The 72089-nt window shown below is 40.4% G+C and overlaps 5 protein-coding genes across 8 annotated transcripts in view; 3 read left to right on the top strand and 2 right to left on the bottom strand.

The window, feature by feature from the left end:
• Nucleotides 1-24998: 24998 nt before the first annotated feature.
• Nucleotides 24999-26328, top strand: junba (JunB proto-oncogene, AP-1 transcription factor subunit a). 2 transcript variants are annotated; one of them, XM_058072873.1, is made up of 2 exons: nt 24999-25120; nt 25347-26328. In XM_058072873.1, exon 2 carries the CDS (start codon nt 25385-25387, stop codon nt 26267-26269), a length of 885 nt encoding a protein of 294 aa, XP_057928856.1. In that variant the 5' UTR covers nt 24999-25120; nt 25347-25384; the 3' UTR covers nt 26270-26328. The 2 variants fall into 2 exon arrangements, with proteins under 2 accessions (XP_057928856.1, XP_057928846.1); XM_058072863.1 differs by having other exon boundaries at nt 25007-26328.
• A 1106-nt stretch (nt 26329-27434) lies between these two features.
• prdx2 (peroxiredoxin 2) lies at nt 27435-30933 on the bottom strand. Its single transcript, XM_058072886.1, has 6 exons — nt 30849-30933; nt 30108-30234; nt 29847-30000; nt 29334-29456; nt 28939-29069; nt 27435-27754 (listed from the first exon to the last, which is right to left on the bottom strand). The coding sequence occupies exons 2-6, from the start codon at nt 30208-30210 to the stop codon at nt 27672-27674; spliced, it is 594 nt and encodes a 197-aa protein (XP_057928869.1). The 5' UTR covers nt 30211-30234; nt 30849-30933; the 3' UTR covers nt 27435-27671.
• Nucleotides 30934-31166: 233 nt separating this feature from the next.
• LOC131129360 (protein Wiz-like) lies at nt 31167-37193 on the top strand. 2 transcript variants are annotated; one of them, XM_058072848.1, is made up of 9 exons: nt 31167-31254; nt 31639-31695; nt 32045-32309; nt 32455-33270; nt 33356-33694; nt 34646-34860; nt 35012-35189; nt 35272-35431; nt 36363-37188. In XM_058072848.1, the coding sequence occupies exons 3-9, from the start codon at nt 32126-32128 to the stop codon at nt 36517-36519; spliced, it is 2049 nt and encodes a 682-aa protein (XP_057928831.1). In that variant the 5' UTR covers nt 31167-31254; nt 31639-31695; nt 32045-32125; the 3' UTR covers nt 36520-37188. The 2 variants fall into 2 exon arrangements, with proteins under 2 accessions (XP_057928831.1, XP_057928820.1); XM_058072837.1 differs by lacking the exon at nt 31167-31254 and adding an exon at nt 31264-31399 and having other exon boundaries at nt 36363-37193.
• Nucleotides 37194-55133: 17940 nt separating this feature from the next.
• LOC131130074 (prostaglandin E2 receptor EP1 subtype-like) lies at nt 55134-61550 on the top strand. Of its 2 annotated transcripts, XM_058074171.1 has the most exons (4): nt 55134-55455; nt 55709-55754; nt 58097-58989; nt 60579-61550. In XM_058074171.1, exons 3-4 carry the CDS (start codon nt 58135-58137, stop codon nt 60846-60848), a joined length of 1125 nt encoding a protein of 374 aa, XP_057930154.1. In that variant the 5' UTR covers nt 55134-55455; nt 55709-55754; nt 58097-58134; the 3' UTR covers nt 60849-61550. The 2 variants fall into 2 exon arrangements, with proteins under 2 accessions (XP_057930154.1, XP_057930165.1); XM_058074182.1 differs by lacking the exon at nt 55709-55754.
• Nucleotides 61551-65100: 3550 nt separating this feature from the next.
• The window catches only part of pi4k2a (phosphatidylinositol 4-kinase type 2 alpha), an 11920-nt gene continuing 4931 nt past the window's right edge, over nt 65101-72089 (bottom strand). Inside the window, exons 4-9 of the mRNA XM_058091635.1 lie at nt 70168-70321; nt 69992-70053; nt 69814-69913; nt 69107-69240; nt 68915-68974; nt 65101-66206 (exon numbers count right to left, since the gene is read on the bottom strand). Coding sequence (XP_057947618.1) covers nt 66045-66206; nt 68915-68974; nt 69107-69240; nt 69814-69913; nt 69992-70053; nt 70168-70321 — 672 coding nt within the window. The 3' untranslated portion in view covers nt 65101-66044. The remainder of the gene's footprint in view (nt 66207-68914; nt 68975-69106; nt 69241-69813; nt 69914-69991; nt 70054-70167; nt 70322-72089) is intronic.

The following is a 72089-nucleotide window of genomic DNA, read 5'->3' on the forward strand; positions in this document are numbered from 1 at the left end:
CAACAGCATCCCCCCCCCCCCCCCGCCCCCCCAAACACACACAACAGGCCTCTCCAAACAATTCACCCAGCCCCCTTTTACCTGTGAAGGGCCAACCATAGTTCCCAAGGCAATACATCTAAAAGGTACCCTATTTACATTCATAACACCCTTCTTTTATATTACAAGTCTTTCAAGAGCCCCACACTGAAGTGTCACTTCCTGTATATATTTACACACTCAAGTACACATAACAACTTAGATAACTGAACTACCTTCCACTTAACCCCCCCACCCCCTCCTCCAGGTGACACTTGGGAGAGTCCAATTAAGGTGATCAGCCTCTGGCTTGCACTCACATGGGCGCGCCTCCATGTTTGTGCCCCGACCAATCACCTCAAAAAAAAAGGAGAAACTGATGATAAATTAGGAACAACACAAATGACTTCTAAATGAAAAACCAACTAAAGTGGCAAACAAACAACTTCAATGGCAACCAAATATAATCAAAGTACTAACCAAAATATATGTCAATAACAAAAGCCAACTATATACACAAATAGCAACATGACAGTGTGTAGGTGGGGCATACACCTGATCAGTGAGGGAGGATTGGCAGCTCCCTCACAATTGGCATTTATTAGTTTTATTTTTTTTTGCATGGTTGTAAATATTAGTCAATGACAACAAAACTCAACACATTTTTTAAAAAAATTATTAATGGAGAAAAAAAAAATCCAAACTACATGTCCCTGTGTGAAAAACTGATTGTAATTGTAATAAGTCTCTTACAGCGCTGTGGAGGAATTTTGGCCCACTCATCTTTGCAGAATTGTTGTAATTCAGATTCCACATTCAAGGGTTTTCCAACATGAGGTGCCTTTTTAAGATCATGACACAGCATCTCAATAGGATTCAGGTCAGGATCCAAAGTCTTCATACTGTTTTTCTTCAGCCATTCATAGGTGGACTCGCTGGTGTGTTTTGGATCATTGTCCCACTGCAGAACCCAAGTTGGTTTCAGTTTGAGGTCACAAACGGATGGCCGGATATTCTCCTTCAGGATTTTTTGGTAGACAGCAGAATTCATGGTTCCATTTATCACAGCAAGTTTTTCATGTCCTGAAACAGTAAAACAGCTCCAGACCATCGCACTACCACCACCATATTTTACTGTTGGTATGATGTTCTTTTCCTGAAATGGGGCATTACTTTTATGTTTATGGAATGGGACACACACCTTCCAAAGTATTTTCCCAAAGGTCTTAGGGATCGTCAAGATGTTTTTTGGCAAAATTCATAATTAATTAATGTTCTTTTTCTTCAGGAGTTGTTTTCAAAACAGGCCATTTTTGTCCAGTGTCTTGCGACCTGCAGTTGTTTAAATGTTGTTGTGGGTTTTTGGGACCTCTTGGATGAATTGTCACTTCACTTTTGAGGTAATTTTGGAACACTGTTCCATGTTTTCGGCATTCGTTTGACTTACAAAAAATAAACACAGTGAGGACACTGATAAATTGTTACTTACTGCTTGCTCTTCTGACTTATCGACACAAATGTCGGCAAGTCGTCAAGCTTTAGCAACAGTTTGTCCGCTAGTCCAGCTACATATGGCCCATGTTCACAAAATAGTCTGGTGTGAAATGCTGTTGACAGATTAAAATGCATTTCTTTCGCTGATAGGGAAGCAGGAAGTCCTCTACGAGCCATTGCTAGCAAGTAAACAGAGAAGCAGAGGGATAGCACAAAGCTTTGAGGGTTTACAGCCATGCCCATATAAGGAAATCCGCCTCTGTGTGACATCACAAAGGGACGGTTTTACCACGCCTTTTGAAACCGAGCGTTTTGAGCCATCGCAAACTTCTTTCAGGGCTCACTTCCAAATACGGAAATCTCATTATCAGAAACTTTGGCATAGTTTAACACGAGAATACAACATTCTAACTACTTTTATAGGTCACAAAAGTGGAAAAGCATAATAGGCCAATTAACCTAGCATGTTTTTGGAATGTGGGAGGAAACCGGAGTACCCGGAGAAAACCCACGCATGCACGGGGAGAACATGCAAACTCCACACAGAGATGGCCGAGGGTAGAATTGAACCCTTGTCTCCTAGCTGTGAGGTCTGCACGCTAACCACTAGACCACCGTGCAGCCAAGAACATGAATAAAAACTAAAATAAGCACGTGTAAAACTATAAAAACATTTGGTTAAGATCTAAAACAAAAGGTATAGGGTATAAAATAACCATTAGATAAAAGTCAAGTTCAAAGGTTAAAAAAAGTATACTAAGAGCAAAAGTTAAAAGTTAAATTAAATAAGTGGGTCTTGAGCCTATTTTTAAAGATCTCAACGTTCTCTATGGCCCTCAGGTCCTCCGGCAGGCTGTTCCAAAAACGGGGGCCATAAAACTGGAAAGATGCCTCACCGTGCCCATATAAGGAAATCCGCCCCTGTGTGACATCACAAAGGGGCAGTTTCACCACGCCTTTTGAAACCCAGTGTTTTGAGCCATCGCAAACTTCTTTCAGGGCTTACTTCCAAATACGGAAATCTCATTATCAGAAACTTTGGCGTAGTTTAACACGATAATACAACATTCTAACTACTTTTATAGGTCACAAAAGTGGAAAAGTATAATAGGCAATCACTTTTTCAAACAGGGTGATGTAGATTTGGATTTTTTTTCTCCCTTAATTATAAAAAGTTTCATGTAAAAATTGCATTTTGTTTTTAATTGTGTTGTCATTGGCTTCTTCCTACTTCTTTTGGACATGCGGAACTGTGAATTGATTTAAATGATAAATAAAATTAAACCATGACCATATTACCATTACCATTGACTACAAACTATCTTTCACAATGCTGTTATTTGTTGGCAACAGTCACACAACGATAAAACACTAGTGCCTAGAATGACACATACTGTATATAACCACGGTATTTCACAACAGCCCCCCCAGTCCGATTTTGAAACACTATGGAATAACACCTCTTCTCTCTCTGTCTCCTCACACCATACCCAGACAACCCAACCAAAAAACATCAAAACCCCAGAAAATGATGCTGCTTTTCCGTCTAGTTTTCATTTTCAGGCAAGGTCCTGAGTCACAGACGGAGCTCCAATCTCTCTCACGCTGACAACTTAATGGCCTCCACTGAGGGGAAAGAAGCCAAATATGTCTTCTCGATCAACACTAGTTCTATTCAGTGAAATGCGGGCCATAGCGCTATCTGTGCACGAGCTTATTTTCTTGTCAGTTTATAAACTTATTTCCAATTATTAGGTTCCGTTTCTTCACAAGTGCTTGTTTCCCAACCTGATGGTTGCTGCTATAATCATTCAGTTTATTCATACAGTTCAATATTTAGTCTGCATTTTTGCTTTCCAACTACTCATTTCTGAACCGTTACCAGGGCTTTAGGGCTTTTCCAAAATTTCAGTATTTCTGTTTCATGTTTTCCATTGAAAATGAATGAACAATCAATTTCTACGTCATCTCCTATTGGTGGAAATTCATTTGACATTTAACATTATATTATTCTGTGCATGGTGGTAGAGTTCGGGTCATTTAGTGGTCGTCTCCCAACCTGATGGTTGCTGGTTTGATCCTATGAATTGGTTTCAACACTTTTCTCCATTTCAGTTCAGCTGAAATTGCTAGTTTCTTTTTCTTATTTATAAAAAGAAACAGGGTTCTGTCATATATAGAATGTAGTCAAGAGAATACACACACAAGCAGCACACACACACACACACACACACACAATATTGTTATGAGGCTACATGTAAAGACCATGTCATCTATGAATGTCCAAGGTTATTCCACTCTCAAAAAAAAATATTATCGTATGTGAGAAACACGCTCCTTATGTCCTTCCATCTCTCAACACAAACATACTCACAAAAAAGTCTTTTTCATTGCTCTAGTGTGCACTGGAGGCATAACAGTGACTCAGATTGAGTCACACACGCACCCCCCCCCCCCCCCCTCGACCCCCCCAACACACACACACTTGTCTCAAACTCTCACACACACGCAAACACTTTCCAGAATGCCAAAACTTTATTGGTTGCAGTCCTCAGAGCTAACTTAGATGTGAGAAGGTTGCAATATTTTTTAATAACAATATTTTTAATTCCACACACAGGAAACTGAAAAGATAGTAGATATAAAAGTCAATTGGAATATAGTTTTACATTTCAAAAAATACAGTATTGTAGTCTGGTATTGCTTGGGTGTAGTAATGTATTGTACTACTGCAGGGGTGCTCATTAAGTCGATCGCGAGCTACCGGTCGATCGCGGAGGTGGTACTGGTCGATCGCTGGTCGATCGCGGCGTGACATTAAAAAAATATCATCCCAGCATCAATGCCGTCACTTGATTGATATACAGGGCAGCCATTCAGATGACAACTGAATGTTGCCCTTCGGGCGACCAATCAAATCAAACAACGTCTCTAAGTGCAGCAGAACTTACGATGTCAGCCTATCATCCATCCCCGTTACTTGATTGACATACAGGACAACCAGTCAGATGACAACTGAATTTTGACCTTTAGGTCACCGCTCATGCGTAAACAACGATGCAAAGTGCTAAGCTAGTCGGCGAATTGCGAGATTTTAAAGCCCTCGCTAAAGTTTATGGTCACTAAAATGAGTGAAGGAGCTGGACCAAGTAAAAAGGCAAAAACTGGACCAAGTAAAAAGGCAAAAACATATCACTTCCATACGGATATGGAATATTATACGGATATTGTGATACGGATATTATCCATGACTCATAAACATTTGGAAGTGTGCTTGAGGCTGGCTATCAGCAGCTACTGTCCGGACTATGCATCCCTGGCTGGTTCAATTCAGTGCAAGTCATCAAAGTAAACTCAGGTAATTACAAAAAATGTTAATAGTTAATTATGTGTGTTTTGCAATATTGGCTCATTTGGTTATGTAAGGTACATCAACATACATTGTACGTACAAATAATCCTCAATACATTTGAAAATAAATAGATGTTTTGTATTTTTGTAGTGGGTACATCATTTTGACTCGCTCATTTTAAAAGTAGCTCGCATGCTGAAAAAGTGTGAGCACCCCTGTACTACTGCAATTGAGAGTATGGGTGTTTATATCGGCCTGCATCTAAAGTACAAGCAGTCCATTCCAGGCTCTTAGCCCACAAGTTTCGAAAAGATGTCACAGCCATGCACAAGTCCCCTCCACGGTGGCACAGAACCGGGGAAGTTCAACACAACCAACTTCGATAAACCATCACAAACTGCACGAGGAGCCTCACAAGACCATAGGCGTGAAAAAAACAAACAACCGATGATGTCCGAGACATCCGCAAAGATTGAGAACGTGACTTTGAGCAAGGCGTCTCACAGAAGTTGGACACAGTAAGACAGTCATTTTCAATTTCTTAAAAGATCTCAAGGGTTATGGAACACAAATTCGAGCGGTAGACACTAAAAATGTCACCGGTGTTGAGCCTGAGGATCTCTCCTGAGGGGCTGTCCGTCACAACGCGGGACAACGAAGGATGTTACTGTTGCAGACAGAATCTGCGATAGAAGGTATTTAAAAAATACAAAACAAGGTCGCATAATTGCCTTTCAATGTCCCAAACATGGGGCATTGAAAGGTAATGGTAATGGTAATGGTAATGGTAATGGTTTTATTTCATTTGAACATGCATCAGATTACAATTGAATGCATCCCATAATCAGTTCACAGTTCCACATGTCCAAAAGGAGTAGGAAGAAGCAAAGCTTATTAAATCCTACCACTCCATCTGGTACTTTTACAATCAGTAACTGTTACATTTGTTCACTTCCTGCTTTCCATAATACAGTTTAAGTTTTTTTTTTTTAATAATGCACCTCGTACCAAAGTAGGAGGTGATATGAGCATCCAATGCCATAATGGGTACCATAGTGCGTGTCAATATAGTGATATATATAGCACATCATGACTGGTTCAAGACTCTTCATCCTTGTATTTAGCAAACATCAACTGCTTGTATTGTTTCTTGAATTGGCTCATCGTTGTGCATTGTTTGATTTCCTTACTCAATCCATTCCATAGTTTGATTCCACATACTGAAATGCTATGGCTAGCATAACGTAGTCCTAGCATAGAAGTGTTTCAAATGTAGTTCTTCCCTGAGATCATATTTCTCCTCTCTTGTAGAGAAATATTGGATGACATTTTTAGCTAATTGGTTATTTTTAGCCTTATGTATTATTTTAGCTGTTTGAAGATGAACTATATCAGCAAGTTGAAGTATTTGTGATTTTAGAAATAAGGAGTTAGTATGTTCTCTGTAGGCGGCATTGTGAAAAGGTGGAAGAATGTTTTATTCTCTGACAGAGAAATAGTAACTTTATCCCTTCTACCAATCTCCAATACTTAGAACATAAATGGTTACTATAAATTATTTTATATAGGGCTGCACGGTGGTGAGTGGTTAGCATGAAGGGAAGGGTAACCCCTGCAAAAAGCAGATATCTACTGCATAAGATAAGGTAAAAGATAGATGATGCATTATCTATATGTAATTGTGAGGCATCAGTGAACATACAAACTCTGGAGTTGTCATATTAATTTCCATTCGGAATGCCTAGGAGAGACACGAAGAAGAACTTTTGGCACTCCCCCCCCCATTATCATGTACAGTCATTAATCAGAGACAACATGAAGTCATCGCTCCCTCTTGGGATTTTACTGCCTGTGGAAATAAATGCGACACAGCTCATGAGTAGTCCTACCAACAATATGTCAACAACTAACAAACTTTGGCAGTGCACATTTACTCCTTTGAAGAGTTTCAAGGATGTGATAAATACTGAGAGATCTGTGAGTTAAGGCTTTGGTCCAGGCAGAGATGTTAGATTTTCCTCAAGGAGTGCAAGAAAGAGGAAAGGTGGAATAAGAATAAAAAAGGGATGAGGAGAAGATAGATAATGTTTGCGAGTTTTGTGTCATTTGTATGCAGTCTGATGGCATTATTTGCTACATAACTTAAGGGGACCTATTATGCTCATTTTTACACCCTTTGCATTGAATTGTGGTCTCCTATAGAGCAGCTACACACAATAACAAGCACAGAAAGCTTTCTAGATCTTCAAGAATCTGCACCCATTCCAGCTGTATGTCCTTGGATTTAATTTATTCCACACAATGCCCGCCTCGGGCACACCCACTCCGCTCTGATTGGTCACACTCAGCTTGTACACCAGCCACACCCATATAAGGAAATCCCTCTCACTGTGATGTCACAGTTAACTGGCGTTAGAAAAAACTCTCTAAAACCGAGCGTTCAGAGCTATCCCAAAATTTCTTTCAGGGCTCACTTCCAATTGTGAAAAATTAATCATCTGAAACTTTGGCATCGTTTAACATGATAATACATAATTCTAACTACATTTAGTCGAAAAGTGGGAAAAGGGTAACAGAATGGATAGTGGGTCATTTAAGAGTCGGGACACTATAGACAGATTCCAGCCAGGGAATCCTTTAATCATCTATTATGTTTGGGTTTATTTCCTCACATGCGCACGGAACGATGAACAACTCTGTATCTGTTTCTTTCCTCCCCCCCTTTCAAGCACTGTGCACCCATCATTGATGAGGCATTCAAGTGCATTGTGTGTTTCTGAAAATTGGACGAATCTATGTTTTTTTTGCAAAAAAAAAAGTTGTGAGAGCTTCGATAAAGAAAGTTATAAAGTATTCAGGTTTCAAAGCACGATTTTTACAATGTCTCTTGGCACAATCTATTCTAAAATGTGATCTGATTGCTTGGAAATTCATTCATGAAATAGAAAAGAAAAAGAACTAACTAATGGTAGCTCTAGATGCTTTGACAAACCCAGATGTGACTTCTTTATTGCTTGATTTATTTGCTAATTCATATTCACACTGAAATGTCGCAAGGTCTAACCATGAGTTCTAATAATCTCGCTGCAGGCCGACTCTCAGTGCTCAATTCTGCTTTCATCTTATATAAAAAAAATTGTGTATTTCTATTGATATTACATTAAATATGTTGATGGTAATGGGAATAGTTAGTTTATTTTCTTGGTTAGCAATTAACAATAACAATAAGGAATATAGCCCTGTGATTGGCTGGTGACCAGTCCAGGGTGTACCCTGCCTCTCGCCCGAAGACAGCTAGGATAGGCTCCAGCACCCCTGCGACCCTCGTGAGGAAAAAGCGGTAGAAAATGAATGAATGAATGAATATTATACTCACACATTATGCCACTATGTCACCTAAATTCATTTCTGATTTATTTTGGTTCTACTAAAGGAAGAGGTTCTCGTATCAAGGTGGCTTTCCTCCACAGACACCCTCACACACAACATACCCACAATTCATGGGTCCACACTCAGGAAATGGTGTGTTTCCTGCAGCATGTAGTACAGGATGTGAGGTTAGTGACTCGTCATGTTTCAGTGTAACATGAATGAGAGTTTATTTTTGAAGTACTAGTATAGTAGTCACCATTCACATGTGATGCTCCGTTCCCACACATTTGAATGAATGAATGAAGCGATGTGAGTTAATAAGGCCACTTATGCAGTACAGCATGTATAAAAAGACAAACATGATGAACCAAAGAGAGATTCATACTAAGAGAAGTTTACTATCTGCTATTCTTGATGGATTCACACGTTGTAACATCAGTCTGTTTAGTGTTTCGCAGACCAGGACCAGGTGCGCCATGGCAACGCCGTGCCAGCAGGGTGTGGTCATCACACTTTGCAAATTTTGTAAGCGGCGCGGCGCAGTCCGGCGCGGCGCAGTCCGGCGCGGCGCAGTCCGGCGCGGCGCAGTCCGGCGCGGCGCAGTCCGGCGCGGCGCAGTCCGGCGCGGCGCAGTCCGGCGCGGCACAGTCTGGCGCAGCGCAGTTTGGCACAGCGCAGTCTGGCGCAGCGCAGTTTGGCACAGTACAGTCCGGCGCAGTCTGGCGCAGCGCAGTCTGGCGCAGCGCAGTCTGGCGCAGCGCAGTCTGGCGCAGCGCAGTCTGGCGCAGCGCAGTCTGGCGCAGCACAGTTTGGCACAGCGCAGTTTGGCACAGCGCAGTTTGGCACAGTGCAGTCCAGCGCAGCGCAGTCCAGCGCAGTGCAGTCTGGCGCAGCGCCGCGCACCCACTCCCCCATCCCTCCCACCGGCGCAAATGGCAAAGAGGGAGGAGAAAAGGCGTGAGAGGGTTTAACCAATCAAATGAACACCTCTCATTGCCTTTAAATGCACATCAGAGGCACACCACAATGCGCGTCATTCGCCACATACGCCACATCCTGGGACGCGTCATGTGTTCCTGATACTTACATTAAACATAGCATCAGTGATTTAGGACACAGTAATCTAGTCATCCCTGGAAACTTGTATTGGCTTTCCATAGGTAAGTACATTTAAATTCCATAGAAACAATCACTTTCTGTATAAACCTACTACATATAAAGTCACATGCTGTTATTCATCAAGCCCATCCCTTTATGGTCACCATTCTCCAATGAACTTTTCAAAGCATTACCAATGTCATCCTCACCCCCACTTGTTACGAGGAATTGACTCCTATTTAAGTCACATTTTCCTGTTTGCTATTTTAGTACATATTACTCGAGATAAGCAAATATGTGTAACCTAGTCTAAATCTAACCTAACCTTTTGCAGTGCAGTAAACCAAGTTACGTAAGTGACCTTTTAGCGCTCCAGTTAATCCCGCACATATGTTTTTGGACTGAATTAAAAAGCCTTGCAGAACCATGCAGAAGTTATCAGTTGAAGAGTTATGCAAAGAGTCAGTGCATTGATCTGAGGCCGTGCTTCAAGGTGCCTCCACCCAGTGTGCTGTTATTTGTCAGGTTAGCGGTAGAGACAGGCGTGACTGGGAGAGGCCGTGTCACACTTTCATCAGCGCTCATTGTAGTGTGACCACTAATATATGCAGACAGGAAGCAAAAAAAGCTTTGAGTCAGCCAACCACAGCCGACTCAATTCTGTCTGGCAGTGAAACGGTTAAACTGCACTTTTGCTTCTTTTTCGCTCTCTTCTGTTTTTTCCATCTGACTGGTGAAATGTGTAGTCGAGAAAGTTGTTAGTGACATTAAGAAGAACATTACCACATTGTGTTTCTTCTACATCTTCATCTTTCCTCTCCATTTCATTCATTCATTTTCTACCGCTTTTCCTCACAAGGGTCTATCCCAGAGGCGGGGTACACCCTGGACTGGTCGCCAGCCAATCACAGGGCACATATAGACAAACAACCATTCACACTCACATTCATACCTATGGACAATTTGGAGTCGCTAATTAACCTAGCATGTTTTTGGAATGTGGGAGGAAACCGGAGTACCCGGAGAAAACCCACGCATGCACGGGGAAAACATGCAAACTCCACACAGAGATGGCCGAGGGTGGAATTGAACCCTGGTCTCCTAGCTGTGAGGTCTGCGTGCTAACCACTCCACCGCCGTGCCGCCTATATTCATTATAATTATTCAAAGCAGACAATTACTGTACTACAGTCATGTGAAAAACATCCAATTCGCGGTGCCCCCAATGGAGTTGTGCTCAAAATGCTTTGGAGCCAGTGACAAACAACCATTCACACTCACATTCATACCTATGAACAATTTGGAGTTGCCAATTAACCTAGCATGTTTTTGGAATGTGCCCGGAGAAAACCCACGCATGCACAGGGAGATCATGCAAACTCCACACAGAGATGGCCGAGGGTGGAATTGAACCCTGGTCTCCAAGCTGTGAGGTCTGCGTGCTAACCACTCGACCGCCGTGCCTCCTATATTCATTATAATTATTCATATTATTTAGAGCAGACAATTACTGTACTACAGTCATGTGAAAAACATCCAATTCGCGGTGCCCCCAATGGAGTTGTGCTCAAAATGCTTTGGAGCCAGTGGCACATCCGCAGTCATAAACATATAGACAAACAACCATTCACACTCAAATTCACAGAGAATTCAAATCTCACAGAGAGATGGCCGAGGGTGGAATTGAACCCTGGTATCGTAGCTGTGAGGTCTGCGCGCTAACCACTCGACCGCCATGCCGCCTATATTCATTATAATTATTCATATTATTTAAAGCAGACAATTACTGTACTACAATCATGTGAAAAACATCCAATTTGCGGTGCCCCCAATGGAGTTGTGCTCAAAATGCTTTGGAGCCAGTGACAAACAACCATTCACACTCACATTCATACCTATGGACAATTTGGAGTCGCCAATTAACCTAGCATGTTTTTGGAATGTGCCCGGAGAAAACCCACGCATGCACGGGGAGAACGTGCAAACTCCACACAGTGATGGCCGAGGGTGGAATTGAACCCTGGTTTCCCAGCTGCGAGGTCTGCGCGCTAACCACTCGTCCACCGTGCCGCCTATATTCATTATAATTATTCATATTATTTAGAGCAGGCAATTACTGTACTACAGTCATGTGAAAAACATCCAATTCGCGGTGCCGCGGTAAGCTTTGGAGTGTAAAGAAGTGAGTCTGATTGCAGAACTCAGATGAAAATTTGCGGGGTGGGGGGGGTGTACTGACTAATTAGGGGATTACATAATGTGTATTATGACTTAATACTGTAGGTAATTTGATAATGTGATTATTAGTATTATAACATGCATCAACACTAAATATCCCACTTCTTGTTGGAGTACAAAAAAACCCCATAGTCCATACCCACGCTGCATGCGCTCCTTCCAAGAAGCAATGAAGGCCGGTAGTGTTGCAGAAACAAGATCAGAGTGCACCTACACAGTTTCAGCCCCACTCACACCATTTCATGTCACCGCCAAACACCATCGTCCTTCCTCTCTATTTGATTTGTGGCTCTTTCATAAACATTTCTCCTTAATGCAGGCGTCCTCATTTGCAGCCAGGGACGCCAAAGAGGGGATGCACACAGACATATTGAAGAAGACTTTTGAAAGAAGATATGGAGGCATCTGCCGGGACGTTGTGTAGGATGATTGTACTTTAAACGTCACAGCTTCTCATGTCACATCCACAGTGTGAATATAATTTACCGACTACTTTCAATGAAGCGTCTTACACATGTAAAGAAATACACTCACCAGTTACATTGGGTATGTACATTCTGCAGATTTATATATGCAGCTTTCGGGATGGATTTTATTCAGTCATGGCTGAGAGTCTAAGAAAAATTCCAGAAATGTCAAACATGAGGCTGGAACCTTCTCGCAAGGTTTACCGTTTTTATTTGCAACCTCTGTGTCTGAAATAAGTGATAAGGAAATGCTCCCGTGTGATGGAAAATGCGAGGAATTCATTAAACATGCTTATATACGGTACATGCATAGATGTGTTTTTTGTTTAAAGTTACTGTAGGTACAATAATCAGTATCTACAGTAAACCTCGGATATATCGGATTCAATTGTTCCCACTGGTTTTGTCCGATATAAGCGAAATCCGTTATATGCGTATACCGGAAAATGTCCGTTTTACGCATATATCGGATTTATATCCGGTATATGCGTAAATGGGATTTTATCCGTTATAAAAAGGCACTTCCTTGACTATGTTTCCAATGTACCTGGACGCGCAGGCAACGCTGCAAACGCTGCAAATGACGTCGTATAGCGGCCTGTCACGATTCGGCGAATCGGAGCGCCACGATGCGGCCATCCGATATATGCCAGGGAAATTTCATGGAAATGCATTGGAACGGGACTGGAGATTTTGTCCGAAATAGGCGAAATCCGTTATAAAAAATCTGATATATGCAATGAATTTTTATTGGAAATGCATTACAGAAAAATTGGTTCTTTTTTATCTGTCCGTTGTGAGCGAATTTCCGATATATCCGAGTCCGATATATCCGAGGTTTACTGTATTTTATTTTTTTTTTCCTTTTTTTTCTGTTTTTTCTTTCTTTTTTTTCTTTTCTTTTTTCTTTTTTTTTTTCTTCTTTCTCCTCTTTCTTTTTCTTTTTTCTCTTCTTTTCTTTTCAAAGCCTGGAGCTGTGTTTCACTACAAGGGGCCACATAGTGAAAAGTTACAGCATGCAAGGGGCCACTTTGTATGTAGATATACTAAGAAATTACAGTATATTTCTATTTAAAAAAAATGCATGTCAGCTTTGTGGAATATGCAAATGAATATTTATTAGTATAAGCTTAGGTCGTTGCTCTTTATTCCACATTTTTGCAGTTTTTTTGTTTTAATTGTCTAAATATTTAAACCTTAACTTTAATTGTATCTGAATCATAACATTATGACTTCCTTACAATAATATTTTGACTTCATTACTGTACTACTACAGTATATATTACAGGACTCAGTTCAAAAGATCATTGCCCTTAAATATCTTTTGCTCTTTTGTGAACCTCTGAAACTTTATTTAGCACCACATCTAACCAGTAATTCATTGGGGAAATGAAAATACGGTGTACCAAAATCTTCCCCACCCTGAACTCAACATTCACTTCTTCTTTCATTAAAAAAAAAGCGAGAAAAGAGGAACCCCGGGCCAGCGCTGCTTTTGTACAAAAATACTTGTGTTCAGTTCAGTTCAGTTCATTTCAATCTGTGATAGTTTAGATGTGATAGTTAAGTTTAAAAAAATAAACAAATACATACGTACTTATTTAGAATAAAAACAAAGAGGGGATACAGTTACTCTATTTCTGTATACAAAGTACACCTCCTGTAAAGGTCTACAGGTGAACACAAAATCACAATATCTTAAAAAATATAATGTGTGTGTGTGTATATATATGTGTGTGTATATATGTATTTTTTTATGTATATACATAAATACTGTATTTATTCAGCACATCATCATATCTTTCATCGCTTCATTTTACCAAAATTCTACCTTTTTCAAACTACAGACTGGATTAGGGCTGTCAATCGATTAAAATTACGCATTTTGTCCATAGTTAACTCATAACTAATCGCAATTCACCGCAGATAGAAATAGTTTTTTAACTACAATCGGTCGGGACCTAAATCTCTTTGAGGTAAATTATTTGATATGCGTCTCGATACCCTGGTCAACATATGATTCAAAAATGATTCAATACAATTAGCAGTGTACAAACGATATGATTTGATATTAATTTGGGCTGTCAAAGTTAATCAAAAAAACATGTTTGTGTTTGTGCGAGAGGTCTCACTCGCTCATATTTTGTATTTGCTGAATTTTTGTGGGTGGGTTTTTAAGAGCTAATATGCTAATCATAAAGAAAAATAGGAATATAAAATATGCTTGCTGACTGTATTGTTTTAAATAAAATGTTTTATTGTTTTGCCACTGCCTTTTTTCAAACTGACTGCCCTTTTGGCCCAGTGGAATCACACACATCACAAAAAAATTCTGTTGTTTTTTGCATGCAAGGCCTATAGTTCTGAAACTGAAACTGAAACTGAAACTGTTTATGCCCGTTACATACAATTTGATGTAATCGTTGTAGTTGCACATCAAATCGATTTCCACAAAGATTTCCCCTACTTATTATAGATGAAAACGTATTTCTATCTGCGATTAAATGTGATTAATTCCGAGTTAACTATGAACAAAAAAAAATATTTTTACATCAATTGACACCCCTAAAATGAATTTTATGTTATAAAATGAAGAAGCCAAGGCCCAGGTACCCAACCACCGGGCAAAAAAATAATAATACAAAATATATAAATAAGTTTTTATGTTAAGGGATATACATTTGTGGCAACATGGGCCATTATTTTATTTTAAAAATAATATACAGTTATAAATCCCACAGTTTTTACATGTTTAAGGTGAGCGGTGTCTTGTCCAAGTTTCTTCAACAATCCTTGAACGCACCATCAATGGCCAATATTGCAATGTTTCTGTACTGTTGAGTTTATTTTGCATGTACGTGTCTCAACTTTACTGTAATGGTGCCACAAATGCAACAGGCTGCATGACGTCACTGTACTCGTGGCTTATGGCCCAACTGCGTATGATAATGATGACCGAGCGCATAAACTCCATCTTGTTAAAGACATTGAATGTAAACACGGTGCTACACATGATGCCTAAAAGATTAAGCTAACTATGACATTTACTGTATGTATTGTATTTCATATATCGTTAGTTTACCGCCGTCTCAATGCATTTTAGTTTGCAGTCAGTCAGCTTATCAACAACTCTTTCAAAAAATTCCCCTTCACACACCAAAGGGGAGCTCACATTATTCACTACGGCTCATTTTAGTGAATAAATTATTCAAAAATCAGAAATGAACTGTCATAGGAGCATGAGTAAGAGTTTAGTCACTTACTGTATATCATCATTCATTCAACGCCATGACGTATCCTGGAAGTGTGTGTCTGCAGAAAGGGGAGTGTTTGGCTTCTTACTCAGCGCTGTCACTTTACTATAATGTTTACCTGTCTGTGACCTGTCTGGGCCTCTGCTGTTTGTTTGGACTGGAGCTCATACAGTATCATACAGTATACTGTACGTAACCCTGGACTGGTCGCCAGCCAATCACAAGGCACATATAGACAAACAACCATTCACACTCACATTCATACCTATGGACAATTTGGAGTCGCTAATTAACCTAGCATGTTTTTGGAATGTGGGAGGAAACCGGAGTACCCGGAGAAAACCCACGCATGCACGGGGAGAACATGCAAACTCCACACAGAGATGGCCGAGGGTGGAATTGAACCCTGGTCTCCTAGACTTAGACATAAATAATAAATAATAAATAATAAATAATAAATAATAAATAATAAATAATAAATAATAAATAATAAATAATAAATAATAAATAATAAATAATAAATAATAAATAATAAATAATAAATAATAAATAATTACTACCACTAGATTTTAAGGAAATGTATTGAACTGGCTTTTATTGTGAAAAGCTGCCCTTAATAGTAATGATTTGTCCTGTGTTAAATTAGCTTCAATTGATAAAGTTTTAGGACAGCATGGTGCACGAGTGGTTAGTGCATTGGCCACACAGCTAGGACACCCGAGTTCGATTCCTCCCTCAGCTATCTCTGTGTGGAGTTTGCATGTACTCCGGTTTCCTCCCACATTCCAAAAACATGCTAGGTTAATTGGCGACTCCAAATTGTCCATAGGTATGAATGTGAGTGTGAATGGTTGTTTGTCTATATGTGCCCTGTGATTGGCTGGCCACCAGTCCAGGGTGTACCCCGCCTTACGCCCGAAGACAGCTGGGATAGGCTCCAGCACCCCTGCGTCCCTCGTGAGGAAAAAGCAGTAGAAAATGAATGAATGAATGAATATTTAAAGCACACGGCAGTCGAGTGGTTAGCGCGCAGACCTCACAGCTAGGAGACCAGGGTTCAATCCCACCCTCGGCCATCTCTGTGTGGAGTTTGCATGTTCTCCCCGTGCATGCGTGGGTTTTCTCCGGGTACTCCGGTTTCCTCCCACATTCCAAAAACATGCTAGGTTAATTAGCGACTCCAAATTGTCCATAGGTATGAATGTGAGTGTGAATGGTTGTTTGTCTATACATATGTGCCCTGTGATTCCAGGGTGTACCCTGCCTCTTGCCCGAAGACAGCTGGGATAGGCTCCAGCACCCTGCGACCCTCGTGAGGAAAAAGCGTTAGAAAATGAATGAATGAATGAATATTTAAGCAGGTCTGTTAAGTAATGCAACTTCTGTGCAGCCAAATTTCCCAACATGCTTTTGTTGCTGGCATGGCTCTTGCAACATCATTCATGAGAACAGACTGTGACGCTCCGTGACCACGTTGACAGAATGATGTCACACACAGCCTCTCGTCCTAATCAACCATGTCCCCCCACTTATACTCGGGCCCGCGTTTTCACCTTTTAAAAGCCACCTCACTTAATAGTCAGTAAGCAGCCGTGCGGCATCAAACACCCAACCCTCGCTGCCCTTTTTCAGATTGGCACAGTGACGAGGAGTTTAAGCAGCCGTGTGGATGGAGGACAAGCGGGAAAGACAGATCCATATGTGATGTGTCAGCCTGAGGGGCGCGTTTGGATCCCGACTGCCTTTTTCTGCCACACTCATTTGGCCCCAGCAATCGTCCTGTCTTGTGCTAAAGGTCTCCCATGGCTACAAGGCTCCTTGGCGCTATCTGGGAGCTACAGACCACCAATATGTTGATTAAACATGGCTTCATTAAAGCGATTACATGCACAACGAGCCTTGATTTCCCACAGGCAGCCAAACAACAAAGATGGGGGGGGAAATTGAGGTTTTTTTAGGAAGGGGGGCAGGGGGATAGACAACTGACAATGTCAGCTCGTTCGTTTTTAAATTAGGCAACCCGGGCCGACTTCAAGGAGTGACTAAGAGTCTGACTTCATACGCTGACTGCGTGCTGGACTGACTTGTTCTCACCTCGCGGGGACAGCGAGCTTGTTGCCGTGACGATCAGGCATACCTGACTCACCACACCTACAGGCCGCTTCCAGGTCAACGAGCTTCCAGAACGGGAGACCTTGCCCAAGACTCGGAGAGACGTTACTTCTGGTTCATTTCATTAAGCCCGTCATTAGTCCCTGCATCAGCGGTGGAGGATTTTTTTTAAAGTCTTGACTTAAAGTCACCGGGATGGACAAAAGATTGTCCTTTATTTGTCAAAGACAAAACATCAATGACATTGATTACGGTGGAATATAATACAATATGTGTTAATTCCAACTGTATTGGAAGCTTTGGCTCGTTGTATTCAATAGTTAAAAAGATAGCCTTGTTGTTTTTTCAGTTTGTGTGCATATTTAATATTTATAGGTGCGGCATTAGCATACCTAAATAGGAATATTCTTAATCATACAAGTGTGTAAATAAAACGGTTGTTGACAAAATGTTTGCATGTTTATACCGTACGTGTAAATAATGGTTATGTGTTGTCTATTTTTTTGTGATGTGATGTGATGTTCGAAAAAAAAAACAGTTTCAAAAGAGCTGGATTTTGTTTTGTTACTTTAGATTTTGTTTGCTTCAATAATCCAAATTCCAATTTTTTTTAACGATATATCATCATTAAGTTATAGATGCAACAATACTAATAAATAATATATACAGTATTACTTACTGTACAGTAATTATATGTTATTTATTATTATTATTATTATTATTGTTATTATTATTATTATTATTATTATTATTGTTATTGTTATTGTTATTGTTGTTGTTGTTGTTGTTGTTGTTGTTGTTGTTGTTTTTTTATTATTATTATTATTATTATTATTATTATTATATAATTTACATATTTTATTGAATATTATATTCAATTAAAAATTAAAAAAATATTCAAATATAAAAAAATCAAAATATTATATTCAAAATAAATTCATTTATTTTATACCGCTTTTCCTCATGAGGGTCGCAGGGGTGCTGGAGCCTATCCCAGCTGTCTTTGGGCGAGAGACTGTCTTTGGCCAGCCAATCACAGGGCACATATAGACAAACAACCATTCACACTCACATTCATACCTATGGACAAGTGTGAGAGGAAACCGGAGTACCCGGAGAACATGCAAACTCCACACAGAGATGGCCATGGGTGGAATTGAACCCTGGTCTCCTAGCTGTGAGGTCTGCGCGCTAACCACTCGTCCGCCGTGCCGCCCTAAAATTTTATTATGTTTTATATATATTTTATATATATGATATATGTATAATATACATATATGTATACATATATAATATAATATAATATAATATAATATAATATAATATAATATAATATAATATAATATAATATAATATAATATAATATAATATAATATAATATAATATAATATAATATAATATAATATAATATAATATAATATAATATAATATAATATAATATAATATAAATAGTGTAACATTCTCCTATACAAACGCAATCAGACCATATCATCTTGGAGCATATTGTGTTCCTGCATCCGGTTGCTTCACCTGCTTTAAGTCGCTTCATGGCATCTTTTCGTTGTCACTGTTTGCAACATTCCGTTCCTTTGTAATTTCCCCAATTTTCTCCTCTATTCCAAGGCCTCGTCAACGTGAATCACGTGGTGTCAACGTGAATCACACCAGCACTCAACCGCAATGACAGAATCGGCTACATGAGGTGTCCGAGTTGTGCTTCAGTGCATCACAGTACACATAAAATCACGTCTATTAAGGGTGAGAAATAATTCAGGGCCTCCCGGGAACAATTTGGAATAATCTATAACATCATTTTTAAAAGACAAATATTTGATCGGAGGTAGAGTTTCATAAGAAAGCACATGTAAAAATTTTGTCAAGCTCAGTTCATTGTGAAACTGGAAGTGACCGCCGAGGGAGGCTTCAGCGCTTCCCTGAAAACACTTCTGTTTCTCTACTTCAGCACATGTTTCTGGTCTCTGATAAGACGCCTGAATGCAACATCACACACTCCCTCAGTGGACAAGATGCCCAATGTTGCATCAGCGAGAATAACAGATAGCAGCAAGGAGGTCTGATGTGCTTCAAGTCAAATCTCATACTTGATCATAACGTCAATAATCACTAATATAGCCAAGTATATTTTGCCTAATAACAAAAGATTTATCATTTAAATAATAATAAAACTCATTTACAAAGGTTGTTGTGCAGGGGTTTGAATTTTCAATTCATTTGATTGCAAAGGCAACTAAATTAGTGTAAAGAAATGATGTCACCATGTTATTAATTTACTAACATAACAAATATACTGTATATTATCGTTCCCCATAAATATCGGACATCCCTAGTAAAAATCCATTATACTGCTAAAATATGACGGACATGTTGATGTTAATAAAAACCCAATCAGCAGGATGAAAAAAAACATTTTCCTTTCACTGTTACCACCACTTAACCAACATACAAAATAATAGTAAATCACAATTGTAATTCATAAAATAAATAACTAATAGTAAATATTTTACGTTATAATTAGGAATGTTGGTACTGATAATTATCGGCCCGATATCAACATAAAAATGCAATCAGTTGATATCAGTATCAGATTTTTTCCAGTACATGAAAAACTATATTATAAAAATGCTGTGTACAACACATATTGTATGTGTTCATTCCACATACTACATATCGGAAATTGAGGGTTGGACAATATCGGCAAATCGATTTTCGTCAAAAAATCCCTAATTATAATCCAAATCATCATCACTGACTTGTCATGAATTCAACTAATGAATTATCTTAAAGATATATTGTGTGGAATGTCTTGTCCAATATTCTGTTTATTTACAACAACCAGTGTTAGAAATCCACAATATTTTTAAATTAAAGTTTTCAATGCTGATTTTCGTTATTCTGCACCCTAAAATCACGGCCAAACCAGTCCAGGGCATAATACGCAAGGGGATGCCGTTTCGGTTCTCCTGTTATATATTCTCCTTGGTTCTGGGCATGCCCAGTCGGGAGAAGTCCCCAGGGCAGACTAATAATACACTAGAGGGATTATGTCTCACCGCTAGCCTGGAACGCCTCTGCGTCCTCCTGGTGGAACTGGAAGAGGTGTCCGGGCACTGGGAAGTTCCCGACTGAGACGACTGCCCCCTGCGACCAGGATAAGCGGAGACAATTTGAATGGAATGGGTCAAAGAGCCTCGTAATGACGTGCTTATCTTGCAGTCACAAACCACAGCTTAAAATAATTTCATTAGACCACTGGATTTTAAGGAAACGTATTGAACTGGCTTTTATTGTGAAAAGCTGCCCTTAATAGTAATGATTTGTACTGTGTTAAATTAGCTTCATTTGATTAAGTTTTAGGACAGCATGGTGTCCGAGTGGTTAGTGCGCTGGCCACACAGCTAGGACACCCGAGTTCGATTCTGTGTGGAGTTTGCATGTACTCCGGTTTCCTCCCACATTCCAAAAACATGCTAGGATAATTAGCGACTCCAAATTGTCCATCGGTATGAATGTGAGTGTGAATGGTTGTTTGTCTATATGTGCTCTGTGATTGGCTGGATGGAGACCAGTCCAGGGTGTACCCCGCCTCTCGCCCGAAGACAGCTGGGATAGGCTCCAGCACCCCCGCGAGCCCCATGAGGAAAAGCGGTTGAAAATAAATGAATGAATGAATGAATGATAAAGTTTTAGGACAGCATGGTGTCCGAGTGGTTAGTGCGCTGGACACACAGCTAGGACACCCGAGTTTGATTCCTCCCTTAGCTATATCTGTGTGGAGTTTGCATGTACTCCGGTTTCCTCCCACATTCCAAAAACATGCTAGGTTAATTGGCGACTCCAAATTGTCCATAGGTATGAATGTGAGTGTGAATGGTTGTTTGTCTATATGTGCTCTGTGATTGGCTGGATGGAGACCAGTCCAGGGTGTACCCCGCCTCTCGCCCCGAAGACAGCTGGGATAGGCTCCAGCATGCCCGTGACCCTCGTGAGGATAAGCGGTAAAAAAAATGAATGAATGATAAAGTTTTCATGAGGTCCAATTCCCTGCCATAAAATACCTGGCATAACAAATGAGGTCATGTTTTACACCTACACATCACTTGGGCAGACAAGCCAAAATGGAGGAACATGCACGGGCACATTTGTGGGCGCACGGCCCACTGGGAAATGATTCAGAGGCCATTATAAAGCAGGTGTTCATCTCAGGAGACGTGCCTTCTTTGACATGTCGTTTGTTTACATCCCTTTCAGCCCTTTAATAAGACACAGTGTGTTATGCTACGAGTCCGTCGAAACAAATGTAGGCTTTGAAGGCAACACATTGTACTTTAGGGGCAAAAGTTCACAAGCTGATGTAAATGTTATGTTATTAGAGTTGAATCATTTTGAGTGTTGTATTCCACTCCAGTCATGTAGGTGGCAATAATACGCAATACAAAGCCATTGAACTGATTAACTAACTGAAGGAGAAGAAGACATGTTGGCTGCGTATATAAAAAGAAAAATCCCTGACTTTGTAGTCACAAAAATGTACATGACTTTGGTATTAATTTGGCATTTTAAAGTGCCCATCATTCACAATCCATATGTGAAACACATAATTCTCTCCCTTTTCTGCGAGCTAGCTAACAATGCACTTCATTGGGACTCACCTATTTTGACTACAAAACCCTCTAACCACCTTGCATGGTTTGATATATACGCATTGACGCACATACTTATGCTAGTTCTGTAAACAACAACAGCAGCGACAAAACTTACGATATCCGCTTTCGTTGGGATGGCTGTGTCTTCCAGCACACAAAAAAACGCCGATGTCAAACGAGCATCTTGTTGAGTATTTGTAGCGAAATCGAGAACTCGGTATCCACTCTTCCATCTGCGAATGACACTGAGATTAGCAATTAGGAGGAGTCGTTTTCGTCCGCCAGATAAAACATTTTTTATGCTAGCTGCTACAATAATAATACCTTAGCTTTGTTAATATACAAGTCAGTTATGTAAATGGAACACTGTTGATGTTTGTTTTTGTTTTTTTGTGAGGGGTTTAGCGTGAAAATAGGTATTTCTCTTGATGTTTGTTGTTAGCTGGCTTATATTAACTCATTTTCAAGAACTAGAATGCACAGAAAAGGGGAAAATATATGATATGAAATATATGATGGGCAAAAAGTGCAGTTCCCTTTTAAAAAACACATACAGAAGCAAGTAAAAACATATATACGTATAAAAGGTATAGGAGACATCAATATGATTTATGGCGGCACTTTTCATCATGTGGAGGCGCCAGAGGACTTTCAGGGCGTGAAAAAAAACATTGTTTTGACCATCAAACGGTGTAGAGTTTGTTGTGTTGATTAACAAAGTTAATGCTTTGTGGAAAGTTAATTTGCTATAGATCGTTAAGAATGGAAAGAGACATAAATGGTTCCATATGTGTGCATTGTGAAGTCCCATTAAACATTTTAAAACATTCGACGCCCACATGCATCTTACAGCGATGACTGTGACGGTGGTGACATATTGCATGATGTAACCCAAGTATTCAAAATGTTGGGTTGAATATGTTTGTTGTTTTTATATTCTCCCATATTTACCATCTCACATTTCCTGACAAGTTTCTGAAATACACTTTTAAAGAGTGTAAAACAAACATATTTTATTTGACATTTGTCATTTCTGCATGGAATGTTCATTTTTTTTCCTTCAGAATATTAGGAAAGAAAAGTGTATTTTTTTTTATTAAAATTAAAATTATTCTGACTTCTTCAGTAACATGGATAGTGTCAGATGTGGACATACTGCAGCCAAAATTAAAACAGACAATTGCTTGAACTTTTACTGTGATTTGGCCAAAGGCATAAGGAGAATGGGCAAAAATACAGGATATGTCAACCCACAGCAGGTTTGTTGACATAGTTTCCATCCTTTCATTTTGATTGTTGTGTTTTCAAATGACATTGTAGCGATAATGGGTGCAATGTGCATGGTTCTGAGTTGTGATTCAGGGGCTGGACTGTAGGGGGCGGTGGTGTTTGCATGCGAGTTAAAGACCGTCCAAGAGAGAAGAAGTGTTAATGACGTTTGGAGGGCGTCTTGCTGTTGATTTTTATTTGTTATTTTTCATTTTTCCTCATTGTCATACCCCCGACATTATAATATTTATAATGTGCAAGTCTTTTTTTCTTTCTTTAAGACCTGTTTAAATATTGTAAATATGTACGTTTTGTACTGTTTGTTCCTAAGACTTTAAGTAAAGCTTCAAAAAGCAAACAGGAAGAAATGGGAGTGAGGCAACATTTTTTTTTAAACCATATTCATTCATTGCAAACAACCAAGTGCAATAAGCTATTCATCAGATGATCAAATTTAAAGGTGACCTATTATGCTTATTTTTCAACCATTTGTATTGAGTTGTGGTCTACTATAGAGCAGCTACACACAATAACCTGCGCAGAAAACTTTTTAGATTTTCAGACATCTGCACCTATTCCAGCTGTATTTCCTGCTTTGATTTTGTTTCCCGTTTCTGTTCTCGTCACGCGCCCAAAGTGCTTCCTAACGATGAACCGCATTAAGAAGTCCGCCCCTCTGTGACATCACAAAGGGGAAAGTTTGACCACACTTTTTGAAACCGAGCGTTTTGACCCATCCTAAACTTCTTTTAGGGCTCATTTCCAAATGCGCTAACCTCATTATCTGAAACTTTGGCATCGTTTCACAACATAGAATACAACATTATAACTACATTTATGTGTCAGAAACATTTATAGGTCGCCTTTAAAGCCCAAAATCATCAATGCCGGGTATTCACGCCATCATGACCTCTTGATGGCAAAGGCAAAAAAGCTTTCCCTATCAGAACATGTTCCGATTGTTGAGCTGTATAAGTCATTTCACTGTCATAATAACGCTACATAATCGTTACTTACTCGGTGATATATATGCTTTGAAACATAATACATGACTCATCTTATCTTTAAGTCGAATATAGTGAAGAAATTGTCTGTTGTCACCAGACACCCAGGGATGTTTCATGCATTTTTGAAGCAGTCGCGCCCACAGTTTACACACCCTCACCTCATTCTCCTGCCTGAGGCAAGGGAGGGCAGCCTCCCACATCCAGGCAACTTGGAGGCGGGCCAGAAGGGGACTGGCTTCCCGCTTGTGTCAGGGAGGAACCGGCGCGCCAGGATATCCAAATAAGGACTATCCCATATCAGTTTGTCTCCATGACTCAGCATGTGTCTACATATGCGTATATTTATTGATAGGATAAGAGCGAGTAGGAGTAGAACTTGTCTATAACACTGTATTAAACCTGTGAGACTCATATTGAATGTTTTTTTTAATTGACTATTACATTTAAAAAAAAAAATCGTCTGGGTGAAAGAGCCTCACGGTATTTACAGCGGTGGTTCCTGGCAACGTGCGTCATTAAACGCCTCTGACATCCTGGAGGCGGGGCCATGAGGATGAAGCGACCAATCAACGCCTCGTATCATGTGTCACTCCAAGGCTGACGCGCTCTCGTGCCCGGGGAGTATAAATACGGAAAAAGCGTTGGCCAGTTTGTCATAACAGAGGAAATAACAGACACGGTTGGGCAGAGTCAGGACAATAAAGGCTCCCCAACACACGCGTGGAATGAAAACACCTGAATTAGTTACTGGACTCCGCTTTGATTCCAACTAAAGGTACAATTCGACGACTTGGTATAGTAGAGTTCCACTATTTTGGAAGTTTTGCTGTTTTTGATAGTGATCTTCAAAATAATAATACAGCTGGACTTGCTGGAAATTGAGTTGGGACACCTTCACGAACTCTTGTAGCCTATTTGTCTGATTTGAAAAGCAAATATGTCCACAATAATGGAACAGCCTTTTTATGACGACTCGTTTCTCTCTGCTTATGGCCATCCAGGCGCAGCCCTGCCAGACTACAAGTTGCTAAAGCAGAACATGAACTTGAACTTCTCCGATCCTTACCGGAGCTCCAACTTCAAGTCTCAGCACCTGCGCGCCGACACAGAGTTCTATTCGGCGGCCGCGGCGGACTCGGGACCCCTCAAGCTCGCCTCCCCGGATTTGGAGCGACTCATCATCCAGAACAGCAACGGGCTCATCACCACCACGCCGACACCGAGCCAGTACCTTTACAACCGCGGCATCACAGAGGAGCAGGAGGGTTTCGCTGAAGGTTTCGTGAAAGCGCTGGACGATCTCCACAAGATGAACCAAATGGCACCGCCCAACGTGTCCATCGGAACCGGTGGAGTCGCTTGCTCGGCACCCGGTTCGGTTTTCGGATCATCCATGCAACCGGAACCGCTCGAGTACACCAACTTGAGCAGCTGCTCCACAAACCCCAGCATGTCGTCGGCGGTCAGCTACCCGTCCACCACGATCAGCTACCTGCCGCACCACCCCTACCACCAGCAGCACCCCCAAACCGCTGCGCACGCATCTCACCCCTTCCACGCCGCCGGGCTCCACGCACAGCGCTTCGGCGGCCTGAAAGAGGAGCCTCAGACCGTCCCGGACATGCACAGCAGCGACAACAGCTCGCCGCCCATGTCCCCAATCGACTTGGAGAACCAGGAACGCATCAAAGCGGAGCGCAAGCGGCTCCGGAACAGACTGGCGGCCTCCAAGTGTCGGAGGCGCAAGCTGGAGCGCATCGCCCGTCTGGAGGACAGAGTGAAGGTTCTGAAAACGGACAACGCCGGGCTATCCAACACGGCCTCGCTTCTTCGGGAGCAGGTGGCCCAACTCAAACAGAAAGTGAGGACACACGTGAACAGCGGCTGTCAGCTCATGTTGTCTCCCAAAGTCAAGTCTTACTGAGGAAGCAGAAGCACTTTGAAAAAACACTGGACTGGAACTGCACTGGGAAAAGTACTTGCAAAAGTACTTGCTTAAAAAAAAACACTTTGGGCATTCTGGAACACGAGTTGAACCGTTTACATTTTGTAAATTGTGATTCTGATGTAACTTATTTCTGTTGTTCAGGTTGAGCCTGACATTTTTTTGTACAGTATATATATTTAAGTAAAAAGAAAAGTCAATTAAGAAATGTGTTTTCTTTGGGGGTTTTGTGACATTTCTCAAGAGCAATCATTTGCAGCAGTCAGCAGTTTAAGTTTGCTGTTCAAAACATGTCAGATAATAGCATTGTTTCCTATTGACGTACTAACACTCCTTATAAGGGCAACTTCTCACAAACGTCACGACACTAAACAGGTTTCCGGGAACTCCCTCCTACAATGCTGGTCAGAGAGGCCGCACTGCCGCAAAGTTTTTTTTTTTTTTTTGTGTGGGCTTGTTAAGCAAGCGATGGGAATTCCCCAATCCCCCCCCCCAAACGGTAAACGTTAAAGTTCCCGACAAACAAGTTGATTGTTATCAGCAGCAGCTGGGTTTAGGAATTTGGTAGAATAAAGGCCAGCATTCACGGTGAAATAACTAGGTCACAGTAAGTAAAAGGGGGGGGCTACTTGCGTGCTTCCATCTTATCTACATGATGAGCTAGCGGAAAGCATGCTAGTACGAGAAAATCTGCTAATATAGCTTTAGCGATATACAAAGTTAGACTTAAAAGTATCTCACTGTTACAGGTGACACTATTATAAATATTTTAAGTTTGTTTCAAATAGTATATTTCAAGTAAGGCAGTAACCAATAAAAACAAGCAAAGACTTCCGGGTAGATGGCCACCGGGTCACACGTGACACTCCCTTAACATAAGGTCAACATCCGCCTAGTTAGAATTTGTGTGTGTGTGTGTGTGGCATTTCCAAGTTAAAAAAACCTGACTGTCATCCTTTTCGGTCATGTTGAATTGTGTAAAGTGTAAAAACGTGCTGTACTTCACTGTAACTTTTGCATGATTGAGACCAAATAAACCAACAAATGAACAGGGTGTTTAAAAGTAGGAGTGTGTTTGGGATTGTAGGGCCAAATGTCACCACCTAGCGGTGAACACGTGGTATGTCTTTCTTAAAAGAACACATTATCTTCCTGCTGATTTAATTAATGGCAACACTTTTCTGGAAAAAAGAAGACTAAATATACTTTTCAGTGCTTGAGACATGTCCCACCAGTTATACAATGATGGATGTACAAAGAAGACATAATATTGAACTGGAAATAGACATTGGACATATTGGGAAGCCATTTCTAACTACTCCACAGACACACACCCCTCCATGTGTGGAACAAGTGCTTAGTTTAGTAGACCTTCACATTGTTACTGTTTGGAGAAGAAGTCTTTACTCTTCTGTACGTCAGGAATGATGGTGTCGCCACCTGGTTTCCAGCCTGCGGGGCACACTGAGAGGAAAAAAAAAAGGACAAAGTGCTCGTTTACATATCAGTCATTGACACAGCAGTACAAATGTACAAAGTACAAATGTCAACTACCCTGTGGGATCATCTGATCAGTCATTATGTGTTTAAAGTCAATCAACTCACCTTGCAGGAAACAACATTTTGTATTCTAGAACGCAAAAGCCAACTTATCCACAATAGCTTAGGTTTGAAATGACGCATTAGCGATCACATCACCTGACTACATCTAATTTGCATACTTGGACAGGAAACAAAAAAGTAGACATTTTCAAAAAGGACTCTAAACAGGCAAGGATGTCCGACAGCTCAAAAGTAACCCTTAACAGAACATGAAGCCGACTTATATAATGGGCTCCACACACATCAGGCGTTTCAATGGAACCGTCAATTAATTATCGCAAGTCACCATCCAACACACAAAATTTGTGTTAAAATTTTGTGCTCATGCTGAGGTACGACACACTTCCAGGAAGTTGAAAAATTTTCCTCACTGTCGCCCAGACGAGGACCTATCAGTGGGCCTTTAATGGACCAGGCAATGAAATGAGCAGCCAGGATGTTATTTGGTATTCTTGCAGGTAAACATGCAAGGGAAAAATGCCCGGAGCCATTTGAAATTTGTCTAAAATATACTAGAGAAATAAAAAAGACACAGGCATGGGAACTTAACACCAGAATTAACATCAGTTTGCCTGAATTTACATAGGTTTATCCTTGATACCAGCAAGATGAGACAATCAAAACAGGCCGTCTTTTATCCTCTGATACACCCAATTTCCCTCCAAATCTGACAAAAACTATGAAAAACCTGCAATTCGCTCTGGATGTGAGCAAGTCACTCATTGTCTCCCGTGTGGAACCTATCAATTTCATTTCATGCAGCGGTAAATGGGGGTCCTGCGTTCTAACGCGCATGAAAAAAATAAAATTTCCTAGACTCTGCAAGTGCATGCTGATTTTAAAGATTGTGTACATCTAATGTCACTGTATTAAAAGGTCATTGTTGTCAGTTGCAACAAAATGACATTGCTACCTACTGTACAAAGTTACAACACATTCCTCACTTTTTCCCTTCCAAATGCATTAGTGGCGGGCCACCACAAAATAATGTATGGGAAACTTTGCTTTCAGCTGTCATGCGAGTGTTGCCTTAATTTTCTGCTCACCTTCACCATATTTGTCTGTGTGCTGGAAGGCCTGGACCAGACGCAGGGTTTCATCCACGGAACGACCCACGGGCAAGTCGTTAATGGTGATCTGCCTCAAAATGCCTTTGTCGTCAATCACAAACAGACCCCTGTGGGACAGAAGGCAAGGTTTTATAGTATTGTTTTGTTCCAAAAAAGTAGGAAGTCACTGGAGTTACATGCTATGTCCAACTTCAGATTTTTTGTTGATGACAGTGGTGCACGTGGTTACACGACCCCCCCTGCTTGCATGGTTAAACTCAGGTTTACTCTTCTGTATGTGCCATTTAATTGACTGGCAACCAAGTCCCACTCTACAGAGCATGTAGAACTGGAATTGGACAGGGCCATAATGTTTGCTTGTGTTCTGACACCTGTATGAAATGCCGTCATCCTCCTTCAGCACACCGTAGTCTCTTGAGATGCTCTTTGTCAGGTCTGCCACCAGGGGGATTTTCATGTTACCCAGACCTCCCTGTTTGCGAGGCGTGTTGATCCTACAAGCGAAAACCAAAATAATGTCAATTAGGTTCAATTTCTATTTTGAATGAAATCTCAAATTTTCTGACATCTTTTTTTAGAACCTTCTAGAAATTGGACTTTGATAGACCTTTCTGTCATATCAGAAGCAGCAGCTTATCTAGTGCATGCAGAGGGACCAAGTAACAGGTGATAATCTGATCCAACAGGGTGAGTGCTCCTTCAAGCCAGCATTATTCACCAGTTTATTTTTCACTTATTGTTGGGACAGTCACTTTGTTAGCATTCATACAACCAAATAAGTCACAGCACACATTGTGGTGCGATATTAATTTTTGTTTCGAATAAAACAAAAGGATACAGATAAAGATAATGATCGTTTCAGCAGAAAATCGCAGGGTTCTCACCAAGCCAAGTGACTGAAGTGAGAGTCCACGGAGCAGCCGATCACCTCACAGCCGATTTTTCGGAACTCTTCCGCTCTGTCGCTGAACGCCACAATCTCAGTGGGGCACACGAATGTGAAGTCCAGAGGGTAGAAGAAGAAGATGACATACTTCCCTACATGGGGAAATTAAACAAAGTACCCTTACATGTAGAGCCTCCATGCTGACCTGATGTAATGCTTGTACAAAGTATTTAAAAAAATGATAAAATTGGGATGGTACCTTTGTAGTCAGACAGCTGGATGTCCTTAAACTGTCCATCTACTACAGCTGTGGCTTTAAAGTTTGGGGCTGGCTTGCCAATCTGAGCATTCCCAGCAGACATGATGATGATGGTGATGGTAAGTAACTGCAAGAGACATATTTTTCTTTAACTGCAAAGAGTGTTTTGTAATCTTTGGGGGTTCAAGCACTCCTTTTAGGCTTGCTCAGTGAGTTGAACCACTGAGTCACATGCAAGTCATGTTCAAACTGCAGGGAACAAAAGCCTATTAAGAAACTTACATAACCTAGAAGAGCAAACAGCCAAGGAGGAGGCTTTGGGGTTTGTGCATATATCAGAAGCAGGCATATTTGAGATTAATTAAATAAGCAGCCGCTGTTGAATTAAGCTGCAAACAAAGAAATGCGCAAAAAGTATCTCCGTTTGACGAAAAATGCAAAGTATTCACTTTAAGGTTATGTGGTGCATTTATTGTTGAAGCTGTACAAAACAAGTAGCAGCTATGATACAACAAAGTGCGTCTTGTCAGTGAGCAGAATAAGGACAAAGAACCAAAAGGCCCCCCCAACACACACACTTAAGGATAGCAGAAGCTACAGCGTCATGTTAGCTTATCCAACATCGAACACATTTCAGCTTTTCCCTTTTCTAAATTAAACGTTCATTATACACTGCCCAGTAACAGTGGTGGGATTATAATTTGCAATGGAAAAGTGGGGGAAAAAACGTTAATTTCTCACCTTTCTGAAAGGCCGGGGAGAAGTTGTCACAACCACATAAAGCTGCACGGCGGTGTGCAAGGGTTGTTCAGTCGTCTCACTGCGGCTGCGTGGAATAAGTAGGCTGTGTCAGGCTGATGGGCGGAGGCCGAACGTAAAATGATACTTCAAAATAAAATTTATTCCGGTCCGCCTGTTCCGTTTGATTGATTATGTATTATTCAAGGAATGTTCAACTCATATATTATCATGTTATTCATTATACCTTGCTATATTGCGGAAGTGTACTAGTACTTGTGAGTGGGACCGGTGAGTCAACTGTAATTTGTATTTTACTTTGAAAGGTAAAAAGCAATTCCGGACTGCTACTTCCGATTAGCATTTATTACTATTGTTGACAGAGGGGACAGTCATCTGTGGTTAACAGGTAAATTAATTTGTTTTCTATATGAGATCGATCAATTTGTCTTTACATGAGGGCAACTGAGTTACCACCCTCATCTTGTCCTTTAAAATGTTTTTCACGACTTAATTGCAGGAGACGTCAGTACGCTTGCATAGCAAAACAAAGGGTGGGTGGCTCAGACTATTTAACCTTTATTGTTTTTTATTGGGGTTAAAACTGATTATTTGTAGCATGCTGATATTAATCTGCGGGATTTCAGGAAATTTACTTTACTACGAACAATATGTAGGATCTATTTACATGTGTTTTATTGCTGACTCTATATGATATGATTATGGCTGATCTTTATTTACAATCGTACAAGGTAAAATGACCACTGTAACGCACCAGACTCTTTCCTTCTAGGGACATACAGGTCTTAACCAACTGAAGAAAGAAGAAAATAAGCCACAGATTCATCAGGTAAGCTCTAACCACTGGCTGTGTATATAGGGACCGTCAATAAATTATTATTGCGTTGAAGAGAGTTTGTTAAAAAAAAAAATGTAGAATTAGTATTACCCTGTAACGACGGGATGCCCCACAGAGCCTGGGTTCTGTTCAAGGGAGTTTTTCTTTGCCTCCGTCGCCAAGTGGGTTTTCAGTTTGTCATCTGTTTTTATTTATGAATGTGACCCTCATGTGTAAAGTTCCATGAGATAACTGCTGTGGTGATTTGGCGCTATATAAATAAGTTGAATTTAATTACTAAACATGCATGAAAATTATATATTAAATATATATATACTATTATACATTTCTGCATCTTCAGCTTGGTTGGTCCACCTACAAGAAGAGCGAGATCGAGAGATCCTCAGGAGGTTACAGCGGAATCAAAACCAGCACCGCAATTATGGCGACCTCACAAGAGATGGATCAACAACAACAATCTCCAGTCAGACCATCAGCGCCGTTGCTTCTGACCACATCTCCTTCATCTCTAAGACGAAGCAGCAGTTTGTCTTCTTCAGAGCACCAAACCACGACGACGAAGCCGCTGTGGGCGCCTCTTGAAACTGATGCTCCCATTACGTTAGGTAGGGAGACCCTTAATAAGAAATACTGAGGCTTGGATGCAGCAGGTCCCCAGCAGTTTTAAATCCATGGATCAGAATGAAATAGACATTTTGAGTACATAGTACTACAGTATTAGTGATACTTTTTACTTATCTTTTTTTGCAGCGTCACATAATGATGATGAGGCCCACGTTTGCCAACTATGTAGCTGCTGGTATGAGACACGGAAAGGTCTGTCCAGTCATGCCCGCTTTCATCTACGGCAGCTCGGAATCCCTGACAACGAGATCAAGGGCAGCCCCATTGACTTTCTGTACCAGATAATGAACGAGGAGGACCTCAAGTCCGTCAGTAAGGATCAACAGGAGCCCCGCTCTGGAAACAGTGTACCCGGGACTCCACCTAAACGTCCCTCAAAACCGTCCTCTCCATACACGTCTCCTGCTTGTAAGCGACCAAAGTCTTCTGAGGAGTGCACATGTACTCTTTGCGGGGAGAAATGTAAAAATCGAAGAGGCCTGGCCAGCCATGCACGCTCTCACCTGCGTCAGATCGGGGTGCTGGACTTGCTGGGAAAAGAAGAGTCTGCTATCGACACTATTCAGGACCTGGTGAGCAGTGGCGTGTTAGAAACCATGCAACCCGCTAAAGTGAAAAGTATCTCCAGCCCCAATACCGTTCTCTCTTCAGTACCAGCCTCCCCTGTAGCTTCCCCGCCTGTGTCTCCAGTCACGGGGCAATCCAGGTCCCCTTTTCAGTCCACTTTCCAGAGCCCTGCAAAGTCGCCTCAGATCCCTGGGAATAGGGCTCCAAAGGCTAAGAAGGGCTTTCGTTTGGCGGTGGACCCCCTCCTCAGAAAGCCCAAGCCGGAACCTTTGGAGGTGGATGTGTCTGGACCGATAGGATCCAGCTCTAGCACCAGCAGCACCCCCACTCCGAGCTCATCAGCTCTTGTAACTCCTCCAAAGTCTCTCAGTGCAGGTAACATCTCAGCAGATGTACTACTTAGCCTTCATTTGTTTTGTTGCATCAGTTACTCGATCTAATTGCTCAACATCTCCAACAGATGAACAGTCGCCACCAACAGTCCTCTGCGACTACTGCGGTCAACTCTTTGAGACCCGCAAAGCCCTCTCGTGCCACGCCCGCGCCCATCTGCGTCAGCTTGGTCTCACCTGGTCCATCAAGACGTCACCGATTGATCTCCTCAAAGACGTTATGATGCAAGGGGAAGATGGCGGTAAGGGCTTGTTGTCCGGTGAGGCATCGGCGTTGAGGAAAGCCTCCTTGAGCCCTCAACGTACGAAAAGGATATTGGACACAACCTCAAACTCCTGCTCCTCACCTCTGGATTACTCCATGAAAGAGAAGCCTTCGTATGGCAAGAGTGAGGCTTTAATCTTAGGTAAGACATCAGTGACCAGTATTTCCCTTTGATTTATAGCTTTGGCGGCACAGGGGGCACGACTTGGGCGTGTTGGTTCTATAGCTGAGATAACTCGGCTTCAATATATTGACATATGAATGTGTGTTTGTTTACCTTCTCTCTACCAAACAGGCTGGCTGACAACAGGGTTCACTCTGTGCATGTGGGCGTGTTGGTTCTATAGCTGAGATAACTCGGCTTCAATATATTGACATATGAATGTGTGTTTGTTTACCTTCTCTCTACCAAACAGGCTGGCTGACAACAGGGTTCACTCTGTGCATGTGGGCGTGTTGGTTCTATAGCGGAGTGAACTCGGCTTCAATATATTGACATGTGAATGTGTGTTTGTTTACCTTCTCTCTACCAAACAGGCTGGATGACAACAGGGTTCACTCTGTGCATGTGGGCGTGTTGGTTCTATAGCGGAGTGAAGTCGGCTTCAATATATTTGACATATGAATGTGTGTTTGTTTACCTTCTCTCTACCAAACAGGCTGGGTGACAACAGGGTTCACTCTGTGCATGTGGGCGTGTTGGTTCTATAGCGGAGTGAAGTCGGCTTCAATATATTGACATGTGAATGTGTGTTTGTTTACCTTCTCTCTACCAAACAGGCTGGATGACAACAGGGTTCACTCTGTGCATGTGGGCGTGTTGGTTCTATAGCGGAGTGAAGTCGGCTTCAATATATTGACATGTGAATGTGTGTTTGTTTACATTCTCTCGACCAAACAGACTGGATGACAACAGGGTTAACTCTGTGCATGTGGGCATGTTGGTTCTATAGCGGAGTGAACCCTACTGTCAGTTTTGTCAGTGACAAAAGTATTTTGGCGACTTCAGCTCATTCCGTTGTGTAAGTTCACCTAAGGGTATCATCACCCAGTTTAACTGATGGGCAATTTTATTTGCTTTTGTTGACGTCAGACGCATCCTGCGAGGTTTGCGGGTTCAACTTTGAAAACCGCACGGCACTGGCCAGTCACGCACGGGCCCATCTCCGTCAGCTCGGCGTCGTGGAATGGAAGGCGGAAGGGGCGACATCGCCAATCGAACACCTCAAGGAGTTTATGCAGAAACACCCGGACAGGGTGGCTGCTCTCGGTCGTCGCTACCGGGACGGGGAACTGTGCATCAAGAAGGTGGGTTGTGTTGTGCTGTTGACTCATTTTCATAATTTGGGGCAATACATATTTATTTAGTCAGGCACGTAGCACCGTGAGTTTCTCCAAGCTTTGGCTTCAAGCAGTATTTAATTTAAACCTAAATATAAATGATTCATTCTCTTCCCAGAAAGGGTCTTCATTATCCACTCTGTCGGACTCTGAATCTTTGCCATCCGACCTGAAGAACTCGGTGCATAATGTGGCCAAAGAGGACCAGGGCGTTTCCATTGTCTCACCCAAAAAGCCGCCAGGACAAACATCCTCTGTAACAGCATGTGAAAACGCTGGTGTGCGCTCTCCAAGAGGTGAGAAATGAAACAAGTGACTTAAATATAGTTAATGTCCTTCACTTTGAACACCACTTGTGTTTTGTTTTTATTTCCCCAGAACGTTTGCCTCCAAAACAACTTGTACCTGCACCAGAAGACAATCAAGACAACAACTCCCAGCAACTATCCAGATCCGGCAACATCCCAGCGCTGCTCCCCAAACCTCCTTTAACTCCTTTGGTCAAACTGGTCGGAAAAGTTTACTCCCTCAAATGCAGGTCAGTGCGGAGAATACAAAGAGGCTTTGTCATACAGGACGTTTCTTTACATTGTATATGTACAAGTAATAAAAAATATTATATTTTTTTAATTTTAATTTTAATTTTAATTTTATTATTTTTATTTTTATTTTTATTTTTATTTTTATTTTTATTTTTATTTTTATTTTTATTTTTATTTTTATTTTTATTTTTATTTTTATTTTATTTTTATTTATAATTATATGATATTTGCCAATAATAATATATAATATTATATATTATTATTAGCAAATATAATAAACATATAATACATATAAACATATAACATTTAACAAACATATAATATTATATTATATATTATTATTAGCAAATATAATATAATATTAATTTTATTAGCATGACAATATTATATTATATTATATTATATTATATTATATATCATATTATATTATATTATATTATATTATATTATATTATATTATATTATATTATATTATATTATATTATATTATATTATATTATATTATATTATATTATATTATATTATATTATATTATATTATATTATATTATATTATATTATATTATATTATATTATATTATATTATATTATATTATATTATATTATATTATATTATATTATATTATATTATATTATATTATATTATATTATATTATATTATATTATATTATATTATATTATAAAAATAGTGTTATCACCCGATGTCTGTGAACACATCTAGCTAAGCTTGCATTGTATTATTTGTTGTATTTCCTGCATTTCCTCCAGTTCCTCAAATGTGTGATACTGAACGTTGTGTTGCAGTTTTATTCTTCTGCCGCCAGGTGGCAACAAAATGCCTTCCTGAAGTGTTGACTACCTTCTCATTCATTTCTACTGCACTCTTCTGATCACCCTTCCTTGTGTATGTTTTTTTTTTTTTTGACAGGTTTTGTGAAAAAGTGTTTCACGGGCCACTGTCTGTTCAAGAGCAGTGGATCACACACCTGCAGAAACACATCCTCTCTCTGGGCTACAAAGGCAAAGAGTCCCCCCCTGCTGCTCCGGTATCTCCTCCAGCTCTCATCCATCCGGTGGCTGTCTAGTTTAAACAACTCTCCCAAAACGTATGGATGAATGAATTAATGCATGGTTTATTTTGGAACTGTCTTTACATTGTCATCCAAATGATTCAGTCTTGTATTTGTGCTGCTTAATTATTAGCAATTTTATGAGGGACCAAACCTCATTTTAGCTTCAAGCAGCGCAATGAAGCCCTTTTGAGTGTAGAATCCTTGTCAAGGCACATTTTTACACATGTATTTTATGTTTATACTTAAATATGGCAGAATACACATTATACTTAAGATTGATAGTAGTTACAGTATAAGCACTGTTATCTACTCTTTTTACTGTGTATGATCTCCTTTTACTTATCCTTTTTAACACATGTCAATTAAATTCTGTCTCTTGTATACGTGGTGTGATTTAATTGAAAGTATCATTGAGTGCATCCAGTCTACTCTAATATTTAGGTAACATTACCAAAGGATTAGATACTGGCCTTGATTGGATTTCCTGGGTTCATTGTTTACAAACATCCCCTGTCAAATATGCATCCAGGCCAGTGTTTATTCTCCATTGATAAATGGGCTTAAAAGTGCAACACAGGCCTTTTTCATGCATTTCACTTCATTATTAACGACATGCTGCAGTAAGTGAAGTGCAGAGTAGAATCAAACAAACTAAATCAATGATACTACCCATTTTACATTTAAAGAGGAAGCCACTTATTTACTTCACAGGAGATCACATACAACAACAAATATTCTACTTGTTCCTTCCTGGATGCAATAAGGTAGATTTATTTGAGCTCTTATCTTGCATACGTGGTACCCAGGCGGGATTTACGTACATGTTGCCAAACCTTGAGTTTACAACAGCATCAGTTTTATCAGAGCTGAACATCTCTGTAAGGAAGAGCATATAGAAACACACTGTAGTAATATATAACATATAATAACAATCACCATATTGTGCTTTGAATTTCGCGGCTTCACTGTAACGGTTTTTCAAACATATAAATCATGCTGTTTCGTGGTTGAATACAGTAAAACAAAAAGGTATATATTTATTAAAATTATATGCATTTTTTGCCTAAATTCTGCATTTTCCAGCATAAAAATTGCTGAGTGAATATATAAATACAAGGCAAAAGACACACTGTAATTCTTAATTCATTCTTAACCAAAGATTTTTTCTGGGTACTCCGGTTTCCTCCCACATTCCAAAAACATGCTAGGTTAATTGGCGACTCCAAATTGTCCATAGGTATGAATGTGAGTGTGAATGGTTGTTTGTCTATATGTGCTCTGTGATTGGCTGGCGACCAGTCCAGAGTGTAGCGTAAGTGGCGGATAAGCGGCATAGAAAATGAATGTATGATCATTTAAATCACGCGGCCCGCGGGCCAAACGTGGCCCGCAGGACACTAGTTTGAGGCCCCCGCCTTGATATGAAAGTTTAATGTCAACACAAATTCAAAAAGCCGCACACACAGCAGCCTCTCAAGCATTACGTCACATGTGGCAGAGCGCCTCAGTGCCTCTCAATTTAATGGCCTAATGAAAAACAATGAAAACTAGAACATTTTCGTCACTTTCTAAAAAAAAACAAAAAAAAAACAGGACAAAACATGAGTTTGGTCAATTCTACATGAGAAGCACTATCATTGTGGTTTGAATGACGCAATAACAAGGTGATTAGAAGCAAAACTTCACCATTTACTGAAATTATATCTCAGTACTTGAACGTCCTAAAGTGGACATAAAAGTCTCCCTAGCTCTTTAAGCAGCAGAATTCTGGTGACACACATGGTACTTCTGCATATTTCATACTTTTCATGCAATGAATGGTCTGCTTACTAATGTTTATGTTTCATATTTCAAACAGTGCTACTTTTATACCACGGAACCAGGAATGGTTAGACTGACTCAACAAAGTAAAAGTAATTTCCAGGAAAAAGGTGCAGTGCTGTTGGGGCCTCAGCCAGTTCTGACTCTTCAACGCTCTGCAGGGGGGGGCAGGGGGGGGTCGTTAGAAAGTCAGCAGTTGGCTGATTGCAGCAGCACTTAGCTTGTCAGGAAGTTTCAGGCTCAATCGATTAGAGTGATTGGGGAATCAAATATGACAAAGTTTTGTGTGAAATGTGTTCCCGTATGTTAGCTGGTTTTCATCTTCAAGCAAAAAAAAAAACCAAAAAACACCATTCATTCATTTTCTACCGCTTTTCCTCACGAGGGTCGCGGGGGGTGCTGGAGCCTATCCCAGCTGTCTTCGGGCGTAAGGCGGGGTACACCCTGGACTGGTGGCCAGCCAATCACAGGGCACATATAGACAAACAACCATTCACACTCACATTCATACCTATGGACAATTTGGAGTCGCTAATTAACCTAGCATGTTTTTGGAATGTGGGAGGAAACCGGAGTACCCGGAGAAAACCCACGCATGCACGGGGAGAACATGCAAACTCCACACAGAGATGCCCGAGGGTGGAATTGAACCCTGGTCTCCTAGCTGTGAGGTCTAACCACTCGACAGCCGTGCCGCCCTTCTTTGGTTTATTCATTCATTCATTCATTTTCTACCGCTTTTCCTGGAGCCTATCCCAGCTGTCTTCGGGCGAGAGGTGGGGTACACCCTGGACTGCTCCTCCTAGCTGTGAGGTCTGTGCGCTAACCCCTAGACCACCGTGCCGCCCCCCAAAAAACACCATTTATAGCATAAAAGAAAACATTGTGAAATGAGCGTTGTAATATTATAACGTTGGAAAACCTGTTTGTTTCGACTTTTAAAAAGATATGTCTTTCTTAATGATATCTAATACACTGTTATTATCCAGCTTTGCATTTCAGATACCGATCCAGCCAGCGGCTTTTCCCCTCAAACTGTCAGTAATGATGAACACATTATGTTTACTTCTTTCACTGGATATATTTCACAAATAATCACTGTTGACGCAAAGCAGAAAAAATATGCAAGAAATATGCAATATAAGTTACGGAAAAAGTGCCATATTTATTATAAACTTTGTGATAGAAGAGTTTCTGCTAAAACAAAAGGAAAGGTATACAAAAAAGGCCAGCCATGCCGTTTGGTCTAGAGCAGGGGTCTCAAACTCGCGGCCCGCGGGCCAAATGCGGCCCACGAGACGCTAGTTTGAGGCCCCCACCTTGATACCAAAGTTTAATGTTGAAATGACAGCTTAAAGCTGTGTGCACACCGGACACAATTAACATGATTTTGCCCCGCCCATACTGTTAGCCTACCCTGTTACCCCGCCCTGTTTTGCTTTGGATTAGCAATGAAGCTAAAGGCTTATATGACGCTGGGTACAAATAAATGCAGGAAATGATTTGGAATCAAACGGAAAATACACGTCAAGATAAAGCATCTCATCAAACATGTTGTTAAAGTTACCACGCTGCTCCCAGATGGAACTGAGTACGATGCTAACTTGCTAATTGGGTAAAATTATTAAGTTTCATTAATGTTCATGTTAAAGGTTAAATAACTGTTAATACTGTACATTTGAATCTGAAAAAAATAATTTCTCTACCAACTGTATGTGGTTTCTTATGTTTTTCTTATTTGCTGTTTTATTATTATTTTACTTCTTTATTACTGATTGATTTATTGTCTTTATTCTTAATTTGTTTATTTTTTTTATCTTATTTTGTGTATAGAAAAATAAAAATTAAGATATTTGATTTTGGTGTGGAAAACCGGAACCAAAGTATTGAAAAAGTGTAGGGTATAGCAGAAGCAAAAGCATTGAAGATAGTTCTTTTTATTGATTTTTTTCCCAGTTTTTAATAAATGCGGCCCGGCTTCACCCAGAACCTAGCTCCGGTGGCCCCCAGGTAAATTGAGTTTGAGACCCCTGGTCTAGAGACAGGAAGCAGAACTAGAGGTAGCAGAGATGAGGATGCGGGAGTGACCATGATGGATAGGATCAGGAAGGAGTACATCAGAGGGACATTACATGTTAGAGACCTTGGAGATAAAGTCAGAGAGGCCAGACTGAGATGGCCGGGACATGTCCAGAGTAGAGATAGTGAATATATTGGTTCTCAGTGGGAGTGACCAGGATGGATAGGATCAGTAAGGAGTACATCAGAGGGACATTACATGTTAGAGACCTTGGAGATAAAGTCAGAGAGGCCAGACTGAGATGGTTGGGACATGTCCAGAGTAGAGATAGTGAATATATTGGTTCTCAGTGGGAGTGACCAGGATGGATAGGATCAGGAAGGAGTACATCAGAGGGACATTACATGTTAGAGACCTTGGAGATAAAGTCAGAGAGGCCAGACTGAGATGGCCGGGACATGTCCAGAGGAGAGATAGTGAATATATTGGTTCTCAGTGGGAGTGACCAGGATGGATAGGATCAGGAAGGAGTACATCAGAGGGACATTACATGTTAGAGACCTTGGAGATAAAGTCAGAGAGGCCAGACTGAGATGGTTGGGACATGTCCAGAGTAGAGATAGTGAATATATTGGTTCTCAGTGGGAGTGACCAGGATGGATAGGATCAGGAAGGAGTACATCAGAGGGACATTACATGTTAGAGACCTTGGAGATAAAGTCAGAGAGGCCAGACTGAGATGGTTGGGACATGTCCAGAGTAGAGATAGTGAATATATTGGTTCTCAGTGGGAGTGACCAGGATGGATAGGATCAGGAAGGAGTACATCAGAGGGACATTACATGTTAGAGACCTTGGAGATAAAGTCAGAGAGGCCAGACTGAGATGGTTGGGACATGTCCAGAGTAGAGATAGTGAATATATTGGTTCTCAGTGGGAGTGACCAGGATGGATAGGATCAGGAAGGAGTACATCAGAGGGACATTACATGTTAGAGACCTTGGAGATAAAGTCAGAGAGGCCAGACTGAGATGGCCGGGACATGTCCAGAGGAGAGATAGTGAATATATTGGTTCTCAGTGGGAGTGACCAGGATGGATAGGATCAGGAAGGAGTACATCAGAGGGACATTACATGTTAGAGACCTTGGAGATAAAGTCAGAGAGGCCAGACTGAGATGGTTGAGATAGTGAATATATCGGTAGAAGGATGTTGCCAGGTAGGAGGCGTAGAGGAAGACCAAAGAGGAGGTTTATGGATGTAGTGAAGGAGGACATGAGGGTAGTTGGTGTGAGAGAGACAGATGCAGAAGACAGGATTGGACGGAGGGGATTGATTTGCTGTGGCGACCCCTGAAGGAAAGAAGAAAATGTCATTTAAAAAGCACGTTCTTCTACAATCGACACAAATTAGAGATAATAAATTCACAAATAAAAACTAAATTACTGCTGGTCATTATGCAAACATGACACAAGCATCCGTATAAGAAGAAAGTTAAGTGCAAAGTATGACACTCTGAAGTGATACAATCAGTAAAGCGATAAAGTGGCCTCATTCAGCACATCTACTGTGGCTTATCATGTTGATACTCAGCAGCTGCGTGTGACTGAGTTGAGTCGTTGAGTCGAGATGTGATATTAGATTGGAAGTACAACAGGAAGACATACTTACTTTACAGTCATTGCCAAACTTGTATACAATAAATATAAAACCCATCCATCCATCCGTTTTCTATACTGCTTATCCTCACGAGGGTCGCGGGTATGCTGGAGTCTATCCCAGCTGTGTGACACACTGGGTACACCCATGACTGGTCGCCAGCCAATCAATCACAGGGCACATATAGACAAACAACCATTCACACTCACATTCATACCTATGGACAATTTGGAGTCGCTAATTAACCTAGCATGTTTTTGGAATGTGGGAATTTAGGAAACTGGAGTAGCCACGCACGGGGGCGACATGCAAACTCCACACAGAGATGCCGGGGAATCGAACCCGCATCTTCCTAGATGTGAGGCCTGCGCGCTAACCACTCGTCCACCAAGTGGCAATGGTGTCTTATCCGACATAAACGAGCGGGAGTGGAGCTTCACTTCCGATTGAACGCCGTGTAATGCTGATGCGAAAGATGCAAAAACCTCTCTACAATGCAACCCAACCCCGACAAGCAACAGAGCCGAAAAGCCGAAAAGCCGAAAAGCTTGGACACACTCAATACCTCGCTTTCCAGGTGCATTGCAGGAATAAAATAAACAAAAGCCCAACAAAATATCGACAATAATATCGCTTAGCGTTAATTTGTGGGATAAAAACATTTAAAAACATACCTGCATTGTTTTGTGATTCACTTAAATAAAACTTTGTTTGTCCACTCATATTTTTTCATTGTATTTTTCTTAAAATTCATGTCAAAAACTTTGTCTCGTCTCCTGGACTGGACACTTCCTGTCTTTCCGAATTAACTTAATTAACTCCTAGATTAGTTTCTGACTCATGTAAATCCCTGCGCTATGCCGATGATGCATCTTTCTCTGCTATCCTTCAAATCTCTCATGAGCTTTTTTTAGACCATTGTGGCAGTCAGCCAACTGACTCCGCCCACTCTCTGTGACTGTGACTGTTGTCTCCTCCGCATCCACAGAAGGTCAGGAATAGCGTCATTGCGTCCTTGAACTGAAACGTATCTGCGCCTTTAATAGCCAAATGTCGGTTGCATTCTTCATTGTCATGTGAAACTCCCACAAAAAAAACTCTGCTTCTTCCTGCTCCTTTTCACACATCCTTAGCTGTCAAGTGTTGACATGTACTCTGATGTAACCTTGTATGCATGTTTCAAATAAATCAAAAACAAAACTATTAAAAGCTGTAACCTGATCCGGAATAATCACATTGCAGATCTCACGTGGGAAGCTTAGAAACATTGTGTACAGCCAAGTTTTTGAACCCTTCACCGCGTCATTCCGCCTCTCCTCTCACCTCCGTACTGGGATCTGATTCCCCCGGGTTCAAGCATCACTGAAGCACAACGAGAGACAGAGTCTACAATTAATCTGGCGTGAGTGAAAAAACGCACTGCAGTGCCGCAGTGCTCTCTTCTTTTCAACAGAATGGACTGAAATTAAGAACGACAAACGTTCCAGCTCTCCTCTACTAGATGGAGAAACTGTTTGACTCTTACTCACCGGACACTTTCTTAAGCACACTTTTTGAGAGCTTTTTGAGATCTGAAACATTATATTTGATATTCAAAACCCGATAATATGCTTCTTACCATTATCCAATTATTTTGCTTTATATAAAAGAGTTCTAGGCATCCGGTACATAGTATTGCACTTAAAAATGTACAGGTACACATCATGTCTTGTCAAAGCATCTTCCTGCTAGAAAATGTTGAGTGAGTTGAGTTGTGGTACGGCGCTGGATTCATAGCTGCAGCACTCTCTTTTTTTCCTGCACACTGTGACATCAAGCTACTTTCGATTTAAATCAGGGGTCTCAAACTCAATTTACTTGGGGGCCACTGGAGCTAGGGTCTGGGCGAGGCTGGGCCGCATCAGGTTTTCCAAAAAAAACCCCCAAAAAACGCATTTATTAAAAACAGAAAAATGAATACACTTTGCTTTGGTTTTGATTTTCAACAAGAAAAGCTCTGATAAAACATTCCACTGTTCTCAAATATCTTACTTTTTATTTTTCTACACAAAATAAGATGAAAAATAAATAAACAAATCAAGAATAAAGAAAATCAATCAATCAGTAATAAATAAATATAATAATAATAATAAAACAGCAAATAATAAAAACTTAAGAAACCACATATAGTTGGTGGGTAGACAAATTATTTTTTTCAGATTAAAATTAACAAAGCTTTATTAGAGCCCTGTAGACATGACAAAACACGACTATAGTCACATTTATACTCTTTTTATTTACAACATATTGCGCAACTGCAGGGTCTTGAGACACATGCTAACTCGCAAACTAGACAGCTAGCGACCTAAACGGTAGCCTTCAAGTTATTTCCTTTAAACTTAAATAGCCAAAAACTTACCACTTCCACACGGATAGGGAGGATAACTATTAACAGTTATTTAACCTTTAACATGAACATGAATCAAACGTAATAATTTTTTCTGGGTACATGATACCATACAGCATCCATATCAAACTTGCGCGGGCCGCACTAACATTAAACTTTCATATCAAGGCGGGGGCCTCAAACTAGTGTCCTGCGGGCCACATTTGGCCCACGGGCCGCGTGTTTGAGACCCCTGATTTAAATGATCATACATTCATTTTCTATGCCGCTTATCCGCCGCTTACGAGGTACACTCTGGACTGGTGGCCAGCCAATCACAGGGCACATATAGACAAACAACCATTCACACTCACATTCATACCTATGGACAATTTGGAGTCGCTAATTAACCTAGCATGTTTTTGGAATGTGGGAGGAAACCGGAGTACCTGGAGAAAACCCACGCATGCACGGGGAGAACATGCAAACTTTCAAACACAGGTCTTCCCGATTTCCTGACTGTGTGACATTATAGTTTTTATAAATGTGAGTTTCTATTGGGTTTATATTGTTAGATTGTGCAGGTATGCATAATAAACATACTGTAAACACTCAATGAAGGAGTATGAATTCTTACCAGCCTGATTGAAATGCGATCCATCCAGTGTGTACGATACCTCTCATCACCCTGTGACCTTGAATGGAATACAGAAAATAGATGGATGAAAAAAAAATCGTCTGGTTTATTGATTTTTTTTTTTTTTTTTATAAACAGCCAGTTCATTTATCACATGAATGCCTTTTACTGCAAGGGCTCCTGTTATGGACGCATGCAACCATTGGACACAGCAAATACACTGTGGTGTCCATTTCAATATTTGTTTGCTTTTTCCTCTTGTACTGACTGAACACACAGAAACGACAAAGGCATACATTAGTGTGGAAAAAGTGTTTTCTCCCTCTTTTTTGCATATTTGTCACAGTTAAATGTTTCAGATCATCAAACAAATGTAAATATTAATGAATAAATGTGAAATGTCAAACTCGTTGTGGGGTCTTTTGTGACCTTTTTGTCACAAGAGTCGTCACTGTGCTCTTGATTTGCTGGCAAGTGTGTGTAATTATGCTTGTAGTTGCTGCTGAAGTTTACAATAAAGTTTAAGTGAGAAAATATACAGCTCTAATCCACTCTAGTGTGAAATTTACCCTCCTCTCACAACTCATCACTGTGTTGGCTATATTAATTTATCAATTTCAGTCATGGTTTATATGTATTTCACATTGTTTTCTACCATTATCATTCATTCATTCATTTTCTACCGCTTTTTCCTCACGAGGGTCGCGGGGGGTGCTGGAGCCTATCCCAGCTGTCTTCGGGCGAGAGGCGGGGTACACCCTGGACTGGTCGCCAGCCAATCACAGGGCACATATAGACAAACAACCATTCCTAGCTGTGAGCTAACCCGTTTTCTACAATTATTCTCTGTCAAATGCATTTTGTGTTCATAGTTGTGGTTGTAGGCGGCACGGTGGTCTAGGGGTTAGCGCACAGACCTCACAGCTAGGAGACCAGGGTTCAATCCCACCCTCGGCCATCTCTGTGTGGAGTTTGCATGTTCTCCCCGTGCATGCGTGGGTTTTCTCCGGGTACTCCGGTTTCCTCCCACATTCCAAAAACATGCTAGGTTAATTGGCGACTCCAAATTGTCCATAGGTATGAATGTGAGTGTGAATGGTTGTTTGTCTATATGTGCCCTGTGATTGGCTGGCGACCAGTCCAGGGTGTACCCCGCCTCTCGCCCGAAGACAGCTGGGATAGGCTCCAGCACCCCCCGCGACCCTCGTGAGGAAAAGCGGTAGAAAATGAATGAATGAATGAATTTGTGGTTGTCTGGAACTGATTACTAGTAATGGGATTGTATTATTTCTCCATTATTGATATGGTTTTCATGGTTTTTGTCTGACCTCTTGGAATGGGTTAATGATAAAAATCCAAGATGGGGTTCAATCTGAGCACTCGGACAATGTCAAGGAATAAAACAGACTTTTTATTATCTGGTTTTGTAAAGCCACAAAAATCACAAATGAGTCAGCGTGGTTCTTCTTTTAGATTTCTCGCATCCTTCAACCCCAAACACAATGTGTGAATCCACTGCAGATGTTACTAATTATATCTTAGACCAATGACCTAATAACACATTTAGATACATACGGTAATCAAGAAGCTAGACAAACGTGGATGTAATCAAGACTTTTCATGAACAATGCATCTTTATTAAACAGGCCTCAGCCAAGTTGCATAATAATATGTATTAGGTGTGGTGATTTAAATGTTTTTTAAAAATCCACTGTTGCTACCTCCTGCCTGTGGGAGACGAGGTCATCTCAAACGGAGTCCAGATCTTTTTTTTTTTTTTTTCCCCTCTTAAGTTCTGCCAAGTGAAACAGCATACAAGGTTCAAAACATGCACACTTCAGTTCAGTTCTGTTCCTAAAGCTCGGAATGTGAAACTTCCCTGTGGATGGGGGGGATTGGAAGAAAGAGCACCGACTGACACCTGCTGGATGCGTGGGCTGTGTAGAACATGTTCCTCTGAGAAGAAAGCTAATTGGAATCAGATGTTTTCAAGTCTGAATCACTCTTTGGAGACTTCTGGGTATTTACAGTAATGTGATTTAGACACTCGGACGTAGATGTTTTAATCCCCTGCATGCCCGGTTGGAATGACAGCACAGGGAGTTTCAGATTTTCCTGAACTGAATTTGTATAGTTTTCCATGTGAGTTCCATTGAGAGTGTGAGGTTGTGGTGAGGAGCATCATAATGGTCTAAAACATGTGGTTGAGTGTGTTAGGATGCCAGGACACACTGCTCCAGGATGAGCTCACGTCTTCATTTGCTGGTATGAAGCCCACTTTGATTTGTTCCACAAATAAAGGAAACATGAAGAAAGAGGCATAACCCATCTAATGCTCCCCAGTTATGCATATTGACTTATGAATTCTGAGGAATACCCAATCTACCCAAAGAGAAAACAAATATATTTAACAAATAATGCTGTATAGAAGTTCATTGTACTCAACATTTTCAGGTAAACTTTTTGGCAATTAGACTAGAAATTGCACATTTTCTGAAATTTTACAAAAGTTTATGTGTAAGGAATGGATCTCAAAGGATTTCCTTAAAACTTTGCAAAATACATTTTTATGTTCATTGGAAAAAAATGGAATGCCAGCCAAATTGATATTCATTCATGAATTTTCTACCGCTTTTCCTCACGAGGGTCGCGGGGGTGCTGGAGCCTATCCCAGCTGTCTTTGGGCGAGAGGCGTGGTACACCCTGGACTGGTCGCCAGCCAATCAATCACAGGGCACATATAGACAAACAACCATTCACACTCACATTCATACCTATGGACAATTTGGAGTCGCTAATTAACCTAGCATGTTTTTGGAATGTGGGAGGAAACCGGAGTACCCGGAGAAAACCCACGCATGCACGGGGAGAACATGCAAACTCCACACAGAGATGGCCGAGGGTGGAATTGAACCCTGGTCTCCTAGCTGTGAGGTCTGCGCGCTAACCGGTTATTATTATTATTATTATTATTAACTATTTTCTGAAGAAAACCAAAATAATAAATCGTATGCTTTGTCAGTCATGTGAGTGTGAATGGTTGTTTGTCTATATGTGCTCTGTGATTGGCTGGCGACCAGTCCAGGGTGTACCCCGCCTCTCGCCCAAAGACAGCTGGGATAGGCTCCAACACCCCCGCGACCCTCGTGAGTAAAAGCGGTAGAAAATGAATGAATGAATAATAATAACCCAGCATGATGTTGCTGTGACTGTCAAGTTAGCTTACATAGCTACCTACGTCTATAGGTCCATGTCTTCTGTGGTCTTGTTGCTATGTGGGGATGACAAATATGCTATTAAACTTCTATAGGTCCCAAATACCAGACCCAGCCAGATTATATGTGGTCTGAAATGGAGTTCACTTCAGCGCCTTTATCCAGTAAAGGAAAGCGCCCCCCATCAGTCAGTCAACACAAAGGTCAGAGTAGATATCACGGCACAGTAACGATCCACCGTGAGCCATCGTGTTGCTGTGTCACCACGGTACACTGTGTTCTTGGGGGGAAGGACTCTGCTGAGCAAGTTTACAGGCAGAGTTTAAAGGTAGACCGAGTTATTCACTGCAGCGCTCCAGCGGTGTCACGACTGCGTGCGGTCTACACTAAATCTGTCCCAGAATACACTCATCTCTGCGGGGAACGTATCAGCAGGCAAGAATCCAAGTCCGTACACAAACTCTCTCCCACTCATTAAACCTTGCGTCCCAATTAGGGCTAATGAAAAAGATTTAACTGTCCACAGAAGACCAATGTGATAAATCTATTGAATATGCAGCAATTCTCATTTTTTTTTAAATATCCTGGATCTCATACAGACAATGACACTGAAACGCTCTCATCATAAATCATCGGGTGCAGCATCCAATCTCAGTGACACTGATATGCGGCGTGATGGGGGGGGTTCTCGCTCACACGCTTTCTATTTATTGGCCAATCGATAACCATCTGCAGGTCTTAATTTATGTTAGTGCACAGCTGACGGTAGAACCTAAGGATGCAGTAAATGTTATCTTTCGCCCAATCAGCTGGCTAGTGACAGACATAAGTCACCGCAAAAAAAAACAGGAAATGACTCTCACCACCTTGAAAAATCTACCCCAAAAGTTAGTAAGCAAGTTGAACGTTGGTATCATCATTTTAAAGTTTGTATAGTTTTGATTTCATTTAAAGTTAATTAAATTAAATTTGCACAAATGCACTATTGTGTTGGTCTAATTTGATATTCATATTTTTTTATATATCTTAAATGCAGAGCATAAATCTTGCAAAGCCTTCATTCTGTTTCACCTTCATAACCAACTGTCTTGTTGGCCCAGGTATTTCGATTAATGATAGCAAGAGATAAACAAGAAAGATTAATCATTAAATGATCTAATTAATCTCTTTTTTAATCTCACCTAAAAATGGTTGAGAATTTTTTTTTTTACTCACGAGTATTCAATACCCTCTACTGATTAGTAACTGCAATAGCAGACCGGTACAACAGAAAACAATATATTGTTCTAATACACCACAAGGATGCAGAACACAATGTGTGCGTTCATATGCAAAACAGCAAATCCTAAAAAGTTGAACCGTGATGTAGTGAGGGAACACTGCATATCTGAGCAACACATTTTGCAATTGTGTATTAATAGTTTTTCTTCAACTTTCTCCTGGATTTACCATCTATTTTTTCTAAATGTCCTTTCCACTGCACCACACTTCGTTCCAGCACATCCAGTATGGAGGTTTGTGATAATGCGTGTGTGTGTTGGAGGGGCGTCTGCATGGATGGCTGCCACCAGCTACTATTTATTACACCTCTGCAGACTTGATGAGCAGACTATGGCTCTTCAATCTGTCTTCAACTGCATGCAGACCCACTTACCACTTTCCTTGTTCATTCATGCTAGCAGCACCGCTCATGAATTACGACATGAACACTGCGCACATCAGCAAAAAAAAAAAAAAAACCACCATGCTTCACCATGGTGTGTTATGTCGTTGTCATGGATTTAGTTGTCCAGACCAGGAGATTCTCCATGCTTAAAACATTGCATGGGGTTTTATTTGACTTTTATTGTGACTGAAAGAGACCGACTATGTATAAATGAAAAAAAAAAAATCATTGATGAATGGAACAGAAAACTGAGGTCAGCATAAGAACATGCCTTTACCAGCACTTCTTTATGCTGTTTTGCAAGTGGCATGAAGGTCACACACACTTGATGTGGTTTACAGAAAGAATGTAGCTGGAGGAGATTTTGTATTATCTTTCATTGTGGCTTGAGAAACGTCTCAGAAAGCAAAACACACTCCCAGATTTCTGTCCAACTCAAGACCGAGCACGCAGATCTTGACACAATATGGGATTTAATCCGACTCTTGACGCCATATTTGGTTATTCGATGCAACATACAGAAAATGCATTGATTTATTTGTGAGTCAGACTTGCATAATTGGAAAAGGTTGTAAGAAAAGGGTGAAAGAAAAGCCTCCTTATTGTTTTCTCCACAGGTAATTTAAGGAATGCAATCATCAGCAACTGTACTGTTAGATCCAGACCTTTTGTAGAGGTAATGAAATAGAATTGGAACCATTTTTCATTGTCTAAATCTGTAGCATGCAAACAAAAGTGAAGGTAGCAGTGAAGCCCTGGCAGCACATTCACTGTACAAGGCAGTAACCACGGTCTGTAGACGTAATGCTATCACTGACCGCAAAGGACTTCATGCATGTAATAAAAATGATTGTTATATAGTCGCCCCTTGTCACTTCAAACATAGCAGCCTCACTCTATTACATTTTTCAAAACGTAACTAATAGATGACCATAATTTTGTGGTTGACTATGGCTTATTGTTAGTATAATGCATATTAAGCATTTTCAAGCATAAATGTTCTCAAACACGCGGCCCGCGGGCCAAATGTGGCCCGCAGGACACTAGTTTGAGGCCCCCGCCTTGATATGAAAGTTTAATGTTAGTGCGGCCCGCGCAAGTTTGATATGAATGATGTATGGTATCATGTACCCAGAAAAAATTATTACGTTTGATTAATGTTCATGTTAAAGGTTAAATAACTGTTAATAGTTATCCTCCCTACCGTGTGGAAGTGGTAAGTTTTTGGCTATTTAAGTTTGAAGGAAATAACTTGAAGGCTACCGTTTAGGTCGCTAGCTCTCTAGTTTGCGAGTTAGCATGTGTCTCAAGACCCTGCAGTTGCGCAATATGTTGTGAATAAAAAAAGTATACATGTGACTATAGTCGTGTTTTGTCATGTCTACAGGGCTCTAATAATGCTTTGTTCATTTTAATGTGAAAAAAATAATTTGTCTACCCACCAACTATATGTGGTTTCTTAAGTTTGTATTATTTGCCGTTTTATTATTATTATTATATTTATTACTGATTGATTGATTTTCTTTAGTCTTGATTTGTTTATTTATTTTTCATCTTATTTTGTGCAGAAAAATAAAAATTAAGATATTTCAGAACAGTGGAATGTTTTATCAGAGCTTTTCTTGTAGAAAATCGGAACCAAAGCACTGAAAAAGTTTGTATATTTTTCTGTTTTTAATAAATGTTTTTTTTTGGGTGGAAAACCTGATGCGGCCCAGCCTTGCCCAGACCGTAGCTCCAGTGGTCCCCAGGTAAATTGAGTTTGAGACCCCTGGTCTAAAGGGGGGTAATAATATTAAAAACAGTACATAGAAGGAAGGTAATAAACAGGTATTCTATGCTCAAACTATGAAAGTATTTGATTTAAAATAAGGCATACAACTTTGCGGGTATTTATTTATCTCAGTCGGGTCTGGAACCCATTAAACGCGATAAATCTTAACCTTCATACAGGAAAGTCTGGCTGAGACTGCAGAGTTACAATACCTTACTTTTGGAAAAGAAATTGTAACATTATCAACTCAGCTTGTTTCTGTCTTTGGCAAGTTACTTACTTCCTCTCATTTTAATTGGCCACAATGATTCTTCTACACTTTTATCCCTCACTTGATATATTTGGAGCCACACAAAAAGACAACTTGTGGCTTTCCACTCCTCACAGCCAGCATCTCTGTGGAATACATTGAGCTCATAAACCGCATGTGGTCACATTTATACAAAGCGGCCTTGTTAGTGTTATATGTTTGAGGATAGAATACCTGTGGTAGTAGAAACATATATTTAAAATATTTAACGGCACAATTAGTAGTGAATCAAAGTGAGGTATCACACGTACGTATGTGAGTGCAATAGCCTCTCACAGAGGCAGACGGCGTTGGCAACTTTTGCTAGACTTTTGGAGGCCGACTGAAGTTTCAATGCCAATATTGAACACTTTCTCACACACACATCGAACAAAAATAAAACAATTTCCAACTTTAAGATCTTGTGTTCTTCGCCTCCTCTGAGTTTTCCAAAGAAACTTGGCTGTGTGTGATTGGAGTACTTTGTGGTCCGTGAAAGACGGAAAGAGCCAAACAGAGGCCTCAGATCAGAATAGAAACAACAATATTTCTTTGCAGAAAAATACTAATGGCAGCCTAAGCATTAAATAACGTGAACTTTAAATCATTTCATTTAACATTCAACTGTGTCACTTCCTGTCCACCTGCCACTCAGCTCCCCTTGGGAACACATTTATTGCGACACACACAACCCCAAATCTTATTAGTTTCCTCATACCTTCATTCATTCATTCATTTTCTACCGCTTTTTCCTCACGAGGGTCGCGGGGGTGCTGGAGCCTATCCCAGCTGTCTTCAGGCAAGAGGCGGGGTACACCCGGGACTGGTCGCCAGCTAATCACAGGGCACATATAGACAAACAACCATTCACACTCACATTCATACCTATGGACAATTTGGAGTCGCCAATTAACCTAGCATGTTTTTGGAATGTGGGAGGAAACCGGAGTACCCGGAGAAAACCCACGCATGCACGGGGCCGAGGGTGGAATTGAACCCTGGTCTCCTAGCTGTGAGGTCTGCGGGCTAACCACTAGACCGCCGTGCCGCCCGTCCTCATACCTATTTACTTTTATTATGCCTACTATATTGGGTCATACAATATGACCCATGTCAGTTTTTTAGGGCCCCTGTCAGCCAGGGGACGTTCCTAACTTTCCCCCCATACAACACCCCTGTCTCCGCCTCTCACGTCCAAGCCACATGTGAAAGTGTGTATGCAGCTGGATGGCCAGGTCCTTGTAAAGCTAAAACAAACAAATCCACCTGTCCTCAGTATGCAGACAAAGACTCACAACCCGAGACATTATGCCTCATTTGTGGTTTTCGTTCCAAGGTTTCGGAACAGAAGTCAAAAGGAAATGTTGATCAAAAGACAGCTGCAAACTGTTTTTGAGGAACATCTGGAATTCCATAAGACTGAATGACTTTGCCATGTATTTCTTTGTGAGTTGCCAGCATAGCAAAAATATCCATAAAGCCACATCTGCACCATGCACTCAGTTTGCCATTGTAGAGTGCTCACCTCAAACACATCCACCCGACCCAGTTTTCCCATCTGGGAAAAAAACTAAGATGCAGAGCCTTCATCCAACAGTCAACACAATTGAAATGCTGGGTAGAGAAAGTAAATACAAACAGAACAGAGCAAAATTGTGTGTGTTCACAGAAAGTCAACACAAAACAAATGATGCTCTTTAATATAATTAATCTTAATAAAGTATAGTGTTATTTATTATACTGTGTATTATGGCTGCACGGTGACCGAGTTGCTAGGAAACCGGGCATCTCTGTGTGGAGTTTGCATGTTCTCGCCGTGCATGCATGTTAGGTTAATTGGCGACTCCAAATTATCCATAAGTATGAATGTGAGTGTGAATGGTTGTTTGTCTACGTATATGCGCCCTGTGATTGGCTGGCGACCAGTCCAGGGTGTACCCTGCCTGTCGCCCGAAGACAGCTGGGATAGGCTCCAGCATGCCCGCGACCCTCGTGAGGATAAGCAGTATGGAAAATGGATGGATGGATGTTTTTTTTTATGCACGTAAAAAGTTTGTTTGTCCAGTCATATATTTTACATTTTACTTTTCCTAAAGTTAAAATCTCGCCTCAATAGTGGGGTGCTTCATGACACCCGTAATAAATAAATGAATTTAATTTCTGCTGTTCACCACTAAATGTCCATCAAAAATAAAACATATACTAGTCATTAAAAGAAGAAATAGGGGGAGTTAATGTGTTGATCATGTTTGCTGTCATGGACTGGACAGACTAATCAAAGTTAATTTTCAGGAAACACCAATAGAATTTGTAAGTGTATATAAATGTATGCATTTTGTTTTCAATTTTTTTTCCTCATTTGCAATTTTCTGTGAGTTATTCATCAGTAACTCACGTAACAGCTCAGGAATCGTTTTGTACATATGTTTTGCTATATTTTTGCTCTCAACACAGTAGGGTTACAAATTTATGCTAAAGTTAGCTCTTTCTCATAGCAATTAGCTATTTAGCTAGCTGTTACTATACTAAGAGTGGCTAACTTAACTTAGGCTAACATAAATAAGCACACATTTTGTTTTATAAGACAAAAAATAAGTATGTCCTACAATGTACATACCTTCAGTCAAGCTGCTAGCTACCTTGTGTCATGTGACTCACTGTTTTTCTTCTTCTACTATGTTAAAAATGTAAGCTAATAGCATTGCATGCATGTCGTGGGGCACAAATTCATTGTATAAAAATTCATATTTAACATATTACAATGAATGAAACAAATGTTTCCTCATTTATCACAGATATAGCGCACATTTTGTTTTATAAGACAAAAAACAAGTATGTCCTACAATGTACATACCTTTAGTCAAGCTGCTAGCTACCTTGTGTCATGTGACTCGCTGTTTTCTTCTTCTACTATATGAAAAATGTAGGCTAATGCATGTTGTGGGACCCAAATTCATTGTATAAAAATTCATATTTAAGATATTACAATGAATGAAACAAATGTTTATTCATTTTTCACAGATATCTATGAACAAATTAAATAATGAGTAAGAATTTTGACATTGGAATTTAATTTGGTCCGCCGATGGATGGGAGAAAAAAGAGAAAAAATGACATTTTAGGGAGTACTTAAAACATGCATTTAGAATGACCCACGATAGTTTGTGTAAACACAGTGCATTCAGCCCACGTATAATGAAGATGATGATGTTGAGTGGCTCTGTTGAGAGACGCCCACGCAGCGTGAAGACTCACAGACTATGAAACGTCAACGTCCTCTCCTCCAACCTTTAAGTGCGACTCACACTTGGACTGGAATACACGATAAAAACCCACATCGCGGGTTGTTTGTTTTTCATATCTTTGCAACAGTAGTGGATTTATCCAAAAAGGAAACGAAGCATTTACCTTGGAACATATCTTGGGTTATTGCTGGATATCTACAGGGACTTTATTTGGCTTTTTCAGCTAGGACTGTAACGGACGTTTCAACTGTGAAGTGGTAAGTTGCACTTATTTCATGACTATTACTATTATATTACTTTATTGCTGTCGAAAACATGTATTAGAAATGTACTTAAGACCTACGTTGATTACTTGAGGACAATTCATTATCCAGTATTATCATTGCTGCAATATGTTTAGCTTTACATAACAATAGCATATTATGCTAATTAAAAAACAAGCTGTAGTTGTTTTTCAATCCTTTAAAAATATTTTTAAACACTTAGTATTTCTTTTTCTGGTGTGCTTAGGTTCACCTTCCCACCCTCCATTTATATGTACATATACATGTATATGGTAAGTATGCTTAATCATTTTACATTGAAGTATTTAGATATGCTGTTTGCAAGATAATCCCTGCATAGATATTATTGACTTCAATCTGTACCATTTTCCATTCTCAAAAAAGACACATAGTACATCCCCAAGATGTAAGTTTTAAGGGTACAACATTCTTGTATGTTTTTTGGATACCAAAATGAATGACAAGCAAATGATGTACTTTATATTTAGTCGAGTTGAGTTTGGTAATACTGCAAGGTTTGGTATCGATCCGATACCATGTAAAATACAAGCCTTGTACATACAGTGGAGCCCCACTTTTTGCAGGGGATCATCATCAATCCATAAAAATATATCTGATTTTGGATCAACATTTACAATAAAAGAGACTGTTGTAATTATTGGATTACATTCAGCTCCACAACCCTCCCCTTCTCTCTTCATTTGCCATTGTTCACTCGTGACACGGTTTGCATTTAATCCCCACATATGGCTCACACACTTATTAAATACATTAAAAGTATAAGATGTATATGTAACCCTAACCCTAACACTAACAAATAGGGGTGTCCCAATACATTCAGGTCACGAGACTAGACCTTACATGAGACTTATGAGACTCAATAACAATCATATAGCACTGAACAAACAGACACAAAACAACGCACATTTTGATATGTTTTGTAACTCAGCGTGATGAAATGAAATTTATGGCACAAATTGAAAAAAAAATGCTAAAAGTTCAAATAATGACGATAGTTGTAGCTGCCATTTAGGTTGACTTGTAACAAACATTAAATAGGTTGCAGATGGCGGTAGATTAGTTTTATGTTTGGGATTTTAAAGAAACTACAGTTGATGATGCTTTGAGTGCCAAACCAGGAAGCAGTGAAATAGATAATTCCATTACATGTTTTCATAGAGGTCATATGCAGCAAACATGTTTTGATCGGACAAAGCTTAAGTATCTTTGATCAACTTCTGCTCGGACATTAACATGGCAAAAGCTGTTCAACTCCGATTGGGGGAAAAAAATAGCCACATGTCACAAGCGAGTGATGCTGGGAACACCAAGGAAGGTTGGATTGTGTGCTGTTGTGTCCGATAGTTGGTGTGGATGCTATGTGTGAGTCCAATGTTGCCCTAGACACCTTTGGGATATAGCATGTGCGCAAAGCACTTCATGTACAGGTCCAACCCTTGCAATACTGTGTCCTCACGAGACAGTCTTTCCCTCAAGGAGAAATATGGTTGTGTTTTTACCTTCCTAATGAATGATAATGTAGGATAAACGGATCTGAGTCACAGGACACAACAACTATGGTGTGTAAAGAAAAGAATGTTGATACTAAGAATCTCATATGGAAACCTAAGGATGAAGGAGGCATACTCGTCACTGTACCATTTTCATCAGGCATTCATTCATTTTCTACCGCTTTTCCTCACGAGGGTCGCAGGGAGTGCTGGAGCCTATCCCAGCTGTCTTCAGGCGAGAGGCGGGGTACACCCTGGACTGGTCGCCAGCCAATCACAGGGCACATATAGACAAACAACCATTCACACTCACATTCATACCTATGGACAATTTGGAGTCGCCAATTAACCTAGCATGTTTTTTTGGAATGTGGGAGGAAACCGGAGTACCCGGAGAAAACCCACGCATGCACGGGGAGAACATGCAAACTCCACACAGAGATGGCCGAGGGTGGAATTGAACCCTGGTCTCCTAGCTGTGAGGTCTGCGCGCTAACCACTCGATCACCGTGCCGCCAATACACATTAATAACATTGTTAAATCTCCCCGAACATGCAAACTCCGCACAGAGATGGCCGAGGGTGGAATTGAACCCTGGTCTCCTAGCTGTGAGGTCTGCGCGCTAACCACTGGACCTACAGTAGTCCAATGAAAAGCAAAAGATAAAACTCACTCATCAAACTACTTCTCAAAACATACAATGACCCAGCAACCCCTTCAACGTTCAAGCTGAACTAAATAGCAATGATTACCAATCAGCATCAGGTGTAAAGCTGGTGCCTGTAGTGGTGCAAAACAGGAAACAACATACAAAATAAGAGAACCAAACAGGAAGTGATAGTGAAAACCTGATTATGACAATTTCAACTCAATTGAAAAAATATGGATCTGGATCTGGATCTGTTCGTCATCACTTGGGTAAGATTGACGTAAAACAACCCGTTGCCGGTGAAGTCAGACCTTCAAAATAAAACACCACTGTATTTTCACATATTTTATGGAAAATTACCCATATTTTCAAATGGCAAAATAAATATTGAGATCTGTGCAAAGAATGTAATCTACTATCTACCGTTCATCTCCGTTATCTTTTATCTTGCAGCCTGAAAGTATGGACCACATGAGCTTCAGTGTTCAGTCATGCTGTCTTTGAGGCGCTTGAACTCTTCATTTTCACCGCTCGTTCCTCACTTCTCCAATGTCAGCGGCGGGAAAGCGGAGGCCCGGGTGGCTTTCGAGGAGATGTCACAGCAGGCAAACCTCACCACCGGCGGCATCATGGTGGTGGTGTTCCCCATGACACTGGGCATCGTCTCCAACATCGTGGCTCTTGTCATCCTAGCCAACGCGTACTCGCTCCAGCGCCGGCGCTCCAAAGCCACGTTCCTGTTGTTTGCCACCTCGCTGGTGGTGACAGACTTCATCGGTCATGTGATCCCTGGCGCCTTGGTTCTGAGACTCTATCTGTCTGGAGGTGCACGTCCTGAGGACTACAACTCATCTGATGGCATGTGCAAGTTCCTGGGCGGGAGCATGGTGTTCTTCGGCCTATGTCCCCTCTTCATGGGTTGTGCAATGGCTGCGGAACGTTGTCTGGGTGTCACCAAACCACTGCTGCACTCCTCCTTGATCACAAGCACCCGCACTAAAATGTGCCTGTCTGTGATCTGGCTGGCCGCTTTGTGTGTCGCCTTGTTGCCATGCTTACAGCTGGGCTCTTACACCTACCAGGACCCGGGGACCTGGTGTTTCATTCAAGTTCTCAGTGACATTCAGCAACTGGATGTGGCGTTCGTGGTGCTTTTCTCTGGGCTCGGCTTGATCTCCCTGGCCGTGGCCGTGGTGTGCAACACCATCAGTGGACTGACACTGGTGCTCGCCAGGCTCAGGAGGAAGCCCGGGTCGCATCATTCAGCCAAGTCACATGACATAGAGATGGTAGTGCAGCTGGTGGGGATCACGGTCACCTCCTGCATCTGCTGGTGCCCTCTACTGGTGAGTGTTAGCATGTACAAGGAGATAATAAGATGCTGCATAAGCTGCATGAGTTTTTGGCCTCTATAAACAATGAATATTAGACAGAAGGGCATGAATTAAGGTTCTATTTCATTTAATTTAAATGTGTTTAACTTGAATAAATATTTTAGCAACACTTTTTTTTCCAATTATACTCTAATAAAGACAGAGATAATACACAAGTGCTTTAATTTAATGATGGAATTAATACATCAATACAGTAAACCTCGGATATATCGGATTCAATTGTTCCCACTGGTTTTGTCCGATATAAGCGAAATCCGTTATATGCGTATACCGGAAACTGTCCGTTTTACGCATATATCGGATTTATATCCGGTATATGCGTAAATCGGATTTTATCCGTTATAAAAAGGCACTTCCTTGACTATGTTTCCAATGTACCTGGACGCGCAGGCAACGCTGCAAACGCTGCAAATGACGTCGTATAGCGGCCTGTCACGATTCGGCGAATCGGAGCGCCACGATGCGGCCATCCGATATATGCGAGGGAAATTTAATGGAAATGCATTGGAACGGGACTGGAGATTTTGTCCGAAATAGGCGAAATCCGTTATAAAAAATCCGATATATGCAATGAATTTTTATTGGAAATGCATTACAGAAAAATCGGTTCTTTTTTTATCTGTCCGTTGTGAGCGAATTTCCGATAAATCCGAGTCCGATATATCCGAGGTTTACTGTACAATCAAAATTGACGGCGCGCAACATTATGAGCATCTGCAAAACTTGAGATCAAATAATCTTCATTTACGAAGATAATAACGCTCAGTTCTCACCCTCGGCCATCTCTGTGTGGAGTTTGCATGTTCTCCCCGTTTCTTCCCACATTCCAAAAACATGCTAGGTTAATTGGCGACTCCAAATTGTTCATAGGTATGAATGTGAGTGTGAATGGTTGTTTGTCTATATGTGCCCTGTGATTGGCTGGCGACCAGTCCAGGGTGTACCCCGCCTCTCGCCCCAAGACAGCTGGGATAGGCTCCAGCACCCCCCGCGACCCTCGTGAGGAAAAAGCGGTAGAAAATGAATGAATGAATGAGTTTGCTAGCGATCATGGACCACAAACAGGAAAGAAAACAGCACAAAGGAGATTGATTGACAGTGGTCTACAACAAATCAGGACACATAACACAATGGGCGGATTCTTTCTCAGCCAATAAGAAGTGTTGTGTCTATATTTAGCCATCTGGGTTCCTAATATGCTCGCACGGGACAGCTATCACATGAGTATACAACGTCCTCCACTGGTGGCGGTAGTAAATACAATAACAGACACATACAGCAGAACACTGATGGATTGCTCTAATACATCATAAGGACGCAGAATACAATGCACATTCATTTATTCATTTTCTACCGCTTTTTCCTCACGAGGGTCGCGGGGGGTGCTGGAGCCTATCCCAGCTGTCTTACGCTGTTCAAAAAAACATCCAACAGAGACTCAGTGAAAGGTGAACCATGATATAGCAAGAGAAAACTGTATTTAGTTGTTCTTCTAGCAACAGTAGATCTATATTTATAAACAACATGTTTCATGCCTACAGATCTTTGGCCTGATGTCGGCGATCCACTCCTACACAGGATCCATTGGAGAGGACCTTCCCAGCTACAAAATGTTGATGGTGACCGGTGTGAGACTGGCCACGTGGAACCAGATCCTGGACCCTTGGGTGTACATCTTGCTGCGCCGCACCGTATTACGGAAAATTTACCTCATCGCAAAATGCCAAGCTGGCCTGGGGGGTAATATATTTGGCTGCTTGGACTCTCCATCCCCCCCGCAGTCAGAAAAGAATGAAGTCAACCAAGTCTAAGCTAAGGAGGAACGAGTCACGAGTTGTAAAAGACCTGGAAGAGCTGTAGACTTCTTATAAAAGAATACAGTTTTTTCCGGGCTGATTTGTGAAAATGAGGAAATATGTAAACATTTGTCACATTATTTTCGCACCTAACAAATGGAAGCTAGCTAAATGTTGTGATTTTGCACAAAACTTCATGAATTTGTATCGTATACTGTTTTACCTTGGAAAAAGTGCTTATTTGATATCGGGACAACAAAATGCGAATGTGCTGTAAAGCATCTTCAATCCCGAGACATTCAAAGCAAACTTTCAGAAGGATAACATGTTGAGTTGCTGTTGAGTCTACTTTTTGCATTGAATGAATGTAAAACAAAGTATTTGTTAAAGCCTCATAGAGAGCTTATGAGTAAAAAATATAATGTATCATGATGGAATATCCATGCTCAGTTACTGCACATGGAATGATTATGTGCATGGCGGGAATATTTGTGATGTTCGGAAAGTTGATTCTTGGACTAATAATAATAATTTTGAAGTGACTGCAAGTAAAAGCCATGAATAGTGACAAATATTTTGTGCTTTTTTTTTACTGCAAGTTTAGACTCCTTCATGTTTTACAGAAAAAATGGAAGGCTGCAGGGACCACTTTGAGACTCACCAAGCTAAAACCAATGCAGTGCAGGTCACGCGGTTAAAGATGTGTGGTGGTTTGAAATCCAAACAACTAGAAGTTTCTTCCTTTTGAAGTACTTAAGCATGGAGTCGACTGGCTTCGGCAACTTCACTCTACCATGGTTTTAAATACAGTAAACCTCGGATATATCGGACTCGGATATATCGGAAATTCGCTCACAACGGACAGATAAAAAAGAACCGATTTTTCTGTAATGCATTTCCAATAAAAATTCATTGCATATATCGGATTTTTTATAACGGATTTCGCCTATTTCCGACAAAATCTCCAGTCCCGTTCCAATGCATTTCCATTAAATTTCCCTCGCATATATCGGATGGCCGAACACTGAGTGACATTCTCAAAAATAAGGACACTATAAAGAGTAACATTGAAGATCCAGAAAAAGCTGCACAAAAAGCGGGAGATGCCAAACGGATTAGAAAGGTCTCATATGACGATGTGGACGATGCACTGATTCTTTGGTTCCGGCAAAATGCTGGTTTACCGGATATCCGCATTGACTCCGAGATGCTTCACCAGAAAGCTGAATATTTTGCAAAGGAATTTGGCCACGAGGATCCAAAGATCACAACTGGCTGGGTTGACAGCTTCAAAAAACGTTGGGGGATCGCCAAGGACATTTTCCGGTATACGTATATAACGGATTTGGCTTATATCGGACAAAACCAGTGGGAACAATTGAATCCGATATATCCGAGGTTTACTGTAATTGACTAACTTATGTGGCCTATTACCAGCCATAAATATGCAAACGTCACATATTCTTGGCCTAAATGAAGCACTTCCACAACTAAAAATGGCAAAATGAACAAAAATACAAATATAAAACATTCCAAAAATGCTTATGTAGTATTCTACACTAGTCACTAAGAGTCATTAAACAGCAACTGCTGTATTGTGTAGTCCTGAGATGCTGTTTATAACGTGACCTTTAGAGGGCAGTGAAGTTTGGCATTCTGGGCTACAACTAAATCTGTAGAAGAAGAGAACTAGAAAGTGTGGAAGTGAGTCTAAATCAGGGGTGGGCAAACTTTTTGACTTGCCGGCCGCATTGATTTAACAAAATTGATTGTTAAACATTGGGGCCAGACTATATATTTTACACATAACAGTCCACCTGGAATTATTGTATCTGTAAAAGTGTCATGCTTAATTTAATTTAATTTAATTTAATTTAATTTAATTTAATTTAATTTAATTTAATTTAATTTAATTTAATTTAATTTAATTTAATTTATTTTAATTTATTTTAATTTATTTTAATTTAATTTAATTTAATTTAATTTAATTTAATTTAATTTAATTTAATTTAATTTAATTTTCATTCATTCATTCATTTTCTACCGCTTTTTCCTCACGAGGGTCGCGGGGGGTGCTGGAGCCTATCCCAGCTGTCTTTGGGCGAGAGGCGGGGTACACCCTGGACTGGTCGCCAGCCAATCACAGGGCACATATAGACAAACAACCATTCACACTCACATTCATACCTATGGACAATTTGGAGTCACCAATTAACCTAGCATGTTTTTGGAATGTGGGAGGAAACCAGAATCAAACAACAGACCACGTCAAATAACAAAATTGATAAAACCATCAAAAGGTTGTCTCAAGCCATGATGCCAGGTTGTATGTGGAGTTAAAATGAAATACTTTAAAAAGAACGGACGGGCCTTATTAAAACACTTGGCGGGCCGGATGTGGCCCCCGGGCCGTAGTTTGCCCACCCCTGGTCTAAATCATCTTATTTATGTGAGATATTCTGTTATTATGAGTGTAAAGGTGACTATAAAGCAGCAGAACTGTTTGGTGTTTTACATTTTGTGTTTTTCAAGTACTTTTAGTATTTTGTTGCATATTAACACCGTCTCTGCACTCATGTCTTTAATAAGAGACAGAAGGGACGAGACATGTTCAAATGTTTTGCAGATTACTGTTGTTTGGTCGGTGTATTACTTTTTAAATCTAAACCAAAGCCAAAACAATGGAGTTCCTCTTTCTGGCACCGATTCCTCTTCAGGTTTTGTTGGTTTAGCCTTACTACAAAGCGATATTATGTTGCAGCTACATTATCCAAGCTAACTACAGTCCAGAGGCTAAAACTACGATATAAACGACAAGAAGATTATATCGTATGGGAGACATTTTTATGCAACACTACCATATATAAAGTATATTGCAATATTATTATAAACAGCACTGTCACAGGCCAATAAAAAAGAGACAAGCTGTGTGCTGCAAATCTCCCCCCGGGCCAGACTTTGGACACCCTGGCCTTTACCACACCACGAAATATGGCATCATGCGTCCAACAGAATATATATATATATAAATTTATATATATATATAAATGTGAGATGGTGCTTTGGTGGCAGGCTATTGTGTTTTTGGGATTAAGTTTATTGCCATGGCTAAGAGGGACTTAACCATGACTGCACTGCAAGAGCTGCCCACTCAACGCTAAAACCACAAATATATTATTAAAATCCATACATAATCAATCAAAATTGAGCATTATTATGTTTGTTAACCATTTATAGGGCAAGTAACCATATATGACAACTTAAAAAAACAGGGTTTCCCCATGTCTCAGCAAGGCAACAGAGTCATGTGACTTTCTCATGCCAATCAGCCAAGATCAGACAATGTCACAGGAAGTGACATCATGGGCTGTGATCAATCAGGAGCGAGCCAGAGAGTATCAAACTTCCTTCTTCATTCATTCATTCATTCATTTTCTACTGCTTTTTCCTCACGATGGTCGCGGGGGGTGCTGGAGCCTATCCCAGCTGTCTTCGGGCGTAAGGCGGGGTACACCCTGGACTGGTCGCCAGCCAATCACAGGGCACATATAGACAAACATCCATTCACACTCACATTCATACCTATGGACAATTTGGAGTGGCCAATTAACCTAGCATGTTTTTGGAATGTGGGAGGAAACCGGAGTACCCGGAGAAAACCCACACATGCACGGGGAGAACATGCAAACTCCACACAGAGATGCCCGAGGGTGGAATTGAACCCTGGTCTCCTAGCTGTGAGGTCTGTGCGCTAACCCCTAGACCACCGTGCCGCCCGTTCTTCATTCAGAAGTCGGAAATTGCAATTTTCTGACGCTTGGGGCCCGACACTCTCGGCCCAAACATAAAAACTAACCATGATAAGTTGATCACAGTCACTCTAACTCTAACCTCTGTTGATGTCACCTTGTGCACTTTGACCTGTCCCTTTTCCATACCCTCAATGGGCAAGGAACCGTATATGGTAACTTCTTTGATCTTGATTTGCACCCAAAAACTGAAACTTTTTTAAAAAGTAAAAACAGAAAAAATGTCTTCTTATAGCCCCCAATAACACTGAAGGATTGAATTTTTACATTTCTAAGTATTTCAGTGAGTACCCTATAAAGGGTTAAGGCAGACTTTTTTATATTTATCACTGTTGCAATGGTTCTCTTTAGACTGTGCAAGTTTACCTAATTAATTGGTCAGTGAGTGTGTATGAAGTATATTAAAATAATTTAAATTTTTTTTGAAGTGATGGTTATAGTACTTTGAATAACCCCCAAATTCTTCAGTAGGAATGGAACATGTTTTTTTTTTATTATAATCTATCATTAAATATTACATACAAATTATACAGTGCATTGTCACAATACATTTCATATCTGTTTCCGTACAGCAGGATGTTACTCAGCGCCACATGACAAGTGAGAAAAAAAAAAACTAGAAATCAAAAAAAAAATTTCGGCACCCTTTTGGTAGTCGAGAATATGATTTTGCCTCGAGTTAATTAACTCATCTGTGAAAGCGGAAATAATTGGGGCTTGTAAGCATCTCGGCGCAAGAAAACGCCGCTAACCACACGTACCCTCTCGGCGCTCCGTTGTCACCCCACATGACTCGCACATCCTCATTTGAGCTGTTAGGAGAATCCATGTGTGACTGTGAAACTTGTTCACAAGACCTGTGTTCCGCGTGAAGACACATGCACAGTGTGTGCATTTCCTAAATGATCAGGCATTATAACTCTGATGAACACTGCTTTCTCACGGTTAAATTGAAAAGGCCGGTAGAGCCGTTAAAGAGTGCGGAAGTGGTAAATATTCAGGTAAATGTTAAAAGGCAGAGCGGTATAAAGAAAACACGGAATGCGAAACCCCTCCCTTGTCAAGTCGGAGAAGGTCGTGACTGGCGTGCACGTGTGAGCGAGCACACACACACAAGCTACCGGGGAGTGACATCTCTTCGCAAAGAGCAACTTCTCAATTCTTCAAAAAATGTATGCAGTCCTTCTTCACACCCAAACGAGGCGTTCAGGGAAAACAGGGAAGCAGCGGTGTGAAGCGCTTCCTCTTTGGACCTTTTCTCTTGACCTCAACACTCGTTTTTTTTTCCATAATCACAGTGTCCGTTTGGAGCGGAAGGGGGTGCTGATAATTAAATCCATTTCCAGGAGACTAACCTGTACTCTTCCTCGCTCCCGCTTCTTGCTGTTCTTCCCCTGCTCCTTTACCACCAGGTGAAGAAAGGTCTTCTACTCTGAAAACTCTGTGTGTATGACTCACTGTTGGCTCGCTGGGGGGCTCTGGCTGTTTCGACAATCACGGGGGGCATCTGAACCAACTGGAGAGGCGTTTTACCGTCCTTCAGGGCTTGGCACAGGTTCAGGATCTTTGAATGCAAAAGAAATAAGGCATAAGGTGGATAATTGTCTGATTCGGATAAATGTTTTGCTAGTCAAAAAGACAAAAAAAAAGTACAGAATTATATGTGGGTAAAAATCGGTAGTATGTGTGACTGCAGTGTAAGATGACTAAGATATGGACTATACCAGGGGTGGGCAAACTTTTTGACTCGCGGGCCACATTAATTTAACAAAATTGACAGGGGGGATTATGTAGTATTTTACACGTAACAGTCCATTTTTACACCTATATTTTTACACATATTTTACATGTAAAAGTGTCATGCAATCTGCTATATGTGCACTTTGAAATCATTTATTTGATGTAAAGTGTGTTATAAATGTATTATTATTATTATTGTTATTTTTATTAGAATTATTATTATTATTATTAGTTATATTAATGTTATTATATTATTATTATCTTGTTAATAATAATAATATTACTACCATTATTATATTAATATTATTAACAACAATATTAATATAATTGTAGTATTATTATCATTATTGACAACAACATTATTATTATTATTATTTGTATTACTATTATTGTGCTTGTGCTCCTTTTTCCAGGAGTATTTTGTAATATTACTACCATTATTATATTGATATTATTAACAATATTAATATAATAGTAGTATTATTATCATTATTGACAACATTATTATTATTATTGACAACATTATTATTATTATTATTATTATTATTATTATTATTATTATTATTATTATTATTATTATTATTATTATTATTATTGTGCTCCTTTTTCCAAGAGTATTTTGTAAACAACAGACCACATCAAATAACGAAATTGATAAAGCAGCTACCTCAACCATCAAAAAGTTGGCTCAAGCCACGATGCCAGGTTGTATGTTGAGTTCAAATGAAATATTTGGAAAAAACAGGCGGGCCATATTGAAACACTTGGCGGGCCGGATGTGGCCCCCGGGCCGTAGTTTGCCCACCCCTGGACTATACCAATGGATCCCGCACCTTTGGAACTCAGCATTCATCTTATACACAATAAGTCAGTAATAATTTTTAAATGAGTAACAATACAGACAAAATGTACAGCATTATGTGTACTACTGTTAGAAAGCCCATCATTTCTACATGTTTACGTCTTCATGCTTCACTGATAATGTTTTTTTTCCATTAAATGTGAGTGGAAATATGGGGTAATAACTATAAAAGCAATCTTCACTCGCTAAATGTACTGCAAAAAAGGTCAGTAGGGATAATTCATAATGCCGCCTGCAGAGAACATACTAACTCCTTATTTCTAAAATCACAAATACTTCAACTTGCTGATATAGTTCATCTTCAAACAGCTAAAATAATACATAAGGCTAAAAACAACCAATTAGCTAAAATGTCATCCAATACTTCTCTACAAGAGAGGAGAAATATGATCTCAGGGAAGAACTACATTTGAAACATTTATATGCTAGGACTACGTTAAAAAGCCATAGCATTTCAGTATGTGGAATCAAACTACGGAACGGATTGAGTAAGGAAATCAAACAATGCACAACGATGAGCCAATTCAAGAAACAATACAAGCAGTTGATGTTTGCTAAATACAAGGATGAAGAGTCTTGAACCAGTCATGATGTGCTATATATATCACTATATTGACACTTACTATGGTACCCATTATGTTATTGTATGCTCATATCACCTTGTACTTCGGTACGAGGTGCATTATTTAAAAAAAAAAAAAAAAAAACTATATTATGGAAAGCAGGAAGTGAACAAATATAACAGTTACTGATTGTAAAAGTACCAGATGGAGGGGTAGGATTTAATAAGCTTTGCTTCTTCCTACTCCTTTTGGACATGTGGAACTGGGAACTGATTATGGGATGCATTCAATTGTAATCTGATGCATGTTCAAATGAAATAAAACCATTACCATTACCAAATATTGAGATTTGACTTTGTCGGATGGTCCTTGAAGGAACCATAATTGTGTGTTGGTACACCAATTTCAAGGTATGGTATGAAAAAGTCATATTTTCAAAACCACTAAAATGTTCCTATTATACATATGAGAGAAAGTGGAGGTCTAGCGCGTTGAAATACTACGTGGAAATACTTTGTCACGTCAAGTGTAATTCCTCACTGTTGGAACTGGAACTACTGTGGGTTGATAACGCCGATGTTAGCGGACTGGTTACAATCCCTCTGCGCATTAGTGTGGATTTAGTGGGGATTTTCACCCGGCGTTCACTGTATATGTGCAGCATATTCCAATGTATATGCACTGGGCAGTAAGTGCTATGTATATTCATTCATTCATTCATTCATTTTCCTCACGAGAGTGCTGGAGCCTATCCCAGCTGTCTTCGGGCGTAAGGCGGGGTACACCCTGGACTGTTCGCCAGGCAATCACAGGGCACATATAGACAAACAACCATTCACACTCACATTCATACCTATGGACAATTTGGAGTCGCTAATTAACCTAGCATGTTTTTGGAATGTGGGAGGAAACCGGAGAAAACCCACGCATGCACGGGGAGAACATGCAAACTCCACACAGAGATGCCCGAGGGTGGGATTGAACCCTAGTCTCCTAGCTGTGAGGTGCGCTAACCCCTAGACCACCGTGCCGCCCGCTATGTATATTCTTCCCTGAAAATGATGCTGTGATGCTGTGACCTCATCATAGAGCATAGAGGCAACTCACCTGCCCTCTCATGACAGCAACCTGCTTGTGAAACTGTCCTCTGTCAAAACCAGGATCTTTCTGTAGGACACATAACAGAACACTTTAATGTTTTGTGTTTACCGACACATAGCTTGTTCCGTCTTCTCACCAGCCAGGTTCCTCCCACATAAAAAAAAAGTGTTCAATAATTAATCCATACTTCCACCATACCTTGAATAGTTCATAGAGGTCTTCTTCGAGGTCTTTGATAAAATTTGGGTCTGACAGTTTTGGTAGTACCAGTTCCCGTATCTCCTGGGAGAAGGGAACTTTGGCTTGGGAGAGCCACGCCCAGTAGAAAGGATCTAGTGGTTGAACAAAGGAGGTAGACAGTAAACACAACTGGAACTACAGTAAACCTCGGATATATCGGACTCGGATATATCGGAAATTCGCTCACAACGGACAGATAAAAAAGAACCAATTTTTCTGTAATGCATTTCCAATAAAAATTCATTGCATATATCGGATTTTTTATAACGGATTTCGCCTATTTCGGACAAAATCTCCAGTCCCGTTCCAATGCATTTCCATTAAATTTCCCTCGCATATATCGGATGGCCGCATCGTGGCGCTCCGATTCGCCGAATCGTGACAGGCCGCTATACGACGTCATTTGCAGCGTTTGCAGCGTTGCCTGCGCGTCCAGGTACATTGGAAACATAGTCAAGGAAGTGCCTTTTTTATAACGGATAAAATCCGATTTACGCATATACCGGATATAAATCCCATATATGTGTAAAACGGACATTTTCCGGTATACGCATATAACGGATTTCGCTAACGGATACAATTGAATCCGATATATCCGAGGTTTACTGTATAAAACACAAGAGGAATTCCAAGAGGGATTTAACAGATATAGAGTAGGCGCTTACATGCTCTCCAAGAGTCGGGATGCTTGAGAGGGAAGGCAAGACCGTTGTCTATGGCTGCCAGCTTGATGATGGGGTCCTTCACGACAACCCAGTCTGTGTCCTGCAACCGGGACACAGGTAGCGATTCAATTTCACTTCAAATACAGTGAATGTTAAAACATGTGTGTGGGATTCATACCCTGTTGCCCACGGGGTCCATTGGGCAGTCATATTTAAGCAGCCAGTTGTCATTTCCCCGATCTAAAATAAACACACACACAAAAAACCTAATATTGAGATGACATCTGTGTATGACAACACTGTGTGTGACAACGATGAGCACAAGGACACATGATCAGCAGAGTGACTACATGCCTGTGTTCCTGATGATGTAATCCAGTACTACGAGGCGTTCAAACTGCAGCTGAAGCTGACGGTTGGTGTTCTCAGGCAGAGGCTCGGCTTCAAACCTGCGCAGCCAGAAGTCTGCATCCTTGTATCCGTCCACAAAGAGTTGGAAGGAACCAACCTGGAAGAATACCAACAAGGTCCATCAGGATACTGGATTTCTGGGTAAAGATACACATATGAAGAGCTTGCAACCAAAAGGCGCTAAATCCAATTTTCACTAAGTTGCATGTTTTTCATGAGTTTAATAGACCTCTGTCATGTGTATCCAAATCACATATTTTGGTCTTGAAATCATTTTAAAAAATATGAAAAAAAGTGATATGAAATTTATGCTTTCAACCAAAAGGCGCTATTTCTATTTCAGATTTCAGCCAAAAGGAGCTAAATCCCTTTCTTTATTCTTTATTCTGATTGGCCCAAGTTTCCCATCTATTGATAATCTGACCAATCAGAGAGAAGAATACAATTGGCACTGCACATACAGAAAGCCAGTATCAGTGCGCATCCTGTTTTGTTTGTGTACATGAAGTACACGTATGATAGTTACGGTATGTTATGCAATTCAGGAGAACACAAATTGTGTTTTTACAGTATTCTGTAACATGGAAGTTTTTTTTAACGCCATAATACGAATAAAGGCATATCTTAAAAGGCATGTCTCTACCTTGACACCTCCAACTTTCATGAGAAACATTATTTTACTTGTACTAAAAAACATACAATGTAAAGAGTTTGTAATGAGATGATTTTTGTCACTGTCACCTTCATGGTGCAGTCAAATATGAGCACTGCTTTTAATAACATTTTTATTAATTTAATTAATAATAATTATTTTGTATTGTACAGGGCTCTACATTAAAAACCAAAATGACTTGCCCATAGGGAATCCTTAAGGTGAGAACTACTTGCCCGAACTTGCCCCATGTAAAATGAAAAGACTGCCATAATGATATCATGTAATTTTTTGTGGCATCACATGAGAATCTCAAATAAATAAAATAATGAAATAAATAATACTTTACACATGGTAGTCGTAGTAAGCAGTGATATTTATAAGTTGTGCACCACAATGAAACATTATTGAATAGACACATTTGTGTACTAGTAAAGTGTTTTTAATCCAGAAAAAAATGCTCAATGGTCAAACAATAATTTGTGAAGCAAAGGTGAGAAAAATACACAGAGAAATGGAAGCGCTAGATTTTGTAGCTTGTGCAAAATCAGCACTTGGTATTGGATCTAATGGGTGGTGTTTCATTGTGACCACTTGTCACAGCAATGTGATTCACTCACCTGTGCCATCATTTGATTTGCTGCCGCTAATAAAATACTTGTTTAGGAGGCACTGCTTCATCACTTTTTGCTGTTTCCTTCAGAATTAGACGATGTTGGCAGCGCCGCCATGACGGATGTTTTCGTAGTCAAACGATCGCTGATTGGTTGATCGCGAACAACGGGTGTGGGTAAAACGCGGACTGTGGATTACGGACCGCGGTCTAAATAAACCATTCTGATTGGTCCATTTCAAGATTTGCAAGGATTGGTTTGCAAATTACCACCGGAATTACTCAGTCCGTGTTTTACCAACACCCAACAAGAACCGCTTTAAAAAAAACTCTTGGCAGTATGGCATTCCAAAGTACACTTGCCCCACGGGAATATTAATGATTGGATTTACTTGCCCCAATTTTGTTTTAACTTGCCCCGGGCCATCGGTACATCGTTATTGTCGAGCCCTGATTGTATGTTGAGAATGGCTTCTGTGTTGTAATTATTTTATTAGCATAGTACATTAAAGCACCTTACATTCTTTTACAACAATGCCATTGAAGAAGTTAAAGGTGACTTCAAATTTATTTCAGCCAAAAGGCGCTAAATCCGAAAAA

The sequence above is a fragment of the Doryrhamphus excisus genome, chromosome 1 (genome assembly GCF_030265055.1).
Source record: "Doryrhamphus excisus isolate RoL2022-K1 chromosome 1, RoL_Dexc_1.0, whole genome shotgun sequence".
NCBI classification, from domain to species: Eukaryota; Metazoa; Chordata; class Actinopteri; order Syngnathiformes; family Syngnathidae; genus Doryrhamphus; species Doryrhamphus excisus.

What these genes read in the sequence shown, in the direction of transcription:
- junba (XM_058072863.1), top strand. Translation starts at nt 25,283, where the DNA reads ATGTCCACAATAATGGAACAGCCTTTTTATGACGACTCGTTTCTCTCT.
- prdx2 (XM_058072886.1), bottom strand. Translation starts at nt 30,210, where the DNA reads ATGTCTGCTGGGAATGCTCAGATTGGCAAGCCAGCCCCAAACTTTAAA. An exon ending in GATGACGGCATTTCATACAG is followed by an intron (nt 29,070 to 29,333) that starts GTGTCAGAACAC and finishes TCTGTCCCACAG; the next exon opens with GGGTCTGTTTGTGATTGACG. An exon ending in CACAGACAAATATGGTGAAG is followed by an intron (nt 27,755 to 28,938) that starts GTGAGCAGAAAA and finishes TTTTCCTCTCAG; the next exon opens with TGTGCCCCGCAGGCTGGAAA.
- LOC131129360 (XM_058072837.1), top strand. Translation starts at nt 31,301, where the DNA reads ATGAGGGCAACTGAGTTACCACCCTCATCTTGTCCTTTAAAATGTTTT. An exon ending in GGGAACTGTGCATCAAGAAG is followed by an intron (nt 34,861 to 35,011) that starts GTGGGTTGTGTT and finishes TTCTCTTCCCAG; the next exon opens with AAAGGGTCTTCATTATCCAC. An exon ending in TGGTGTGCGCTCTCCAAGAG is followed by an intron (nt 35,190 to 35,271) that starts GTGAGAAATGAA and finishes TTATTTCCCCAG; the next exon opens with AACGTTTGCCTCCAAAACAA.
- LOC131130074 (XM_058074171.1), top strand. Translation starts at nt 58,135, where the DNA reads ATGCTGTCTTTGAGGCGCTTGAACTCTTCATTTTCACCGCTCGTTCCT. An exon ending in TCTGCTGGTGCCCTCTACTG is followed by an intron (nt 58,990 to 60,578) that starts GTGAGTGTTAGC and finishes TCATGCCTACAG; the next exon opens with ATCTTTGGCCTGATGTCGGC.